This window comes from Oncorhynchus nerka, linkage group LG12, assembly GCF_034236695.1.
Source record: "Oncorhynchus nerka isolate Pitt River linkage group LG12, Oner_Uvic_2.0, whole genome shotgun sequence".
Taxonomy (NCBI): Eukaryota; Metazoa; Chordata; class Actinopteri; order Salmoniformes; family Salmonidae; genus Oncorhynchus; species Oncorhynchus nerka.
Window position 1 is genome coordinate 77,398,444 of NC_088407.1, and position 67,362 is coordinate 77,465,805.

The 67,362-nt window shown below is 44.3% G+C and overlaps 1 protein-coding gene across 1 annotated transcript; it reads right to left on the bottom strand.

Moving 5' to 3' along the window:
* Positions 1 to 7,583: 7,583 nt before the first annotated feature.
* On the bottom strand, positions 7,584 to 54,595 carry LOC115119870 (tau-tubulin kinase 2-like). The gene is given in 18 exon segments (XM_065025811.1): positions 7,584 to 13,657; positions 13,660 to 14,071; positions 14,339 to 14,942; positions 15,219 to 15,274; positions 15,276 to 15,568; positions 16,583 to 16,945; positions 20,765 to 21,353; positions 21,660 to 21,886; positions 23,736 to 23,946; positions 24,326 to 24,483; positions 24,773 to 24,898; positions 26,920 to 27,078; positions 27,753 to 27,857; positions 28,460 to 28,600; positions 28,736 to 28,809; positions 31,956 to 32,103; positions 36,656 to 36,835; positions 54,256 to 54,595. Coding segments are annotated over 17 exon segments (3,828 nt in total). The 5' UTR covers positions 36,728 to 36,835; positions 54,256 to 54,595; the 3' UTR covers positions 7,584 to 13,567.
* Positions 54,596 to 67,362: the final 12,767 nt, after the last annotated feature.

Here is a 67,362-nt window from a genome sequence, read left to right on the forward strand (position 1 = left end):
ATATTGGTATGGTAATATACAGGTAATAGTTGTATTGTTATGGTAATATACTGGTAATAGTTAGATATTGTTATGGTAATACTGGTAACATACTGCTTGTATACTGGTAGAATATTAAGCCACAGACATGTTCAAAAGGTAAATGAAGCTTACTTCCGAGCCACTGGCCCCGAGGACAGTAGTGAGTGTGATCTCAATGAAGAACAAGGGGAGGGGTTCTGAGGAGCAACAGTCTCCTCCCCACAAGACCCCCAGCTGATCCAGCAGGGCTTGGATTGTCACTGGGGGCTGTACAGCACCCGAAACAGGAGGCTCTGGCCTACTGCACTCCTCCTGGGACCACACCACAGGTAGGTCCCCTGACACCACCCACCCACACCCACACCAAACCACCATAATAACCATCATCCCCATAATAACCATCATCATCATCATCCCCATTATAACCATAATAACCATCATCACCATAATAACCACCATCATCATCATAACCATAATAACTATCAACACCATAATAACCATCAACACCATAACCATCACCACCATAATAACCATCAACACCATAACCATCATCACCATAATAACCATCATCACCATAATAACCATCATCATCATCGCCATAATAACCATCAACACCATAATAAACATCCCCACCACCATAATAACCATCAACACCATGCTTTTTTTGGGCAATAATCACTGATATGGCTTTCATGTCTGTTGATGAAAATGCCTTTTTTTGTTACAAATGTAACCAGAACCATTAACAATGCACATCCAATGATAATGATCAACTTGTTGAGGCAGGCATTCCAGAACATTAACACAGATCTCATCAACACTCTCTGAAGCGCAAGACCACGTGCTAGTGAGTAGCCAGCTAAATTTCATCTATTTGCTTGCTAACAAGGTAGGACAGTTTAACTGTTCTGAACACACCCTCCTGTCTGTCTCCAACTGTTTGAACAACAGCCTGTTCACAATTAAATGAATTCGATATATCGCCCAGCCCTAATAGAAACAGTTAAAAAGCATCTATAAAAAGTGGACTCACGTTTTTCCCTATAACGCTCACAAGCTACACAAGAGTCATTAGAAGGCAAGGGGTTATTCTACATAGATGATAGGAAATCCCAGGACATAGTGTCTATAATACTGTAATTGGTTATTCTACATAGATGATAGGAAATCCCAGGACAGTGTCTATAATACTGTAATTGGTTATTCTACATAGATGATAGGAAATCCCAGGACATAGTGTCTATAATACTGTAATTGGTTATTCTACATAGATGATAGGGAATCCCAGGACATAGTGTCTATAATACTGTAATTGGTTCTTCTACATAGATGATAGGAAATCCCAGGACATAGTGTCTATAATACTGTAAGGGGTTCTTCTACATAGATGATAGGAAATCCCAGGACATCATGTCTATAATACTGTAATTGTTTATTCTACATAGATGATAGGAAATCCCAGGACATAGTGTCTATAATAATGTAAGTGTCACGCCCTGACCTTAGAGCTTTTTATGTGTCTATTTTGGTTTGGTCAGGGTGTGATTTGGGTGGGCATTCTATGTTCTTTTGTTTTTGTATTTTGGCCGGGTATGGTTCTCAATCAGGGACAGCTGTCTATCGTTGTCTCTGATTGGGAACCATACTTAGGTAGCTTTTTCCCACATGGTTTTTGTGGGTAGTTCATTTCTGTTTAGTGTTATTCTCTTTGTCGTTTTTGTTATAGCGTTCAGTGTCAATAAAAAGCATGAACACTTACCGCGCTGCGCTTTGGTCCGATGATTCCTCTTCCTCTTCTTCAGACAACGAATACCGTTACTGTAAGGGGTTCTTCTACATAGATAATAGGAAATCCCAGGACATAGTGTCTATAATACTGTAAGGGGTTATTCTACATAGATGATAGGAAATCCCAGGACATAGTGTCTATAATTCTGTAGGGGTTCTTCATATATAATAGTGGACATAGTGTCTATAATACTGTAAGGGGTTCTTCTACATAGATAATAGGAAATCCCAGGACATAGTGTCTATAATACTGTAAGGGGTTATTCAACATAGATCAAAGGAAATCCCAGGACATAGTGTCTATAATACTGTAAGTAATAAGCTCACATAGTTGCTGTTACAACCTCCAAACTCCACACAGTTGTCCCTGATAAGTTGGATATTCATTTCCCAGTGAGCAAACCATTTCTTTATTTCTAGCATTCATATAAATTCATTATCAGGTTTTTGTTTTGGCTGACATTTTTTTATTTACAATTTTCAATAGAACTCATCATTGCAATTGTTTATGTCAAATAGTTTTGTGTTCTACTTGTAGCGCTGGTTGTCCTGAAAAGGACACGGTAAAACACTTCAATGTGAGGCTAAATATAAGGGCTGGACATGCAGATCAATGAACGTCAGAGAAATAAATAGCTGATTTTTGCTGGGGTCTCAGGACTGATGGGGTTTATTTTAGAAGGTTCTCACATTGATGTCAAACTACCTCTTTTTCAAGGGAGAATTAGCCAAGAGTGCAGCTGCAGTAAAACATATACAAACACATTATACAGAGCAGCATTATCATAGGATTCAAGTCTTAAACATTCAGTATCATTTGACAATAAAGAAGTAAGGGGGAACTCACTCAAACTGATTCTCCAGCACCCTGACAGAGAAGTAGACACAGTTGTGCATATTTCTGTAGTAACCTCTTTCCAGGACATCTGCATAGATCAAATATAACTCAAGGGTCAGCAAAGTCCTATTTCCACCAATAAAACATTATATAAACTGACCTAAAAGAGAAAGAATATTACACAATACCTACACAAATAAAATGTGAATTACACAAAACATACTAATTATCTTACTTTTATCAGATCAACCACAATGGTTTTTTTTTATCATGCTTTTCCCTCTCCATCCACTTCACACCTCTATACTGATTAGTAGGCCTGTGAAGGAATCTCCACCTCTCACCTGACTTCTCTATACTTAGATCTTCCTCCTCTTCCTCTGTGATGGATGGTGTTCTAGACGTCAGCAGCTGTAGCACAAAGAAAAGCTCCAGGAACACATTGGGAACCAGATTTTCTGTCAGAAACAGATAGACCAAACACAACATTAGAATCTTCCCCAGAATGATACAATACACAACAGTACTAAAATCACACTACATGCACAGTACTTCTACTAAGGCACTTAAAATCTAACTACCAAAAGTAGATTTGCAAAAGCACAAAAACATATCTGGGGTAATCCAGTTCAGAGGCTGACTTTGGAGGGGTCCATTACCCCCTCAGGGGTCCCCCCCTACAGGTCATGCAGGTGCAGTAGAGGTCATTCAGAAGGTCCAGTTCAGAGGTCACGGTGACTTTGGAGGGGTCAGGACATTACCCCCCTCAGGGGTCATTTTGGAGCCCCCCCCTACAGGTCATTGCAGTAGAGGTCATTCAGGGCAGTTCAGATTAAGACAGCTTTTGGAGCTTTGCATTCAGAAGGTAAAAAAAAAAAATACCCCCCTCAGGGTCATTGAGATTTTCCATGGAGCATGAATTTAGTCCAGGACAAGGCTTACTCCGTGTCTGGGAAACCTGTCCTCGGAGAAGTAAAACATATAGTCTGGATAAAAGAAAAAGAGTGTTATAATGGTGACTGGGCCTCCTTGAAACCTTTGACTGCAGTGGCCTAAATGAGGATCACACAGGGTGTTTCTTGGTAGTCTTAAACAAATCTACTTTGAAACAAAAAGTACCCACCTCACACACATGGCTACGGCTTAAAAAAGGAAGACACCTGTACCATGTCAGATTTAGCGTTGAAATGTATTACATTTTGAGTTTGCATCCCAATATTACATTTCATATACATCACAGAAGACTTCAATTTAACAAAGGTGTTTTTACATAAACACCAGATTTTTTTAATTAAAAAAAAGAAAAAAAAGAATGAAGAGTATTGATAACATTCCAGTCGTGAGGTCAAAGTGGGCACTTTCGGATTATTGACTGCAGCAAAGGGCCACCACACGTACTTCTCTCTCTTTAGCAGTTCTCACTCCTCCTGCAGACAGAGGGGGGCTGCCCACACTGACGTTTAGGGCCCCAGTGACTGCCTCTGGGACTGTGGAGGGCCTGGTGCTGAACGGGGTGGAAGTGAAAGTCTTAGGTCTGGAGTGAGGCCGCTCTGCACTGACTGGGGTTGGGTTGATCCTCCGTGATGGTTCTGTCTGCAGTCTACTGGAGAGAGAACAGTATGTTATGTACATTGTTTTGGTTGAGCTGATACAAGTAAGATTTTATCAGCAATTCACAGGTGAGACAAAAATGAGTCTCAGCATCACTCCGTTACTGTAGAATTGCCCAATAGTATAAAACTCACGGTGGTGAGGCGTGCAACGTTCCCAGAGGTGGGAAGTCTTCCAGGTTGTTTTAGTTGAGCTGGAACAGCGTTGGGTCCCCTATCTTATTACCTCCTCCTTCCCACCACCATCGGATCTCCCTGGACCTCCTTCTCAGTCTGGAACCCACCACCCTGCCTCCCCTGCCCATCTTGGCGCTCCTCCTGCGGCTGCTGATGAACCCCCGGTCTGGGACTGTGTTGGTGCTGAAGTTCTGGAGGGGACAGCATGAAATTCCCCAGACTTGCTCTCTGAGCAGGGTGATGCTCTGAGGGAGTGGCCCTGGAGGTGGAGGCTGGAGCTTATCTCCAGGCTGAACTGAAGGAGGGACTACTGAAAGCACTGACCCACTTAGGCTGAAGCCACTCAGGTAGTGTGACCAAGTATATACTGGTGAGGGCAGAGCTGCTCTGCTCACGCAGGAACAAACTCCTGTCTTTCAATCTTCAGTAACTTAGGCCATGCCAAAGTGTCACTGCCTTGTTGTACCAGATAACAGTATGATAAATGTATGAGAACATGCATGCACACAACAAGCAAGTTTTCAAGTGATTCAAGTTGTAAACATGTCAAGAATATCTAGCTACATGGTGTTAGCTAATAACTAGCTAGCCATGTCTTGAAGTGGACATCGTTAGCTAGCAAGCAGCAAACGTTGACAGCTGTCTAGCTGGGCTTGACAATGTCGAGGCAATCATTTCCTTTCCTTAAAGAAATAGCTATGATGCTGACCTGATTTGCAGCATTCTGAAGTTGATAGGACAACTAGCGAGTTGTCAGCTGACTGACTAGCAAGCTGCCTGCTTGGACTTGGGGCAGGCAGGTGTTGTGCCGAAAATCTCCCCTCTGCCAGAATTATCCCCTTCTTCGCGTTCTTCATTGCTGTGACTTACTTGCTAGTTGAGATTTCTGCTCTTCACTCCGTTGTCAGTTTAGCCTACATTTTTGCCTGCAGTTTTCGGTTTGGCTATTTGACCCCCCTATCATTTTTATTTGACCCCCCCTATCATTGTTTTAAATTATTCATAATACAAAAATCTACTTACATTGCTACATCTATATGTCTAACAAAACAAAACAGGTTTAAACAAGAAAATACTCAAACACACAAAAAATATAAATAAAATAATAAAAACAATTTTAGTGCAATTGTATTCATTGAACATATCGAATTATAATGATTCAGGAAGATGTTATTCTTGTTGTTATTTACTAGGGTTAATGTCTTGACAAGATAATAAAAAATTAAAATAAATGTAATTTTGGTATAGAATTTTTTAATTTTTGTTTGTGTATAAAGTATTTGGCAACAAGAATTTTTAAAAATCACAATAATTTCAATGGACTTGTTATCATTGCAATAGTAACATATATCTTTCATGTCAAAAACATGAGTATTGTTCATAATGGTAAATAAATATTTTGCAAGATTTTCCCAAAATTCTGACACAAATTTACATTCAAAGAACAAGTGAGACAGATTCTCACATTTTTCACAGAAAACACAGATATCATCAATATCCACAAATGTGGATATCATAGAATTACATGGATATATCTTATATAAAGTTTTAACGCGCACTTCCTTAACTTTGTTTGGTATACAATTTTTGAAAGGACTTAACCATGCATTTTTCCAGACAATGTCAGGAATAAGCATGTTCCAGAAATGTTTTCCTCTCGTGTAAATTGGTTTTGTGAATGAAGAATTTGTCTTATATATTTATTACAACAAGATTTCTCAAGTAAGCCCACGCCTTCCAATCTGAGTTCTGGATACATTTTGTAATCATTACCAAAGCTAAGATGAGTTTTTATTAGTGTAGTTAGACCACTGGGAAGGCTTTGATCACAGAAATAAACTCTCTGAAATGTATTGGAAACTCTTTCAATGCTCTAAATGGTTCATATGTGAGAATATTACCCTTGTTGTCAAAAACATCAAGAACAAAGTCAATATTCCTCTCATGCCAGCTGGGGTAGAACAATGACTTATTCCTTATAGTTATGTCTGAATTATTCCACAAAAGAGCTTTATGAGGAGAAAAATTGTGTAGGAAACATGTTTTCCAGGCCATTAAAACTTGTTGGTGAAACCTAGCCAATTTAGCAGGTCATCTTTCAGGAATATAATTACATTTCAGTAAAAATTGAAGACCTCCCAAATTATTAAATAAATTATTTGGAATTAAATACCATATTGAATCAGTATTGATCAAACATCTTTTCAACCAGTTGATCTAGAAAGTGTTATTTATTTCAACAAAATCCAACACTTCCAGACCGCCTTCAGCTCTTTTATTAGAAAGGACTGACTTTTTAATGTTTGTGAGACTTTATTTTTCCAGATGAAGTCAAGAAAGGTCTTATTGATCTCTTTACAAGTAGAAGGATTTACACAAAGATAATGAGGGGTACACAAAACGAGACAGTCCCTCTGCCTTGGACAGAAGTACTCTCCCAAGTATAGAAAGATTTCTTTGTAGCCAATTATTAAATATATTTTTGTTTTTCTTAATTTTAGGAGAGAAATTCAAATGTCTGACTGAGTGTTTTTTTGTTGTTGAATTTTACCCCTTTTTCTCCCCAATTTCGTGGTATCCAATTGTTACTATAGCAGCTACTATCTTGTCTCATCGCTACAACTCCCGTACGGCTCGGGAGAGACGAAGGTTGAAAGTCATGCGTCCTCCGATACACAACCCAACCAAGCCGCACTGCTTCTTAACACAGCGCGCATCAAACCCGGAAGCCAGCAGCACCAATGTGTCAGAGGAAACACCGTGCACCTGGCAACCTTGGTTAGCGTGCACTGCGCGAACCCAGAGTCTCTGGTGGTACAGCTGGCGCTGCAGTACAGCGCCCTTAACCACTGCGCCACCCGGGAGGCCCTTGATGAAGGCGGTGAATGCGATATGTAAAGCTCTGACGAAGGCTGTGAGGTCGATATGTAAAGCTTATTAAAGAGCAGTGATACTATCAAGAGCAGTGTGCGGGTTCCTTATTTTTTCTCATTTTATTCAACTGTTACCATGACACTGCAAAAAAGATAGCTCAGATGTGCGAGTGCCTTTCGAATTTTGAGTGTAAACAGAACTCAAATCGAACCTGTTCAAATATCATCTACTTGTCACTAGACCACTTCTCAAATAAAATAAATAAGTCAAGTGTATTATTTTCTGCATGCTGAATGAGTATTTTATTTATAACCAGTTTATAAAAATAAAATACAAAATCATTTTAAATGAACTGAAGAAAACAAACACTGTACAAGGCATAGATATGGTATGAACGATCAAATAAACATAAATAATTACAGTTATGTACAATGTAGATCTTCCCCTTGTTACAGTCTGTCCTTCTGGCTGTACACATATTTCTAAACCGTTGCAGCACAGGACTAAAACGTGAACCATTTCAAGAAATATCGAACACTGAAGTCACACAGGCAACAATGAGCATCCATACACCCAATATATCAATTTGTTGATGTTGTTTTTAGCTGTTTAGCCTATTGTCCCCAAACCTCCAACAACACAGTATCTGTGGCCTGGCCATGAATGAGTACAATCATTGGAGCACAGATACAGGCATGCTGTGACAGCTTCGTGGCACCTGTACAATCCCACTACCATGTCACCAGTGACAAATCAAAATCTCAGTCAGGAAAGTAACAATATACCACTTGGTTTGTGCAATAATAACTAATGGATTGATTATTGGCATCACTGTTTATTCCTTTAACTCTTTGTCTTTACTGAAGCAATAAGTGATGGTTCATCAAGATGATCTTTGAAATTAATACTTTTCACTTTTTACAGTTATATATTAAAAAGTTGCAGTTAGTTAGCTTATGGAAGTACCGAATATAGCCTAGAATTGAAAAGATATCACAATACTGCTTGGTGTGGTACTATGTGGATGTTTACATCACAATCTCTGGATGTAAAAACAGACCTTTATCATACAACCAAGAGGAATTTAAAACCCTTAGAACACTCAACCTCGGTTGATTCCAGAATCCAGACACAGCTCACTGGTCAAATTGTTACTGACGTTGAAGTCACGCATTCTGTCCAGTTAATGGACAACTTGATTGGGCCAAACGAGCCAATAAGAACAGAGCTGCCAACAGAAAGCAAAGCAATCTATCTGATGCTAATTTGCTGGAGAAATAGTTCCCACAGATCTATAAAGGCAGAACACACACACACCCACACATGCATAATGACGACAGACACACACACACAGCTGCTAATCTTTTTATCTTATCCCGATTGCCTCGTCACTTTTACCCCTACCTACATGTACATATTACCTCAGTTACTTCGTACCCCTGCACATTGACTCTGTACTGGTACTCCTTGTATTGTTATTTTATTGTGTTACTATTCCCTTTTTATTTTGCTAATTATTCTTACTTTTTGACTGCATTGTTGGGAAATGGCTCGTAAATAAGCATTTCACAGTAAAGTCTACACCTGTTGTATTCGGCGCATGTGACAAATAACATTTGATTTGAACACACCTGTCAAAGAGGGAAAGGGAGAACCCTATACAGCCTATGGGAGGAACCTGACGGTAGGTTGGGGCTAAGCAGTGGAGTGATCCTCAGCACAGAGTAGACAGACAGACACAGTTCAGTTATCCCTTGCTTTACACACAGCCAGGGGAAGAGAAGAGAAAACACATGATTAAGGCGACTGACTGAACACCGTCTGTGTCGGCCTCTCAAACAATACATTAGCTGCTCTGTGAGAAAGAGGGGGCGTTCCAGGCTGCCAACACATTGCTCTGTGAGAAAGAGGGGGCGTTCCAGGCTGCCAACACATTGCTCTGTGAGACAGAGAGGGAGTTCCAGGCTGCCAACACATTGCTCTGTGAGAAAGAGGGGGCGTTCCAGGCTGCCTGCATGTTGCTCTGTGAGACAGAGAGGGTGTTCCACGCTGCCTACATGTTGCTCTGTGAGACAGAGAGGGTGTTCCACGCTGCCTACATGTTGCTCTGTGAGACAGAGAGGGCGTTCCAGGCTGCCTACATGTTGCTCTGTGAGACAGAGGGGGCGTTCCAGGCTCCCTACATGTTGCTCTGTGAGAGGTTGCCTACACTTTGCACAGATCATTAAGTAATTGATGGGGTTCCTGCAATGTTAAACACTACTCTCTTTCACATCTTTCACAATCTTAGTTCAATCAGATCTGTATCAACATGTCTGTAATGTAAACAACCTGGAATGCCACCAGACTGTAGGCAGGTACCAATAGCATCTACCACAATGGACCGAGTAAAACAATTCACTTGACATACAGTAGATCATTATAGTTCATCTCATACTGCAGAATTACAGTAGATTATGGTTGTATGATAAAAGTACTTTAGATTAAGGCAATTATTTTCCTCTACACGTTATTCATACTATGCATGTGTCACATGATAATAAGCCAATCAGACCATACTATATGCATGTGTCACATCATGATAATAAGCCAATCAGACCATACTATATGCATGTGTCACATCATGATAATAAGCCAATCAGACCATACTATGCATGTGTCACATCATGATAATAAGCCAATCAGACCATACTATATGCATGTGTCACATCATGATAATAAGCCAATCAGACCATACTATGCATGTGTCACATCATGATAATAAGCCAATCAGACCATACTATATGCATGTGTCACATCATGATAATAAGCCAATCAGACAGATGTAAAATAAATACAGAAGTTTTTTTTTATCAGTAATGAGTCAGTACAGTAGTCCTAAGATGTGAGCATTGGAGAACTAGGAAACCAGACCAATGCTGTGGGTCAAGTGGGACGATAAGAGTGAACGAGATCTTGAGACGAAAGGGAAATCTAAGCAAATTAAATATTCCAACCAAAATACATGTGGTACTACCCAACAAACATAAGTCCCTTTCAGACAATCACAGTGCATTATGGGAACTGGTATGCTGCTTACTTCACTGATTGGTTGATTGTTTTAGTTAGTTATGTCACAGTGTATTACAAGCAGAGGGGTGGGGAGAGGTAGCCTGCGTATCACTGTTTCTGCTATCATACCACTCCTTGTCATGCCAATGCTTGACAATGACACAGAGTACAAAGAGTGGAATGTCAGCACAAAACTGGTTCTGGATTTCAGGCTAAGGGAGAGGGTGTAGTAGGTAGAACCAAGGTTAGGCGAGGGAGGTTTTAAATGAGTGTTCATTGAATCTTTATGAAGTAAAGAAAATGGGGTCAGTATTCAAACAATACATGAACTGTTTGAAATAATAGTGCACAAAACATGTCATTACAAAGCAAAGACAACATTCTTCTTCGCATGTTTTTTATCCTTTGGAAGTTTGAAACATTGATTTGGTATAGGATATTTATATGACATAAATCAGTGTTTCCCAACTCCAGTCCTCCAGTACCCACAACAGTACGCATTTCTATTGTAGCACTGGACAAGCACACCTGATTCAACTTGTCAACTAATCACCAAGCCCTCGATTAACTAAATCAGGTGTGTTTGTCCGGGGCTACAACAACGTGTGCTGTTGGGGGTACTGGAGGAGGGAAACTGACATAAATAGTATGATATTATTTGACATAAATGTTGGACCTGTCCTAAACTTTATACAATACAGGATATCTACGTTTTAGTTTAAAACATTTCCTTTTTTTAATATCATAAATAACAATGATCGTTCTTCAAATATTGTCTGAATAAATCAAATAAAAACATTAACTTGGCTTCCTTTTCCTTGTAGTGAATAAGACTGCTACAATCACATGATTAGGACTGTCTGTCTGTAGTGAATAAGACTGCTACAATCACATGATGAGGACTGTCTGTCTGTAGTGAATAAGACTGCTACAATCACATGATGAGGATTGTCTGTCTGTAGTGAATAAGACTGCTACAATCACATGATGAGGACTGTCTGTCTGTAGTGAATAAGACTGCTACAATCACACGATGAGGACTGTCTGTCTGTAGTGAATAAGACTGCTACAATCACATGATGAAGACTGTCTGTCTGTAGTGAATAAGACTGCTACAATCACACGATGAGGACTGTCTGTCTGTAGTGAATAAGACTGCTACAATCACATGATGAAGACTGTCTGTCTGTAGTGAATAAGACTGCTACAATCACATGATGAGGACGGTCTGTCTTTGCAGCTGGCACAAATTAGTCTTATTAGACTCCTTGAATAAAAATGAGAAACATACTTTGCAGTGAAACCAGAAGCTGCTCAAAGTGCCAAGGCAAGGCACACATTATACATGAATGATAATAATAACTTAGTATTCACCACTAGTGTAGTAATGAGTACCATAAGTGTTATCAGCAGGCATCCTAATTCTCCTCAGCAGGCATCCCAATTCTCCTCAGCAGGCATCCCAATTCTCCTCAGCAGGCATCCCAATTCTCCTCAGCAGGCATCCCAATTCTCCTCAGCAGGCATCCCAATTCTCCTCAGCAGGCATCCCAATTCTCCTCAGCAGGCATCCCAATTCTCCTCAGCAGGCATCCCAATCCTCCTCAGCAGGCATCCCAATCCTCCTCAGCAGGCATCCCAATGCACCCCCCCACCCCGTATCCATATATTTAAATGAATTGGATGGTTGTAAGCATGGGCAAGGTTAGGGAGGGTTGCCATAATATCTCTTACACCATTAATTTCCTATTAAGTCCAGGGAGGAAGGGTAGAGAATTGGGACACAAAGTCAGACTCCATTCTGAAGAGGAGCATACAAAGGGAATCATGGCCCAGTAACTAGTGTTCAATCACACATTTAGTTTGCCATTTAGATTCCCCAGATCAGTCAACACATTAGGCACAAGTACGTGTGTGAGCACACACACATTTAGTTTGCCATTTAGATTCCCCAGATCAGTCAACACATTAGGCACAAGTACGTGTGTGAGCACACACACATTTAGTTTGCCATTTAGATTCCCCAGATCAGTCAACACATTAGGCACAAGTACGTGTGTGAGCACACACACATTTAGTTTGCCATTTAGATTCCCCAGATCAGTCAACACATTAGGCACAAGTACGTGTGTGAGCACACACACATTTAGTTTGCCATTTAGATTCCCCAGATCAGTCAACACATTAGGCACAAGTACGTGTGTGAGCACACACACATTTTATATGATTGTTTTAAAGGAAGGATCACTTCCTTCTCAAAAGACTGATCACTTCTATCATTGATCAATTGATTGCTTTAAATGCCTTTGAAATAAATGACACTCACTGTACATCTGAAGTCAGAGAGAGAGAGAGAGAGAGAGAGAGAGAGAGAGAGAGTGAGAGAGAGAGAGAGGGGGGGACACATCAATCGATGATGTCATCAGTTAGTGTGTACCTGGTGTGACATGTGTGTCAAGATGTAAATAAATAGGTTCTGTAGATAGTGTACATTTCTCTGGAGCTTCATGGCCATAAATGTAGACTTGCTATACCTTGCACTCCCCAGGTCAGTACAGAGGAAACAGAATAGACTGAGTCTATATTCAATTGAGTGATGAATAAATGAGTGCTCATCCACTGACTGACCTAGGGTATTCTGAATGAGGGCTAAGTGTGTTCACTTCACTGATGATATGAGGGAAAACACCCCACAAGAACACCAACATCTTATACATAGCATAATGCACATAGATCCTTTTCGCATTAGGTATGAACTATTAAAGTGGGCATATGAATTAGGGACTAAACAATGACCAAATAGTTGGAATTAGAGAAGAAAGTGTGAAGGAGGAGGGGGGGACAGGGGAGGAGAGGGGAGGAGAGGGGGGGACATTATGTTCAGTATTCTCTGACAGAAGCCTCAGGTCTTCATTGATCCAGAGCAGGATCGTTTGGTCTGCATCAACATCCTGATCCCACCCTCTGATGTGGCAATGACACTGACTCCCAGGCCATACTCGTAAAGCCTCTCACAATAAGACTACTGATCTAGGATCAGTCTGACCTTTTAGGTCATAATGAATACGATTGTACATGTAATCTTATTCATTATTACCTAAAAGGCCAAACTGGTCCTAGATCAGCAGTCCTACTCTGAGACACTTGAATAAACGGGCCCAGGGGTTTCTATGGGTCAGGCTAGGACCAGGGCCAGAGCAGTGACCCACTATCTGCTGCTCAGCTTGCTGGAGCACTTCTTCTCTCTCTCCTCGCGGCTGCAGGCTTTCCACTTGAGGGCGTGGTGGTGGTGGGGTGGGAGCCGGTGCGGGCCTGGCGGCAGCAGCAAATCTCCTGATGGTGGGGGTAGGAGCGCCGGGGAGGAGGGGGGGACCCAGAGAAGCTGGGAGGAGAACAGGAGCGACCGAAACAAACCCCTCTGCCTCGCTCTCCCCCGCGGTGTTCGTGGCGAGAGGGGGAGGAGGAGACAGAGCGCTGTAGAGAGGAACAGCTGCGTGGTGAGGCACTGGAGCTCCGGTGGTGATGGTGGTGGGGGGAGCTGGTCAGGCTACACATGCCCATCCGGGAGCCTACAAGCTGGGCTGAGGAGTGGCCGTGGTGGGGGGAACCGCAGGCAGATCCACCACCCTGACCATGGTGCATCAGCTGGGACAGACAGGTCAGGAGGTCTGAGTCCCTTGTGCTGCCCGCTCGGATCCGATAACGCTTCAGTCTTGGGTGGAGGAAGGGGGTGAGGTTTTGGGAAGATGGAGAATGAGTTTAGAACTTTAGATATAACTTTAACATGTAGATGAATGTAATTCAGTTAATGATAGTAGAGGCTCATCCCAGATCTGTTGGTGCTGTCTTGCCAACCCCAAACATTGGCATGACAATGAACATAGGAGTTGGCAAGGCTGCACAAACAGACTCGGAACCAGGTTACCATGATAGGTGAGATAAACCTGTCATTAAAGCTAATCATGAAGAGTCCTATTACCTGCTCTCCGCTGCAAGCCGACTGGGTGGTCTCCCCGGGGGTGGGCGTGGAAGGTACTGTGCAGCACTCTCCTGCTCTGGGGCCAGGTTGGTAGGGTTAAAAGGGCGTGGGATCTTGCTCTTACGGAACAGGGGGCTGGAAGAGGAGGAGAGGGAGGGGGCGTCATTCCCCTGGCAGTCAGAGCGCGAGCCCAGGAACGACTCATCGTCCTTCTCAGAGTGGTCTGAGGCGGTGGACAGCTGGTCCCCGTGGGGGAGCGAGGCCACCACGGGGCCGCGGTGGGAGATAGAGGGGGCTGGGTGGTGGCCTCCTCCCTGATGGTGGGGGGCTTTCTTCTGGAGTAGCTTCTCCATGGCAGAGCCAGGGGTGGGGAGAAGGTCCAGCAGGACGGGGATACGGCTCAGCCTGCGGGAGGGGTCCTTACGGGGGCTGGGTGGCGGAGAGGGGGTGGTCAGAGCTGGGGTTTGGTCAGTGGTCTCCACCCCATCTGCCCTGTCAGGCTGGGGTTGGTCACTCTCAGGGTCTTTGAGATCTGGAAAGGCTCCACTGCCACTGACGTCTCCCTGGCCGTTAGCTGGGGGAGAGAGATGGCCGTTTACTAGGCCTAACAGTGGGCTGTGGGGGGAGTGAGGAGAATTAGAACGCGGAGAATGAGGAGAACGGGGGGAGCGAGGAGAATTAGAACGTAGAGAATGAGGAGAACGGGGGAGCGAGGGGAATTAGAACGTGGAGAATGAGGAGAACGGGGGGAGCGAGGGGAATTAGAACGTGGAGAACGAGGAGAACGGGGGAGCGAGGAGAACGGGGGTAGTGAGAACGAGGAGAACGGGGGAGCGAGGAGAACGGGGGTAGTGAGGAGGATGGGGAGAGGTAGGAGAACAGGGGGAGCGAGGAGAACGGGGGAACGAGGGGAGCGAGGGGGGAGAAGGAGGGGGAGCGAGGAGAATGGGGGGAGCGAGGAGAGGACGCTCGGCTTGGCACAGGACTGTGAGCTTTGGTGTAGGTCTGGGTGTCTCGTCCGTTGATCAGGGTATCTGCCAGGAGGTCATCCAGGCTGGTGGGGCTGCCGGGCTGGCTAGGGGTGTGGCTAGGGGTGGGCAGGATGTAGATGTCAGTGGTAGCAGTAATATCCTGGGGCTGCTGGGCCTCAGCTGCTGCATCTTCTCGTCTCTCCAGCTGTAGGCCCTGTGGAGCACAGTCTGAGCCAGACGGGGACTGCTGAGCTGTCAGCTAAAGAGAGAGGGGAAAGGGAGAAAAAGGGAGCGAAGGGTGGGGGAAGCAGAAAGACACAGAGAGAGAGAAGGGGGAGAGAGAGATAAAGAAAGAGAGAGAGAGAGACAGAGAGAGAAAGAGAAAGAGAAAGAGAGAGAGAGAGGAGAGAGGAAGAGAGGAGAGCGAGAGAGAGAGAGAGAGAGAGAGAGAGAGGGCAGGTTAACAAATAAATAGAGTCAAATTATTGCATTGTAAGAGATCATGTGAAAATATTGAATGGAGATCATAACATGATCATAACATGTCACAGCATCATCAAGGCAATGTCAGTCAAGCTGTTAGTTGATATCAAAAAAGCGCAACAAGACAGACCTGGGTCAAATCTATCATCTGTTTGATTTAGCTTGGACTTTTGGGACTATGCCATTGTGCCTGGAATGCTTACTCAAGCACCACTCACGTATTTAACCCAGATCTGCAACAACAACAAAAACATTCACTCAACTAATCAGGGGCTTACAAAAGAGACAGGAAGTCAGGGTCCGTAAAAAAGCAGTTCAGGTTGAGTAAAAAAGAGAGAACAGAACAGGAGGAAATGAAATAACAACAGACAAAAGTCCCTGTCTTGCAATGAAGAAAAGTGGAATTGCAATTTCATTCACGCTCTGAATTGACTGAATTGAAAAGGAATTGTAAAGGAAATGACCCTAACTATTCCCCTGACATCAGGACACATGGATCTGAGCATGCTTTGTCTGTAGCACAATGGCCTGCTCTTCTCTGGAGAAAGCAGCCTGCCGGACGACAACACAACAACACAACAATTCAACACAATAACAACCATAACAACAACAACCCAACAAAACACAGCACAACTAACACACTAGCAGCAAAAGGAAACAAAAAGAACAACCAAATTATTTTAAAAAGACAGTAAGTATCTAATAGTGGAGGGCATTAGGTAGGCGGTGTGTTATGGTTAAGATAGAGACGTCTGATTAGTTCGTGGCCCAGGGGTGGATTATCAATCACCTGCTGGAGTTGGGCGCGTGTGATGCGTATAACGGAAGGGAACTTGCTGCTGGCAGCGCCCGCCGGAATAGCGGGCAGTTTCCTGCGCCCGGAGGGTGATTGGTTACGGGCGGAACCGAGGCCGGGGTGAGGAGGTGGCGGTAGGGAGGCGTGGTAGGAGGAAGAGGAGGTGGGATGGAGGAGGTACTGGTTGTGGTGGTCGGCTGAGTAGCTGCGACTCATCCCAGGGGGGTCCCTCTGGTGCAGGGGGTCCGACAGGGTGGTGAGGAGGGTCTGGGTGTGCGGGCTTGGGGAACGCAGGAGCAAGGGACTGGACATCCTGGCCAACACCTCCTCAGACAGAGATGGAGGAGAGGTAGGGAGCTAAGAGAGGTGATGAGAGGTAAAGTCGGGAGGGAGGACGGAGCAGGAAGAGGTAAAGTCGGGGAGGGAGGACGGAGCAGGAAGAGGTAAAGTTGTGGAGAGAGGACGGAGCAGGAAGAGGTAAAGTTGTGGAGAGAGGACGGAGCAGCAAGAGGTAAAGTTGTAAGAAGAGAGGACGGAGCAGGAAGAGGTAAAGTTGTGGAGAGAGGACGGAGCAGGAAGAGGTAAAGTTGTAAGAAGAGAGGACGGAGCAGGAAGAGGTAAAGTTGTAAGAAGAGAGGACGGAGCAGGAAGAGGTAAAGTTGTAAGAAGAAAGGACGGAGCAGGAAGAGGTAAAGTTGTAAGAAGAGAGGACAGAGCAGGAAGAGGTAAAGTCGGGGAGAGGACGGAGCAGGAAGAGGTAAAGTTGTGGAGAGAGGACGGAGTAGGAAGAGGTAAAGTTGTAAGAAGAGAGGACGGAGCAGGAAGAGGTAAAGTCGGGGAGGGAGGACGGAGCAGGAAGAGGTAAAGTTGTAAGAAGAGAGGACGGAGCAGGAAGAGGTAAAGTCGGGAGGGAGGACGGAGCAGGAAGAGGTAAAGTCGGAGAGGGAGGACGGAGCAGGAAGAGGTAAAGTTGTAAGAAGAGAGGACGGAGCAGGAAGAGGTAAAGTCGGGAGGGAGGACGGAGCAGGAAGAGGTAAAGTCGGGAAGGGAGGACGGAGCAGGAAGAGGTAAAGTCGGGAGGGAGGACGGAGCAGGAAGAGGTAAAGTCGGGGAGGGAGGACAGAGCAGGAAGAGGTAAAGTTGTAAGAAGGGAGGACGGAGCAGGAAGGGGTAAAGTCGGGGAGAGGATGGAGCAGGAAGAGGTAAAGTTGTAAGAAGGGAGGACGGAGCAGGAAGAGGTAAAGTCGGGGAGAGGAGGGAGCAGGAAGAGGTAAAGTCGGGGAGAGGACGGAGCAGGAAGAGGTAAAGTTGCAAGAAGGGAGGACGGAGCAGGAAGAGGTAAAGTCGGGGAGAGGACGGAGCAGGAAGAGGTAAAGTTGGGGAGGGAGGACGGAGCAGGAAGAGGTAAAGTCGGGGAGAGGACGGAGTGGGATGGCGGAGGAACAGTGTGAGAAAGGGGTGGATAGGAGTGGGGGTGAGAGAGGGGGAGGAGTAAAGCATATATTTAGAACTTAAAAGGAGCGGCTGTAGAGGTGGGAGGAATTCTGAGATCTCAAAAGTCTCCTTAGAGGAATCACTATCTCTTTCTTCAAACAGCACCTTTTGATAAAGGGTCAACCCAGAAAAAAAACTAAACATAGCAAATGAAAGTTGCAAATAATGCAAAACCATTGTCTGAGAAGTTTCCATCATTTTATCAAGCTCACACAAGCAAAGAAACAAGCTCACAGACATAAGTGATCACGATCACATTTTACTTTAAACTACAGTAAGATGCTACTGATGATCCAGATGGATGAAGTATCCTACTGTGTCTAGTTCTGTGTTAAGGTGAAGTATCCTACTGTGTCTAGTTCTGTGTTAAGGTGTAATATCTTACTGTGTCTAGTTCTGTGTTAAGGTGAAGTATCCTACTGTGTCTAGTTCTGTGTTAAGGTGAAGTATCCCACTGTGTCTAGTTCTGTGTTAAGGTGTAGTATCCCACTGTGTCTAGTTCTGTGTTAAGGTGTAGTATCCCACTGTGTCTAGTTCTGTGTTAAGGTGTAGTATCCTACTGTGTCTAGTTCTGTGTTAAGGTGTAGTATCCTACTGTGTCTAGTTCTGTGTTAAGGTGTAGTATCCTACTGTGTACATTGCATGATATGTCTTGACCTGCGTGAGCTGTGTTATGGTGAAATGTAGTGAGGTACTGTATGTAATATTGGAGTGTTTTACAGTTAGGTATGTAACGGTGACATGTTTTACAGTGAGGTATGTAATACCAAAGTGTTTTACAGTGAGGTATGCAATAGTGATGTGTTTTACAGTGAGGAATGTATTGGTTACATTTTTACAGTGAGGTATGTAATAGTGAAGTGTTTTACAGTGAGGTATGTAACGGTGACATGTTTTACAGTGAGGTATGTAATACCAAAGTGTTTTACAGTGAGGTATGTAATAGTGAAGTGTTTTACAGTGAGGTATGTAATAGTGAAGTGTTTTACAGTGAGGTATGTCATAGTGACATGTTTTACAGTGAGGAATGTATTGGTTACATGTTTACAGTGAGGTATGTCATAGTGACATGTTTTACAGTGAGGTACGTAATAGTAAAGTGTTTTACAGTGAGGTATGTCATAGTGACATGTTTTACAGTGAGGAATGTATTGGTTACATGTTTACAGCGAGGTATGTAATAGTAAAGTGTTTTACAGTGAGGAATGTATTGGTTACATGTTTACAGCGAGGTATGTCATAGTGACATGTTTTACAGTGAGGTATGTAATAGTGACATGTTTTACAGTGAGGAATGTATTGGTTACATGTTTACAGTGAGGTATGTAATAGTAAAGTGTTTTACAGTGAGGAATGTATTGGTTACATTTTTACAGTGAGGTATGTAATAGTAAAGTGTTTTACAGTGAGGAATGTATTGGTTACATGTTTACAGCGAGGTATGTAATAGTGAAGTGCTTTACAGTGAGGAATGTATTGGTTACATGTTTACAGTGAGGTATGTCATAGTGACATGTTTTACAGTGAGGAATGTATTGGTTACATGTTTACAGTGAGGTATGTAATAGTGAAGTGCTTTACAGTGAGGAATGTATTGGTTACATGTTTACAGTGAGGTATGTTATAGTAAAGTGTTTTACAGTGAGGAATGTATTGGTTACATGTTTACAGTGAGGTATGTAATAGTGAAGTGCTTTACAGTGAGGAATGTATTGGTTACATTTTTACAGTGAGGTATGTAATAGTAAAGTGTTTTACAGTGAGGAATGTATTGGTTACATGTTTACAGTGAGGTATGTATTGGTTACATGTTTACAGCGAGGTATGTCATAGTGAAGTGTTTTACAGTGAGGAATGTATTGGTTACATGTTTACAGCGAGGTATGTCATAGTGACATGTTTTACAGTGAGGAATGTATTGGTTACATGTTTACAGTGAGATATGTCATAGTGACATGTTTTACAGTGAGGAATGTATTGGTTACATGTTTACAGCGAGGTATGTCATAGTGACATGTTTTACAGTGAGGTATGTCATAGTGACATGTTGTACAGTGAGGAATGTATTGGTTACATGTTTACAGTGAGGTATGTAATAGTAAAGTGTTTTACAGTGAGGAATGTATTGGTTACATGTTTACAGCGAGGTATGTAATAGTAAAGTGTTTTACAGTGAGGAATGTATTGGTTACATGTTTACAGTGAGGTATGTAATAGTAAAGTGTTTTACAGTGAGGAATGTATTGGTTACATGTTTACAGTGAGGTATGTCATAGTGACATGTTTTACAGTGAGGAATGTATTGGTTACATGTTTACAGTGAGGTATGTAATAGTAAAGTGTTTTACAGTGAGGAATGTATTGGTTACATGTTTACAGCGAGGTATGTAATAGTAAAGTGTTTTACAGTGAGGTATGTCATAGTGACATGTTTACAGCGAGGTATGTCATAGTGACATGTTTTACAGTGAGGTATGTCATAGTGACATGTTTTACAGTGAGGTATGTCATAGTGACATGTTTTACAGTGAGGTACGTAATAGTGAAGTGCTTTACAGTGAGGTATGTAATAGTAAAGTATTTTACAGTGAGGAATGTAATAGTGAAGTGCTTTACAGTGAGATATGTAATAGTGCCGTGTTTTACAGTGAACTGTGTCATACTAGTCTGTGAGGTCCGTACCTGTGTGAGTGCTCCCTCAGCCAGGGCATCAGCAGGGCTAGAGGGGGTGACGGGGGGCAGGCTTCCCGTAGGTCCCACACTCAGTTCCAGCCTGTCCACCCTGGGGGGTCGTCCGCTGGCGCCTGGATGCCCCTGGAGGTCCCCATCCCTGTGCCCATGGATCTGACCAGGACTGGAGTTCCCCGTGGACCCCTCTCCTGCCCCAAAGGGTACCTCCAGCACCTGCAGCTCCTCTTCTTCCTCCTTGGAGGGGCTGGTCGTAGCTTTATCTCCCATTCCTGTCCCTGGGGACCCGCTGGGCCTCTCCATCATCACCCACTCCCTGGAGTCCACCTTCCCCTGTCCGGAGCTCAGGTTGAGGGCCACGAAGCCTCCGCTGCTGGGGGCCACCTCGCCCTGTTCCAGAGACCTGTGGGAGTGAGGGGAGACGGGTTTGGGTGAACCGCTGGCACCGCCACCGGATAGGAACTCCTCGTCGTTGTGCCAGACTCGGTCAGTGCCACCACGCCCTGGTCCTGTGGCACCTCCAGTGGGTACAGCCAGGCCCTTCTCCTGCTGCTGCCCACAGCCCTCCAGCTGATTCCCTGAGCTGGAGAGACACACCGACCGATTGAACAGGCCAGGCGATGGCAGATTATAACATAGTAGTTAGTGAGGGTGAGGGTTAGCAGAGTTAGCAATATCAGGGTTGAGGTCAATTGCATTGAAATTCAGTCAGTTTAGGAAGTAAACTAATTCATCATTAAAACAAACTTTTAAATGATTGTATAGGAACTTTAGTTCATCTTGATTAATATCCTGAACAGACTGAATTGCAGTAGAATCTAGTCCCTGGTTGTTATGTTAGTGTAGTATGGAAGGAATAGAAGGCCAGGGGGTTAGTGGGGGTACTGACCACGCCTCCATGAACCGTTCAGGACTGGGCTTGGTCTCCAAGGTCAGTCTCCTGTCCAGCTCAAAGCTGTGGATGTTACGGAGCTTCCTGAGGAGAGGACTACCACCATCCTTTCCTGACACCCCCACTATCTCAGAGTGTACCCGGACAGGGGAGCCCAGGCTGAGGTTGGCATACGGGCTCTGGAGACCCCCCTGGTTGTTGCTGTGCTCCTCCTCTGTTGCTGCCTAGTGGGGAGAGAAAGGGGGGATAGACTGATATATGGTTGAACTCAGTCGTCATGGTGTGTGTGTTTCAGGGTTGCCGGCACCGGACGTTTGACCGGCAGCATTTGAATTTACTGGACATTTGAGAAGTGCAACGGGATGCGTCCTTCTTACTGAATCCTGATGCGCAGTTTGGAGATGTTAGAATGACTGTCCACATGTACTTTCTTTCAGCCAACGTACAGCAAAATCCCCAGCCTACGTCAATCTACTATCTCCCATAGTAGAAAAGTTGACCTATTCTATTGGTCAGCTTGCCGTTCTGTGCGAGAAAGAAATAGCCTATTCCAAACAGACTCTGGGACAGTTATGTGATGATAGATGCCAATTTCATACAACCAATAGTCCTAGGCTACATTAAAATACTTTAGAAAAGCAATGAGGCTGATGCAACAGATCAGAACATTTAGCTCAAAATCTTGATAAACTTATTTCTTCACAACGCAGCAATGTGCACAAGGCAGTAGGCTACACAAGGCAGTAGGCTACACAAGGCAGTAGGCTGCACAAGGCGGTAGGCTACACAAGGCGGTAGGCTACTCAAGTCGGTAGGCTACACAAGTCGGTAAGCTACACAAGTCGGTAAGCTACACAAGGCAGTAGGCTACACAAGGCGGTAGGCTACACAAGGCGGTAGGCTACACAAGGCGGTAGGCTACACAAGGCGGTAGGCTACACAAGGCGGTAGGCTACACAAGGCGGTAGGCTACACAAGACGGTAAGCTACACAAGTCGGTAAGCTACACAAGTCGGTAAGTCGGTAAGCTACACAAGTCGGTAAGCTACAAGTCGGTAGGCTACACAAGTCGGTAAGCTACACAAGTCGGTAAGCTATACAAGTCGGTAGGCTACGTGCAAATGATCGTTTCTTAATGCAGTTAGCGGGAAAACACCATTGCCAAAAGCCCACCACACATGTGACAGAGATGAAAATATCTGTTAGAAATGTAGAAAGAGGTGAGATCTAAAGAGGCAACAACTATCATGGGCTGCTGATATAACTAGGATAATGCCTTTGGCTGCTAGACAATGAAAGAAAGTTGATTTAAAAACCAAAAGAACATGAGAGAAATAGGCTACATGGTTTCAATGGTATATGGAAGTCTTTAGAAAAATAATTTTGTCTAGGCTACTTTGAAGCAAGTAAAACTTTAAAGTTTCAAACAATTAAGTACATGTTTTCAAAATGCATACTGCCTCCAGCTCATTGTAAAGTGGTGTGTGACACGCTGAATCCTGCCTACCCCTGCCTATGCACTTGAATCATGAATAGAAAGCACGTTTCAATTACCAGTTGAGAAATTAAAATATTTGCTATTTTTAATCATGGCCATGAAAACTTGTTTTTTTTAACACGTGATTGCATTTAGATTTGTTGTGCAATGATTGGTCTTATAAAAGCATGTTTCACTCCAGCAGCAACGAATGAGCTGTTTGAGAAGCTGTAGAAGCAGCTCTTGCACTGTCTGACAGATTTTCTACTCAAATGTAGGCTCTGTATCTGTATGCTGTGCAGGTGTGATAAATAAGATAGGCTACATAGCGACAAACAGAAATACACACGTGCCAATTTAATTCCACTAAATTATGCAAATGTGCCTATAGATCAATAAGCATGACCGGTCAAATATATTTCCATCGACTAGTTTTTCCATCAATGAATAGGCTAAAAAGCATTATTTTGCAATGGGATTTTAGCCGGGGTCAATTAGCCGGAGTAAATGTTATTTATTGGCTTTTGGGGGAGGAGTGTATAAAAGCCTATTACCGGCTAATGGAAACCCTGGTGTGTGTATGTTCTCCTCTCTACCTTCCACACAGCGGTCCTGATGCGGTTACGGTTACGGTCTAGCTCCTCCCAGACGTCAGCTTCCTGGTTGGCCCGGGGCATGCTGGGGGATCCGGGGCGGCGGTCTGGAGGAGGGTTGTTCTCCCCGTTGTCACTAAGCTGCTCGTCCTGCAGAACATCGTCTGTGTTCTCCCTCGCCAGGTCCCCAGGGATCAGGGATGCATTGGCCATGCTGAAATTATAGAGTGAATGTTACTCTGATGTCACTAAGTCATCCATCCATTCATCAGTTAATTAATTCATTAATGCATTCATTCAACGGGTGGATACATTCAACCATTCATTTATTCATCCATTCATTCAACAGGTAGATTCTTTCATCCATCCATCCATTCAACAGGTAGATTCATTCATCCATCCATTCATTCATTCAACAGGTAGATTAATTAATTAAATAGGTTAATTAATGAATTCATCCGGTAAACAAGTTAAAAGTGTGTGATCGTGAAATAGACAAAAAATCCCCTGAACAGTCAGTGGACCTTTAAACAGTTCATTCAAGATTCCCAGTCTCTGTGTGTGTGTGTGTGTGTGTGTTCCCAGTCTCTTACCCCATGTGTGCTGGGGTGAGTCGTGTGTGATGCTGTGGTGTGGTGGCTGTAGCGTTGATGGTCAGAGTACCATCAGACCCAGTCCTCTCCCAGTCATACGGGTCATTCTCCACCACGTTGTAGGTCTTCATACTGTTGTCAAACACTGACAACAGCAGCTACAACACAACAGAAAGTCACATGATGTCATATCCTGAGATACCTAACAGCTTGTACAACATCACTGACTGTCTGACTGATGGATACTCAGTACTCCAGAAAGAGGGCTCAGACATTCATACAGTCAGGCAGACAATCAGTCGGTCTGAAAACATACACACACGTCCTGGGACTTACCGTATATTGACACAGGGAACTGTAACAAAATGCTTAGTTCTAACTGTTAAAACATAGAGATACTGTACACACACATAGAGTAGGTAAAGTGAGAGAGATCTGCCATCTTACCTGATAGTCTGGTTTTGTGAAGTAGTCCAGGTTAGAGATGTGATCCAGGAAGACAGTGAACTCAGCAGGCAGGTGTTTCAGCATGAGCCTGTGGTCATAGGTGTCCTTCAGCTTCCCTACATGCTCCTGGGGAGGGAGAGATGGAGAGAGAGGTGTTTCAGCATGAGCCGGTGGTCATATGTGTCCTTCAGCTTCCCTACATGCTCCTGGGGAGGGAGGGAGGGAGAGAGAGATGGAGAGAGAGGTGTTTCAGCATGAGCCGGTGGTCATATGTGTCCTTCAGCTTCCCTACATGCTCCTGGGGAGGGAGGGAGAGAGAGAGATGGAGAGAGAGGTGTTTCAGCATGAGCCTGTGGTCATATGTGTCCTTCAGCTTCCCTACATGCTCCTGGGGAGGGAGGGAGGGAGAGAGATGGAGAGAGAGGTGTTTCAGCATGAGCCTGTGGTCATAGGTGTCCTTCAGCTTCCCTACATGCTCCTGGGGAGGGAAAGATGGAGAGAGAGGTGTTTCAGCATGAGCCTGTGGTCATAGGTGTCCTTCAGCTTCCCTACATGCTCCTGGGGAGGGAGGGAGGGAGGGAGGGAGGGAGGGAGGGAGGGAGGGAGGGAGAGAGATAGATGGAGAGATGGAGAGAGAGGTGTTTCAGCATGAGCCTGTGGTCATAGGTGTCCTTCAGCTTCCCTACATGCTCCTGGGGAGGGTTCACACATGTTGTTATGGAAGTATGGCTCAGTTGGTAGAGCATGGCGCTTGTAACGGCAGGATTGTGTATTTGATTCCCGTGGCCTCCTTTACATTAAATGTATGCACGCGTTACAGTTAAGTCACTTTGGATATAAACATCTGCTAAAAGGCATATCCACTGAGTGAGCAAAACATGATGAAGTTTACTTGCTCTTTCCATGACATAGACTGACCAGGTGAAATCTTTGATCCCTTATTAATGTCACTTATTCAATTCACTTCAATCAGTGTAGATGAAGGGGAGGAGACAGGATAAATAATCATTTTTAAGCCTTGAGACAATTGAGATTTAAGTAACAAAAGATTGAAGTACCTTTGAACAGGGTATGGTAGTAGGTGCCAGGCGCACCGGTTTGCGTGAAGAACTGCAACGTTGCTGGGTTTTTCCATGTGTGTATCAAGAATGGTCCAGCACCCAAAAGACATCGAACCAATTTGACACAACTGTGGAAGGCATTGGAGTCTACATGGGCCAGCATCCTTGTGGAATGCTTTCAACACATTGTAGAGTCCATGTCCAGACAAATTGAGGCTGTTCTGAGGGCATCTCAATATTAGGAAAGCGTTCCTAATGTCTGGTATACTCAGTGTATATTATAACACTTTTTTTATGTACTCTCGTGCATGAGTACATTCATATGCAGCGACGTCAGAGCTGTGACATGTTATTGAGTTAGTCTGTCAGTCTCAAGTCAAGTCAAGTTAGCCAAAGATAATGTTACTATTACGAGTCATGACCTAGCTAACGTTACCATTACGAGTCATGACCTAGCTAACGTTACCATTACGAGTCATGTACCTAGCTAACATTACCATTACGAGTCATGACCTAGCTAACGTTACCATTACGAGTCATGTACCTAGCTAACATTACCATTACGAGTCATGTACCTAGCTAACGTTACCATTACGAGTCATGTACCTAGCCAACATTACCATTACGAGTCATGTATCTAGCTAACGTTACCATTACGAGTCATGTATCTAACTAACGTTACCATTACGAGTCATGTACCTAGCTAACGTTACCATTACGAGTCATGTACCTAGCTAACGTTACCATTACGAGTCATGTACCTAGACAACGTTACCATTACGAGTCATGTACCTAGATAACGTTACCATTACGAGTCATGTACCTAGCTAACGTTACCATTACGAGGCATGTACCTAGCTAACGTTACCATTACGAGGCATGTACCTAGCTAATGTTACCATTATGAGTCATGTACCTAGCTAACATTACCATTACGAGTCATGTACCTAGCTAACATTACCATTATGAGTCATGTACCTAGCTAACGTTACCATTACGAGTTATGTACCTACGTATCCTGACTAGTTTGGCTGAGTCTGCTGATTGGTTGGTGTACAGGAAGGAAAATTCAGACAAGATTCTTACCTTGTCTTTGATCTTTCTCCATGGCAACTGTCCAACCATGAACTCCACCAGCATGTAGAAGAGGGACCACAGGTCGTCATGCCGACCCATCTCCTTGTTCTTGTGTGCGTTGACGGACGCATAGCGGACTGTGCCTCTGAACCCTGCTACTGGCCGAGGCTGGGGGAGAGAGAGAGACTTCACATCATGCTGCTGTACGACTAACAAGGTAGAACCCTGCTACTGGCCGAGGCTGGGGGAGAGAGAGAGACTTCCCATCATGCTGCTGTATGACTAACAAGGTAGAACCCTGCTACTGCCCGAGGCTGGGGGAGAGAGAGAGACTTCACATCATGCTGCTGTACGACTAACAAGGTAGAACCCTGCTACTGGCCGAGGCTGGGGGAGAGAGAGAGACTTCCCATCATGCTGCTGTACGACTAACAAGGTAGAACCCTGCTACTGCCCGAGGCTGGGGGAGAGAGAGAGACTTCACATCATGCTGCTGTACGACTAACAAGGTAGAACCCTGCTACTGGCCGAGGCTGGGGGAGAGAGAGAGACTTCCCATCATGCTGCTGTACGACTAACAAGGTAGAACCCTGCTACTGGCCGAGGCTGGGGGAGAGAGAGACTTCACATCATGCTGCTGTACGACTAACAAGGTAGAACAAGGACAATAGCACACAAACAGACACGACCAGTTTCCAGGACAGAGATCGAAGCCTATTCCCAGACTAAAAAAGCTATTTCAATTTAGATTCACCATTAAGCAAGCTTTTTAGTCTAGGACTAAGCTTAATACCGAGAAACCGGAACACAGTGTCTAACCACACATGTGGACAGACACTTACCGGTCGGACCTCTTGGCAGGAGTTAGTGAACTGGCGTGCCAGGCCAAAGTCCAGCATGTAGCAGGTCCTACAGGTACTGGGGAACCGGCCCATGGCAAAGTTGGACTAGGAGAGAGAGAAGGTGAAGAAGAAGAAGAGAGATAGAGATAAAGAAAAAGAGAGGAAGGATTTTAATAGCAACTATCATAGTCTGATTCTTGTCACTTTCACAGAAAGAAAATGTCAAATTACTGATGATGATGATGATCTCTTCATTCCAAAAATATATAGTCCCTAAGCACACACACACTCCACCCTCCACCCTCACACACACACTATATCCTCACACACACACACACACTCCACCCTCACACACACACACACACACACTCCACCCTCACACACAGACTCCACCCTCACACTCACACACACACTCCACCCTCACACACACACACTCCACCCTCACACACACACACACACACTCCACCCTCACTCCACCCTCACACACACACACTCCACCCTCACACACACACACTCCACCCTCACACACACACACTCCACCCTCACACACACACACACTCCACCCTCACACACACACACACTCCACCCTCACACACACACACACTCCACCCTCACACACACACACACTCCACCCTCACACACACACACACTCCACCCTCACACACACACACACTCACCCTCACACACACACTCCCTGCCTGTCTCACTGGTTTGATGTCTCTGTGCAGGAAGCCAACAGAGTGGATGCTCTCTATAGCTTCTAGTGTCTGTCGTCCCAGTCTCAGGGTGGTGCTGACTGTAAACGTGCCCCGCGTCATACTGCGCCTCAGCTCTGCCAGGTTACGCCCCTGAAAAACACACCACCCACGTAGCCTACAGAATCACTACAAACACTTCACACTTAGTCACATCAGCTCACTGACATCGCTATAGAGAATTAGAGACGTTTAAACACACAAGGTGATGAAGAGGCTCATCCTTACCTGAAGCTCCATCACCACATAGTTGAAGCGGTCATTGCGGCCGCATCCAACAAAGCGACACACGTGTTCTTTACCTGGACGATACAATAGAACATAGCATCCTTTATGACATAGTATAACCACGGGGTACCTATGTTAAAGGTCCAATGCAGCCGTTTTTATCTCAAAATCAAATCATTTCTGGGTAACAATTAATTACTTTACTGTGAATGTTTTCAATTAAAATGGCCAAAAATAAACAAAAATAGCTTCTTAGCAAAGAGAAATTTCTCAAGCAAGAATTTTGCAAGGACTGTTTAGAAGTGGTCTCAGTGGAAGGGAAAACTGAAAACGATCTGTTATTGGCAGAGGAACTCTTGGAACTCTTTCATATTGGTCTATTAATTAACTGAGGGCACAAGTCAGTCCAAAACTCCATCCCACCAAAAAAGGCTGAAATTACAGGCAGTCTTTTCAAACAGCTCTTATACCAAAAGAGCATTATCATCATTTACAAAATATCACTGTGTTATTCCAACCTCATCGTGTGGAAATATATGTTGCTTGAGAAATTTCTCTTTGCTAAGAAGCTATTTTTGTTTCTTATTGGCCATTTTAAATGTTGAGACATGTTGGGGGACGGGAGGAGACATGTTGGGGGACGGGAGGAAACATGTTGGGGGACGGGAGGAGACATGTTGGGGGACGGGAGGAGACATGTTGGGGGACGGGAGGAGACATGTTGGGGGACGGGAGGAGACATGTTGGGGGACGGGAGGAGACATGTTGGGGGACGGGAGGAGACATGTTGGGGACGGGAGGAGACATGTTGGGGGACGGAGGAGACATGTTGGGGGACGGGAGGAGACATGTTGGGGGACGGGAGGAGACATGTTGGGGAACGGGAGGAGACATGTTGGGGAACGGGAGGAGACATGTTGGGGAACGGGAGGAGACATGTTGGGGAACGGGAGGAGACATGTTGGGGAACGGGAGGAGACATGTTGGGGAACGGGAGGAGACATGTTGGGGAACGGGAGGAGACATGTTGGGGGATGGGAGGAGGTATTGCAGGTATTCCGCCTAACAACCTAGTAATTATGCCTCTGCCCTCTACCCCGACATAGTCCCACTCTGCCCTCTACCCCGACATAGTCCCACTCTGCCCTCTACCCCGACATAGTCCCACTCTGCCCTCTACCCCGACATAGTCCCACTCTGCCCTCTACCCCGACATAGTCCCACTCTGCCCTCTACCCCGACATAGTCCCACTCTGCCCTCTACCCCCCACTCTGACATAGTCCCACTCTGCCCTCTACCCCGACATAGTCCCACTCTGCCCTCTACCCCGACATAGTCCCACTCTGCCCTCTACCCCGACATAGTCCCACTCTGCCCTCTACCCCGACATAGTCCCACTCTGCCCTCTACCCCGACATAGTCCCACTCTGCCCTCTACCCCGACATAGTCCCACTCTGCCCTCTACCCAGACATAGTCCCACTCTGCCCTCTATCCAGACATAGTCCCACTCTGCCCTCTATCCAGACATAGTCCCACTCTGCCCTCTATCCAGACATAGTCCCACTCTGCCCTCTATCCAGACATAGTCCCACTCTGCCCTCCATCCAGACATAGTCCCACTCTGCCCTCTATCCCGACATAGTCCCACTCTGCCCTCTACCCCTACATAGTCCCACTCTGCCCTCTATCCAGACATAGTCCCACTCTGCCCTCCATCCCTACATAGTCCCACTCTGCCCTCTATCCCGACATAGTCCCACTCTGCCCTCTATCCCGACATAACCCCACCCAACACGTCCTTGATTTCTTTCTCTACATTATCCTTCAGAGTCAGTGTATCCCTTTGCCTTATCGAGTAGTAGACCGTCAACCTTTTGTGACTAGGGGGCAGTATTTTCATTTTTGGAAAAATAACATTCCCGTAGTAAACAGGATATTTTGTCAGGACAAGATCCTAGAATATGCATATAATTGACAGCTTAGGCTAGAAAACACTCTAAAGTTTCCAAAACTGTAAAAATATTGTCTGTGAGTATAACAGAACTGCTGTTGCAGGCGAAAGCCTGAGAAAAATCCAATCCTGAAGTGCCTCATGTTTTGAAAGCGCTGCGTTCCAATGCGTCCCTATTGAGCAGTGAATGGGCTATCAACCAGATTACTCTTTCTCCGTATTCCCCAAGGTGTCTACAGCATTGTGACGTAGTTTTACACATTTATGTTGAAGAATACCCGTAAGCGGCTACATTGCGCAAGTGGTCACCTGATGGCTCCCAGAGTGACTCTCGCGTAAAATACAGAGGTAGCCATTATTCCAATCGGTCCTACTGAAAAACGAATTGTCCCGACGGATATATTATCGAATAGATATGTGAAAAACACCTTGAGGATTATTGTCATGTTTCTGTTGATATTATGGAGCTAATTTGGAATATTTTTCGGCGTTTTCCTGACTGCAATTTCCGGGCGATTTCTTAGCCAAACGTGAAGAACAAACGGAGCTATTTCACCTACAAAAATAATATTTTGGGAAAAAAGGAACATTTGCTATCTAACTGGGAGTCTCATGAGTGAAAACATCCGAAGCTCATCAAAGGTAAACTATTTAATTTGATTGCTTTTCTGATTTCCGTGACCAAGTTACCTGCTGCTAGCTGGACAAAATGCTATACTCTGCTATCGATAAACTTACACAAATGCTTGTCTCGCTTTGGCTGTAAAGCATATTTTGGAAATCTGAGATGACAGGGTGATTAACAAAAGGCTAAGCTGTGTCTCAATATATTTCATTTGTGATTTTCATGAATAGGAATATTTTCTAGGAATATTTATGTCCTTTGCTTTATGCTAATTAGTGTCAGTCGATGATTACGCTCCCGCATGCGGGATGGGTAGTCACTAAAGGTAATATACAACAATATAAATTCCATCTCTTGAGATTAAATTAGGTTGAATGTGTACTTTGAAATGACTACTGGTCAGTTTAGGGCAGGGGGTTGGTTGAGTTTAGGGCAGGGGGTTGTGGTTTAGTTTACGGTAGGAGGGTTGTGGTTTAGTTTACGGTAGGAGGGTTGTGGTTGAGTTTAGGGCAGGTGGTTGATGGTTGAGTTTAGGGCAGGTGGTTGATGGTTGAGTTTAGGGCAGGTGATTGATGGTTGAGTTTAGGGGGCAGAAGTCAGAGGGAAGGTTAAGTACATGTAATTAAGTACATGTAATTTACCCTGGAGTTTCTTGAGGACAGCCACCTCCATCTTGAGGACCTGTTTAGGCTGCTGTGCCGACTCCACCTTCAGAGCAACACTGACCCTGGTCAGCAGGTCCAACGCCTCGTAGATCTCCCCAAAGCCACCGCCGCCGATCTTCTTTGTCTATACACACATCCCAAGGCAAAGCGTAATGTCATAATGTGGAAAACATAGGTTAGTAGATTCTTTTCTTTTTCAATCTTCCCACCATCCAACCTTCCTCCCCCATTCCTATTTACGTTTCTTCATCTCTAATCAGTATCCACACACGAACACGAAAAAAAACACACACACTTTTGTGTGACACAAGCAGCTCAACTCAAAGAGATTAGCAGTGGCAGATGTACATAACATCAGCTCCTCCGTCAGTGCTAGGGTTGAATCATCTCCTGGTATCACTTTTCACCCGGGTAACCTAGTATTTCCCGCCAAAACTGGAAGTGTCATTCAGAAGCATTATAAAGCATATAAATGTGCCTGGATTTGATTGGAGCTTTGACCAGCATGACAATTCAAACATGATGCTACCTGAGCCTGATGAGACCTATATTAACCACATTTAATGAGCCCTACATTAACCACATTTAATGAGCCCAAGCCCAAAAAAGCCCAAATGATTGTGCCGTTATCCAATACATACATGATATATAGGCAGTGGTGGAAAAAGTAGCCAATTGTCAAACTTGAGTAAAAGTATAGATACCTTAATATAAAGTTACTCAAGTAAAAATGAAAGTTTAGACTCCGACAATCACCATATTCTTATTGGAAGACTCAACAGCCTTGGTTTCTCTTATGACTGCCTCGCCTGGTTCACTAACTACTTCTCAGATAGAGTTCAGTGGGTCGAATCGGAGGGCCTGTTGTCCGGACCTCTGGCAGTCTCTATGGGGGTGCCACAGGGTTCAATTCTCGGGCCGAATCTTTTCTCTGTATATATCAATGATGTCGCTCTTGCTGCGGGTGATTCTTTGATCCACCTCCACACAGACGACACTATTCTGTAATACATCTGGCCCTTCTTTGGACACTGTGTTAACAAACCTCCAAACGAGCTTCAACGCCATACAACACTCCTTCCGAGGCCTCAAACTGCTCTTAAATGCTAGTAAAACGAAATGCATGCTCTTCAACCGATAGCTGCCCACACCCGCTCGCCCGACTAGCATCACTACTCTGGACGGTTCTGACTTAGAATATGTGGACTAGAGGTCGACCGATTAATCGGAATTGTCGATTAATTAGGGCCGAATTCAAGTTTTCATAACAATCGGAAATCAGTATTTTTGGGCGCTGATTTTGCAGATTATAAAAAATAAAAAAAAACATTATACAGTTTTATTTAATCTTTATTTCAAGTCAGTTAATAACACATTCTTATTTTCAATGACGGCCTAGGACTGAGGCAGAACGACAGATTTTGACCTTGTCAGCTCGGGGGATCCAATCTTGCAACCTTACAGTTAACTAGTCCAACGCTCTAACCACCTGCCTCACGAGGAGCCTGCCTGTTACGCGAATGCAGTAAGCCAAGGTAAGTTGCTAGCTAGCATTAAACTTATCTTATAAAAAACAATCAATCAACGACTGCCGTTGCTCCAATGTGTACTTAACCATAAACATCAATACCTTTCTTAAAACCAATACACAAGTATATATTTTTAAACCTGCATATTTAGCTAAAAGAAATCCAGGTTAGCAGGCAATATTAACCAGGTGAAATTGTGTCACTTCTCTTGCGTTCATTGCAGGCAGAGTCAGGCTATATGCAACAGTTTGGGCCGCCTGGCTCTTTGCGAACTAATTTGCCAGAATTTTACGTAATTATGACATAACATTGAATGTTGTGCAATGTAACAGGAATATTTAGACTCATGGATGCCACCCGTTAGATAAAATACGGAACGGAATAAACGTTTTGTTTTCGAGGTGATAGTTTCCGGATTTGACCTAAGGCTCGTATTTCTGTGTGTTTAATATAGTTAAGCCTATGATTTGATATTCGATAGAGCAGTAGTCAAAGGTATATGGTTTAGAGAGAAATTGTCGACGCGTTATAATTCCTGTAATAACTTGAGGCTGAACTTGAAAGGGGTTCCTTCGTTATTTTACCGTTCATGTCTTCCATAGAGAATGTCTTGATCTACTTCAAATAAGGTCATTGTTTCGTGCTTAAACCGCCTCTGTTCATGTCTTCCATAGAGAATTTCTTGATCTACTTCAAATAAGGTCGGTGTTTCGTTCAGGCTTAAACCGCCTCTGCGTTTTGATACCCGTGTAAATCTCACTAGGATAAGGTAACGTTTTTCTAAATATTTTCATAAATCCACTCTACATTTTTTTTATCTTCACTTATATTTAGCCAATATTGATCAGAGTTACCTTGTCCTATGGATATCTACACAGTTATAAAATTGGCAAGGTGGTGTAAGCCTACATGAAACACAGACCTTATTTTAAGTGAATCTAAAAATATCCTATGGAATAAATGAATGAAGGAACCGCTTTTCAGATTTTGCTAGAAGGTGTCATGGGAATTATGACTCGCACTTTGGTAGTCAATTCTTACCATGTCCATTATTAAAATAGGATTTCCCGCATATAGAAATTACAGTTTTTGTTTTCAACATTCATCACAAGTAACTTAAACTCTATTTTTATTCAAACAGTTGAGAGTATTTGTATCCTAAGCAGACTCTTCAGTATCATTGTCACTTCAGAGCTGTGTGTGTGTTTTACAGATGGCAGAGAAAAGCAGAGCACCAGTGTGGGACTATTACATGGAATAGTCCCACACTGGTAGCACGCGCTCCAGCAGGTATATTTCACTGGTCATCCATCCCCAAAGCCCACACCTCCTTTGGCCGCCTTTCCTTCAAGTTCTCTGCTGCCAATGACTGGAACGAATTGCAAGGTGTCTTATTTGTGATAAAGATGTAAGCATGGGGTCAGCAACGGCTAAATAAAAAAATACCACCAACCTGTGAAATCACCTTAAGAACAACCATCCAAAAGCCCATAATATGTATTATATTAAGTTCAAATCAAAGTGTTCATTGTTCATTCAGTATTGTTGCAATTGTCATTATTACAAAAATGTGTGTAATATATAATATATATATATACACACACACACACACACATTAATCGGTATCGGCTTTTTCTGTCCTCCAATAATCGGTATCGGCGTTGAAAAATCATAATCGGTCGACCTCTAATGTGGACAACTATAAATACCTAGGTGTCTGGCTAGACTGTAAACTCTCTCTTTGTTTTTCTGCTCGTTTGCACACCAGTATTTCACCTTGCACATCCTCATCTGTATATCACTCCAGTGTAAATTGCTAAATTGAAATTACTTTGCCACTATTGGCCTATTTATTGCCTTACCTCCTTACTTAATTTTGCACACACTGTATACAGATTTTTCTATTGTGTTAAGACTGTACGTTTGTTTATTCCATGTGTAACTCTGTGTTGTTTTTGTCGCACTGCCTTGCTTTAACTTGGCCAGGTCGCAGTTGTAAATGAGAACTTGTTCTCAACTGGCCTACCTGGTTAAATAAAGGTGAAATAAAAAAATATATATATAAATATTTTATTATAATTTACTATACACAGGAAGTGTAGACATGGTGCTGCCCTACTCCTCCCAGTCCCAGTCGAAGTCTCAGTCCCAGTAGAGGTCCCATTCCAAGTCCCAGTCCCAGTGGCGGTCACAGTCCCAGTCGAGGTCACAGTCCCAGTCGAGGTCACAGTCCCAGTAGAGGTCACAGTCCCAGTAGAGGTCACAGTCCCAGTAGAGGTTTCAGTCCCAGTCCCAGTAGGTTTCAGTACCAGGAGAGGTCCCAGTCCCAGCTATACTAACCTCACATGGCACCCTGTCCCTGGTAGCTCTGGCCGGGAGACACGGGCACACACACACACCACAGCATGGTAGAGAGGAGCAGCCAGGGGGATAGCGCTGGGAATAGCACACTGAGTGGCTACAAATAGCTTCTTTCGCTTTATTAAGTTCCAGTCCACTTGGTGGCAAGGAGCTGCATGTGCACTGCACACATGGAGCTGACCCCAACCTGTCCAGGTCAGCAGGTGAGATGGACAAGATAAAGACATAGGGGAGAGTGGAGCCAATTCATTGAGAACAAATACAGCTTTGTTGTGATGAATTGGTGCTTGCTGAGGGGGTACAAACATGGCATAACAGAATGGTCACTCACTCACTCACTCACTCACTCACTCACTCACTCACTCACTCAGTGGTGTAAAGTACTTAAGTAAACATACTTTAAAGTACTACTTAAGTACTTTTTTGCGGTTTCTGTACTATACTTTACTATTTATATTTTTGACAACTTTTACTTCACTACATTCCTAAATAAAATAATGTACTTTTTACTCCAAACATTTTCCCTGATACCCAAAAGTACATTTTGAATGCTCAGCAGGACAGGAAGATGGTCCAATTCACACATGTATCAAGAGAACACCCCATGTCATCTATTGCCTCTGATCTGGAGGACTCACTAAACACAAATCTTTAGTTTGTAAATTATGTCTGAGTGTTGGAGTGTGCCCCTGGCTATCCGTAAATAAATAACAATAAGAACATTGTGCCTGCTGGTTGGTTTAATATAAGGAATTTGAAATAACACACACACACACACACACGTACCACTTTCCATCGTTCCTTGACCAGGACAAGCACAGTGAGGATGTCAGCTTGGTCCATCGCTGCAGCACTCATCCCGCCTGCGGTGGACTGCTGTTCACGGTGGTTCTTCCTCTACTACCACTCCTGCTAACTACCACCAGCCGTATTAGATTGGGTCGGGCATCAGGTTCCTGTAGAGACCTAAACAACAGGCCCGGGAGAGAGGCAGAACACACGTAAGACCACTACCGCCACGACAATATACTGTGGTCTGTTGAATATAATAATGAATATAACGAACTCTAGTTAATGAAGTATCTCTGGATAAGAGTGTCAGCTAAATCATTCAAATGTAAATGTAAACTGTATGGAAAGTTCCAAACCTTTAGACATAGCTTTGACTGAGGCTCCCTCAACACAGGACTAACATCAAATCAAATGTATTTGTCACATGGGCCGAATACAACAGGTGTACATCTGTTGTTGATGTAAAGTACTATATACACACAGGGGTTAAAGCTAAAATAATCCCATGACTGAAACTTAAGTCCATTTGATTGATTGTCTGGGGCCAAGTTAACCTCCTCTTTCATGTCAGAAAGTCCTGACCATCATGCTTTTAGGGAAATAGGATTATATTGTACATGTATTAAACTGCGAGTTTGATCAATTCCAGTCTCCTTGCTTAGAGGGTACGGTGTCCTCCCCAGGATAATTTTTAGGTAGAAAAACTGAAATGCTCAATTTAACCTCTTAAAATATAAAGTCCCCATATTTGGGGACCCGATTAGATTTTTTTATTCAATTCAGTCTGGTATGAGAACGGTAGCCCCTATCTGCAAAAGCAGGGCATCTGCGGAAAGCTGAGTATCTTGGTTATTGGTCTGTGTCTGTGACATCATGGGAAAATCAAAGGAAATTAGCCAAGACCTCAGAATCAAAAATGTAGACCTCCACAAGTCTGGTTTATCCTTGGGAGCAATTTCCAATGTTTTATTTATTTTACCTTATTTAACTAGGCAAGTCAGTTAAGAACAAATTCTTATTTTCAATGACGGCCTAGGAACAGTGGGTTAACTGCCTGTTCAGAGGCAGAACGACAGACTTGCCAGCTTGGGAGTTTTGAACTTGCAAACCTTCCGGTTGCTAGTCCAACACTCTAACCACTAGGCTACCCTGCCGCCCCAAATGCCCGAAGGTACCACGTTCATCTGTACAAACAATAGTACACAAGTATAAACACCATGGGACCACACAGCCATCATACCGCTCAGAAAGGAGACACGTTCTGTCTTCTAGAGATGAACGTACTTTGGTGTGAAAAATACAAATCAATCCCAGAACAGCAAAGGACCTTGTGAAGATGCTGGAGGAAACAACTACAAAAGTATCTATATCCACAGTAAAACAAGTCCTATATCGACATAACCTGAAAGGCCGTTCAGCAAGGAAGACGCCACTCCTTCAAAACCACCATAAAAAAGCCAGACTACGGTTTGCAACTGCACATGGGGACAAAGATCGTACTTTTTGGAGAAATGTCCTCTGGTCTGATGAAACAAAAATAGAACTGTTTGGCCATAATGACCATCGTTATGTTTGGAGGAAAAAGGAGAAGCTTGCAAGCCGAAGAATACCATCCCAACCGTGAAGCACAGGGGTGGCAGCATCATGTTGTGGGGTGCTTTGCTGCAGGAGGGACTGGTGCACTTCACAAAATAGATGGCATCATGAGGGAGGAAAATTTGTGGATATATTGAAGCAACATCTCAAGACATCAGTCAGGAAGTTAAAACGTGGTCGCAAATGGGTCTTCCAAATGGACAATAATCCCAAACATACTTCCAGAGTTGTGGCAAAATGGCTTAAGGACAACAAAGTCAAGGTATTGGAGTGGCCATCACAAAGCCCTAACCTCAATCCTATAGAAAATGTGTGGGCTGAACTGAAAAAGCACGTGCAAGCAAGGAGGCCTACAAACCTGACTCAGTTACAACAGCTCTGTCAGGAGGAATGGGCCAAAATTCACCCAACATATTGTTTGAAGCTCGTGGAAGGCTACCCGAAACGTTTGACCCAAGTCAAACAATTTAAAAGGCAATGCTACCAAATACTAATTGAGTGTATGTAAACTTCTGACCCACTGGGAATGTGATGAAAGAAATAAAGGCTGAAATAAATCATTCTCTCTACTATTATTCTGACATTTCAATTTTTTTAAATAAAGTGGTGAACCTAACTGACCTAAGACAGGGAATTTTTACTCTGACTAAATGTCAGAAATTGTGTAAAACTGAGTTTAAATGTATTTGGCTATGGTGTATGTAAACTTCCGACTTCAACTGTAGCTACATGGGGGGGGGTATCAAATGAATCCTTAGGTTGGTAGGAACAAATCTAGCCTATTGCCATGTTATCTGATGATGTATGACTTAATGGCAACATCGAATGTCCACGGAGTGACTATATCTTTGCGGCATCGCAAATATGACTTTGCCTGCTTACGCGCCGTAGGCATCCATTACACAGGGGATTGGCTACTATGGCACATTGACAGTACTGTAGCCAATGAGATAAGCTTTCCAGGGATATGCAGTTGACCTGGGTGGGACAAAGCAAGGCCTAGAACCTTTTATGTGTAATGCGAACTACTACTACCTGGCTCAGAGACGGAACGCACCGAGCACGCTACAGTACATTGTAAACACATTTCATCGCTTTAATTTCATCGCTTTAGCATAAAGGATGGCTTCTCAAGGGATGAAAAAAGGTAAAACTAAGAATATCGAACAAGAAGCTAAAAAAAAAAGGCAGCTATGAATAGAAGCTTTGAACAAAATACTGGTCCAAATCGCTCGGCCAACAAAGATTGCTTTCTAGAAGGATTGGATCCACTTTATTTTCATGACTTTATATAGCTAATTTACTATATGTATTTCTTTGTCTGTTTTTTTGTGCTTTGGTTTTAGTGTGCGTAGGCCTATGTAACAAGTAATTTCAATGTTATAGAATTACAAAGTAGTTATTGTCCGTTTCATATTAGTTCTAAGTTTCATCCTTGTAACTTTAGAAAGGGCACTAAACTCTCATGGTCATTGGAGAGGCCACTAAACTCTCATGGCCATTGGAGGCCACTTAACTCTCATGGCCATTGGAGAGGCCACTAAACTCTCATGGCCATTGGAGAGGCCACTAAACTCTCATGGCCATTGGAGAGGCCACTAAACTCTCATGGTTTTTGGAGGAGCCACTAAACTCTCATGGCCATTGGAGAGGCCACTAAACCCTCATGGCCATTGGAGAGGCCACTAAACTCTCATGGTCATTGGAGAGGCCACTAAACTCTCATGGCCATTGGAGAGGCCACTAAACTCTCATGGCCATTGGAGAGGCCACTAAACTCTCATGGCCATTGGAGAGGCCACTAAACTCTCATGGCCATTGGAGAGGCCACTAAACTCTCATGGCCATTGGAGAGGCCACTAAACTCTCATGGCCATTGGAGAGGCCACTAAACTCTCATGGGCATTGGAGAGGCCACTAAACTCTCATGGTCATTGTTTATTTGTGGTCTTCACCTCTGCCTTTGTCTCCAACGTGTTACTGTTTGCATTGTGTGTGTACTTCACACCTTCTATGTTCACTGTACAGATAAAGTTGAAGCTTGGTGTTTTTACTTTACAGTAATGTCGTTTTGTAAATGTAGTCAACTGTAATTCTGTGTGTCTTTATAACAATGTATCCCTTTATTTTATTCTCAGAGTCGAGGATGCAGAGGATTTGGATGATGTTTGGGAGCCACCCCTCCCCAGCAAGCGCCCCCGAACGGCCAAGGTCTTCACCCCCCACTGCTATGTCAATCACCCGTCTGATGGTTCTACATCCACTTTTCATTGGAAATGAATGTACTTCTTATGTACCAAAACGCAATAAGGCTGTCGGTCTGATAGAGGCGTAAAACCATGCTTGAAACTCCTGTTGTAAAACTGCATTTGTAAATGGATGCCACACGCGCATGGTAGCAATGGAACACTTGGATTCAAAGGCCAAAACTGCTTTCTAAATTGTTTTCCAGCAATTGTATGAAGAATTGTTGTGCTTGTCAAAATACATGTTACCCTCCTATGGTTCTCGCAACTTGAATGCGCCTCGAGAGGAACATTCATCTTGCATTGGACACACAACAACAAGCCGACTAGGTAAATAGATCAACTATTCTACTATAGTTTTAATAACAATATTACATGGCAAAAATAGTACCACTGGACAGTTCTATCCTGAGTGATAAATCACAGCCTTTGAATGACTTTGCCAGCGGCAACAATGAGCTCCTCACCGCTGTCTGAGTTGAGCGCTGCTGTGGTACGCATTATAGACTATTTAATTCCCTTCATCTGAACATCGGAGTGTCATCAACAATCATGCATGTCAGTTCAGTGCCCACATCGTAACAGAGAAAATAAAATATTTGGGAATATATTTTGTAGAACAGACATACTTCTGTCTAGATTAGGCTATGTCATATCCAAACCCGTGTTGCAGATCGACACTGATCTCAAAAAAGACCTCTTCAGAATCCATATGACGGAAATAAGTCACAGTGACAGAGAACATTAACCACTGGGTGTGCAGAAGGAATGTCAAGTAGCCTGTGGAGATGATAGCTAATGACAGCTGAGTCCTAGGCCTGTGGAGATGATAGCTAATGACAGTTGAGAACTAGGCCTGTGGAGATGATAGCAAATGACAGCTGAGGCCTAGGCCTGTGGAGATGATAGCTAATGACAGTTGAGGCCTAGGCCTGTGGAGATGATAGCTAATGACAGTTGAGAACTAGGCCTGTGGAGACGATAGCTAATGACAGCTGAGTCCTAGGCCTGTGGAGATGATAGCTAATGACAGTTGAGAACTAGGCCTGTGGAGATGATAGCTAATGACAGTTGAGAACTAGGCCTGTGGAGATGATAGCTAATGACAGTTGAGAACTAGGCCTGTGGAGATGATAGCTAATGACAGTTGAGAACTAGGCCTGTGGAGATGATAGCTAATGACAGTTGAGAACTAGGCCTGTGGAGATGATAGCTAATGACAGTTGAGAACTAGGCCTGTGGAGATGATAGCAAATGACAGCTGAGGCCTAGGCCTGTGGAGATGATAGCTAATGACAGTTGAGGCCTAGGCCTGTGGAGATGATAGTTTTTCAATGGGTGAGGCCTAGGCCTGTGGAGATGATAGCTAATGACAGTTGAGGCCTAGGCCTGTGGAGATGATAGCTAATGACAGTTGAGGCCTAGGCCTGTGGAGATGATAGCTAATGACAGTTGAGGCCTAGGCCTGTGGAGATGATAGCTAATGACAGTTGAGAACTAGGCCTGTGGAGATGATAGCTAATGACAGCTGAGTCCTAGGCCTGTGGAGATGATAACCCTCATCTATAAAATATCTATAACAGAACCAAGAGACGAGACATTTGCTAATGACAGTTGAGAACTAGGCCTGTGGAGATGATAGCTAATGACAGTTGAGAACTAGGCCTGTGGAGATGATAGCTAATGACAGTTGAGGCCTAGGCCTGTGGAGATGATAGCTAATGACAGCTGAGGCCTAGGCCTGTGGAGATGATAGCTAATGACAGCTGAGGCCTAGGCCTGTGGAGATGATAGCTAATGACAGCTGAGGCCTAGGCCTGTGGGCCTAGGCATGGTTCCAAACCAAGACAGGCCTATTTCAGGTTGACAGACCAGTCCTGACATGTAACACAAGCTCTCTCCAGTCTGATCCCAAGACAGGCCATCACACCTCCACACACACACACACACAGCAGCCCCACACACACGCTGACAGCAGGGCTACTCAAGGAATAGACTACATCGGAGATGGGATCAATTCCATTTCAATTCCAGTCCATTCAGGAAATTCCAATTATCTTCAATGTTTTTCAATGGGTAAAATGTGGAATTGGAATTTGGTTTACTTTCTGAATTGACTGGAATTGAAATGTAATTGACCCCACCTCTGGTTACAGAGTTCAATAAATCTAATAAAATGTACGCAAGCTTCACTCTATAACATATCTATACCCTCTATATATATAACGTATCTATAACAGAACCAAGAGACGAGACATTTGTGTAACAACAAACCAAGACAGGCCTATTTCAGTGTTGACTAGACCAGTCACTGACATGTAACAACAAACCAAGACAGGCCTATTTCAGTGTTGATTAGACCAGTCACTGACATGCAACAACAAACCAAGACAGGCCTATTTCAGTGTTGATTAGACCAGTCACTGACATGTAACAACAAACCAAGACAGGCCTATTTCAGTGTTGATTAGACCAGTCACTGACATGTAACAACAAACCAAGACAGGCCTATTTCAGTGTTGATTAGACCAGTCACTGACATGTAACAACAGACCAAGTCAGACCTATTTCAGTCTTGACTAGACCAGTCACTGACATGTAACAACAAACCAAGACAGGCCTATTTCAGTGTTGATTAGACCAGTCACTGACATGTAACAACAAACCAAGACAGGCCTATTTCAGTGTTGACTAGACCAGTCACTGACATGCAACAACAAACCAAGACAGGCCTATTTCAGTGTTGATTAGACCAGTCACTGACATGTAACAACAAACCAAGACAGGCCTATTTCAGTGTTGATTAGACCAGTCACTGACATGTAACAACAAACCAAGACAGGCCTATTTCAGTGTTGACTAGACCAGTCACTGACATGTAAAAACAAACCAAGACAGGCCTATTTCAGTGTTGATTAGACCAGTCACTGACATGTAACAACAAACCAAGACAGGCCTATTTCAGTGTTGATTAGACCAGTCACTGACATGTAACAACAAACCAAGACAGGCCTATTTCAGTGTTGACTAGACCAGTCACTGACATGTAACAACAAACCAAGACAGGCCTATTTCAGTGTTGACTAGACCAGTCACTGACATGTAACAACAAACCAAGACAGGCCTATTTCAGTGTTGATTAGACCAGTCACTGACATGTAACAACAGACCAAGACAGGCCTATTTCAGTGTTGATTAGACCAGTCACTGACATGTAACAACAAACCAAGACAGGCCTATTTCAGTGTTGATTAGACCAGTCACTGACATGTAACAACAAACCAAGACAGGCCTATTTCAGTGTTGACTAGACCAGTCACTGACATGTAACAACAAACCAAGACAGGCCTATTTCAGTGTTGATTAGACCAGTAACTGACATGTAACAACAAACCAAGACAGGCCTATTTCAGTGTTGATTAGACCAGTAACTGACATGTAACAACAAACCAAGACAGGCCTATTTCAGTGTTGACTAGACCAGTCACTGACATGCAACAACAAACCAAGACAGGCCTATTTCAGTGTTGATTAGACCAGTCACTGACATGTAACAACAAACCAAGACAGGCCTGATTTCAGTGTTGACTAGACCAGTCACTGACATGTAACAACAAACCAAGACAGGCCTATTTCAGTGTTGACTAGACCAGTCACTGACATGTAACAACAAACCAAGACAGGCCTATTTCAGTGTTGACTAGACCAGTCACTGACATGCAACAACAAACCAAGACAGGCCTATTTCAGTTTTGATTAGACCAGTCACTGACATGTAACAACAAACCAAGACAGGCCTATTTCAGTGTTGATTAGACCAGTCACTGACATGTAACAACAAACCAAGACAGGCCTATTTCAGTGTTGATTAGACCAGTCACTGACGTGTAACAGACTCGTAGTGTTTGATCATTTAATTGCTTCCAAGACTCTGCCACTTTCCTGTCGTAAAACACATTCGACTTCTTTGATATTCTCAGAAAATGAATTTTTACGAGTTATAGCCTACTTTATTAGCAAACTCTCAAAAGTGATGAGAACTTATTTTTAGCATTCTGTGTGAGGCTACTCTAGCATTCTGTGTGAGGAAGTAGGCTACTCTAGCATTCTGTGTGAGTAAGTAGGCTACTCTAGCATTCTGTGTGAGGAAGTAGGCTACTCTAGCATTCTGTGTGAGGAAGTAGGCTACTCTAGCATTCTGTGTGAGGAAGTAGGCTACTCTAGCATTCTGTGTGAGGAAGTAGGCTACTCTAGCATTCTGTGTGAGGAAGTAGGCTACTCTAGCATTCTGTGTGAGGAAGTAGGCTACTCTAGCATTCTGTGTGAGGAAGTAGGCTACTCTAGCATTCTGTGTGAGGAAGTAGGCTACTCTAGCATTCTGTGTGAGGAAGTAGGCTACTCTAGCATTCTGTGTGAGGAAGTAGGCTACTCTTTAGCATTCTGTGTGAGGAAGTAGGCTACTCTTATCATTCTGTGTGAGGAAGTAGGCTACTCTTATCATTCTGTGTGAGGAAGTAGGCTACACTTAGCATTCTGTGTGAGGAAGTAGGCTACTCTTAGCATTCTGTGTGAGGAAGTAGGCTACACTTAGCATTATGCAAAGAGGCCTCAGAACACTCTTTGCTTACATGACATGACATCACAATGTCACAGTGTATCACCAGCACAGGAGCAATCCCATGATGCAACGGGACAGGGGTAGGAAACGTCAATTACAGCACAGATACAGACAGTTAGATAACAGTGAAATCAAGAAGACAGTGAAATTTGATACAATGTCGTTGACACGTTGTTGGAGTCCCACACACACAGTGGCCCTAGCGCTGCAGCTCTCTCGCTCTTCCTAGATAAGACTAGCAGAGCAGCATACATTTAGTGTGTTGTCGTACAGTCAGGGAACATACAGTCAGGGAACCCCAACCGTCATCTCTCTGTGTGAGAAGCCACCAATAAAACACACTCTGCAGTAGCCTAAGTTTCAAGGTCACAGAGGCTCTATTCCAATCCCCTGCCTCTCTGGAGTCAGATACATTCCTGTTAGAAAATGAGCACTTTTTCGTACAGCGGGTGTAGTATATTTTCTTCAATCTCTCCACCTGGGCAATTCATAAAGCATCTCTGAGTAGAAGTGCTGATCTAGGATCCGTTTTGACTTTTAGATCACAATGAATAATATTACAGTGTTTATTTATTTTACCTTTATTTAACTAAGCAAGTCAGTTAAGAACAAATTCTTATTTTCAATGATGGCCTAGGAACAGTGGGTTGGCGTAGCAGTAAGTCGTCCTGTCGTGTCGTGTCCCCTGTATATATCATTTCTTTTTAGTTTTTTACATATTTTTCTTCGCATACCTCTTTAAAAACATTTTGCTAAACCTAAGCTTCCATATACTCTCCTGCAACCCGCCTCACCCAATGTAGCTATTTTTCCTAAAGTATTTATATTTACTTCGAAACCGGAACCCCTCAACTGAAGCTAGCCAGCTAACCACCAGCTATGCTAGCGGTCTTCAGCTAACCGGTCATCAGCTAACCTTCAGCCCGGAAAGCTCTCGCCAGTTCGAACAACGTGACTCTAACCAGAGCATAACGGACCTATTTATTTTTCATCCCCGGATTCATCCCCGGATTCCCACCGCAAACGGAACATTTTTCAGCCGGATCTTCACAACTAGCTATCTAGCTAAACCGCAACCCCGGGCCTGAACTGTTAGCTTGTTAGCACAGGCCTGCTAACCGTCTGAATCGCCACGTCCCAAACACCCATATTTACTTTCTATCTCTTTTTGATTTTTAATTTGTTTATACCTTCCGGAAACCTGCCTCACCCAATGTGATACGGAATCGCTATTATTTTGAATTTTTTAGAACACACTCAAGAACCTCCAGAAGCTAACCAGCTAACTAGCTACAAGCTATTTAGTCATGGTTAGTTTTTTTTATTTTATTTTTTAAAAATTTTAACCTGGATAACACTCGCCAGTCCAGCTTCCCTGCCCCATCCACCGCTGCCCCCTGGACACTGATCTCTTGGCTACATAGCTGATGCACGCTGGACTGTCCATTAATCACGGTACTCCATTCTGCTTGTTTGTTTATCTTGTTTGTTTATCTGTTGGCCCCGTTGCCTAGTCAACGCCATTTTACCTGCTGTTGTCGTGCTAGCTGATTAGCTGTTGTTGTCTCACCTACTGTTTTAGCTAGCTTTCCCAATTCAACACCTGTGATTACTGTATGCCTCGCTGTATGTCTCTCTCAAATGTCAATATGCCTTGTAAACTGTTGTTCAGGTTAGTTATCATTGTTTTAGTTCACAATGGAGCCCCTAGTTCCACTCTTCATACCCCTGATAACTCCTTTGTCCCACCTCCCACACACGCTGTGACCTCACCCATTACAACCAGCATGTCCAGAGATACAACCTCTCTCATCATCACCCAGTGCCTGGGCTTACCTCCGCTGTACCCGCACCCCACCATACCCCTGTCTGCGCATTATGCCCTGAATATATTCTACCATGCCCAGAAACCTGCTCCTCTTATTCTCTGTCCCCAACGCTCTAGGCGACCAGTTTTGATAGCCTTTAGCCGCACCCTCATACTACTACTTCTCTGTTCCGCGGGTGATGTGGAGGTAAACCCAGGCCCTGCATGTCCCCAGGCACCCTCATTTGTTGACTTATGTGATCGAAAAAGCCTTGGTTTCATGCATGTCAACATCAGAAGCCTCCTCCCTAAGTTTGTTTTACTCACTGCTTTAGCACACTCTGCTAACCCTGATGTCCTTGCTGTGTCTGAATCCTGGCTCAGGAAGGCCACCAAAAATTCAGAGATTTCCATACCCAACTATAACATCTTCCGTCAAGATAGAACTGCCAAAGGGGGAGGAGTTGCAGTCTACTGCAGAGATAGCCTGCAAAGTAATGTCATACTTTCCAGGTCCATACCCAAACAGTTCGAACTACTAATTTTGAAAATTACTCTCTCCAGAAATAAGTCTCTCACTGTTGCCGCCTGCTACCGACCCCCCTCAGCTCCCAGCTGTGCCCTGGACACCATTTGTGAATTGATCGCCCCCCATCTAGCTTCAGAGTTTGTTCTGTTAGGTGACCTAAACTGGGATATGCTTAACACCCCGGCAGTCCTACAATCTAAGCTAGATGCCCTCAATCTCACACAAATCATCAAGGAACCCACCAGGTACAACCCTAAACTCTGTAAACAAGGGCACCCTCATAGACGTCATCCTGACCAACTGGCCCTCCAAATACACCTCCGCTGTCTTCAACCAGGATCTCAGCGATCACTGCCTCATTGCCTGTATCCGCTACGGAGCCGCAGTCAAACGACCACCCCTCATCACTGTCAAACGCTCCCTAAAACACTTCTGTGAGCAGGCCTTCCTAATCGACCTGGCTCGGGTATCCTGGAAGGATATTGACCTCATCCCGTCAGTTGAGGATGCCTGGTCATTCTTTAAAAGTAACTTCCTCTCCATTTTAGATAAGCATGCTCCGTTCAAAAAATGCAGAACTAAGAACAGATACAGCCCTTGGTTCACTCCAACCCTGACTGCCCTCGACCAGCACAAAAACATCCTGTGGCGGACTGCAATAGCATCGAATAGTCCCGTGATATGCAACTGTTCAGGGAAGTCAGGAACCAATACACGCAGTCAGTCAGGAAAGCTAAGGCCAGCTTCTTCAGGCAGAAGTTTGCATCCTGTAGCTCCAACTCCAAAAGTTCTGGGACACTGTGAAGTCCATGGAGAAAAAGAGCACCTCCTCCCAGCTGCCCACTGCACTGAGGCTAGGTAACATGGTCACCACCGATAAATCCATGATTATCGAAAACTTCAATAAGCATTTCTCAACGGCTGGCCATGCCTTCCGCCTGGCTACTCCAACCTCGGCCAACAGCTCCGCCCCCGCAGCTCCTCGCCCAAGCCTCTCCAGGTTCTCCTTTACCCAAATCCAGATAGCAGATGTTCTGAAAGAGCTGCAAAACCTGGACCCGTACAAATCAGCTGGGCTTGACAATCTGGACCCTCTATTTCTGAAACTATCCGCCGCCATTGTCGCAACCCCTATTACCAGCCTGTTCAACCTCTCTTTCATATCGTCTGAGATCCCCAAGGATTGGAAAGCTGCCGCAGTCATCCCCTCTTCAAAGGGGAGACACCCTGGACCCAAACTGTTACAGACCTATATCCATCCTGCCCTGCCTATCTAAGGTCTTTGAAAGCCAAGTCAACAAACAGGTCACTGACCATCTCGAATCCCACCGTACCTTCTCCGCTGTGCAATCTGGTTTCCGAGCCGGTCACGGGTGCACCTCAGCCACACTCAAGGTACTAAACGATATCATAACCGCCATCGATAAAAGACAGTACTGTGCAGCCGTCTTCATCGACCTTGCCAAGGCTTTCGACTCTGTCAATCACCATATTCTTATCGGCAGACTCAGTAGCCTCGGTTTTTCGGATGACTGCCTTGCCTGGTTCACCAATTACTTTGCAGACAGAGTTCAGTGTGTCAAATCGGAGGGCATGCTGTCCGGTCCTCTGGCAGTCTCTATGGGGGTGCCACAGGGTTCAATTCTCGGGCCGACTCTTTTCTCTGTATATATCAATGATGTTGCTCTTGCTGCGGGCGATTCCCTGATCCACCTCTACGCAGACGACACCATTCTATATACTTTCGGCCCGTCATTGGACACTGTGCTATCTAACCTCCAAACGAGCTTCAATGCCATACAACACTCCTTCCGTGGCCTCCAACTGCTCTTAAATGCTAGTAAAACCAAATGCATGCTTTTCAACCGATCGCTGCCTGCACCCGCATGCCCGACTAGCATCACCACCCTGGATGGTTCCGACCTTGAATATGTGGACATCTATAAGTACCTAGGTGTCTGGCTAGACTGCAAACTCTCCTTCCAGACTCATATCCAACATCTCCAATCGAAAATCAAATCAAGAGTCGGCTTTCTATTCCGCAACAAAGCCTCCTTCATTCACGCCGCCAAGCTTACCCTAGTAAAACTGACTATCCTACTGATCCTCGACTTCGGCGATGTCATCTACAAAATGGCTGTTCAACATCTCTCTGTTTAGCAAACTGGATGCAGTTTATCACAGTGCCATCCTTTTGCCACTAAAGCACCTTATAGAGCCTAGCCCTGGACCTAGCCCTAGAGGCCTAGCCCTGGAGCCTAGCACTGGAGCCTAGCCCTATTCGCCGCCCTAGACCCACTGGCTCCAGGTCACTACAAGTCCATGCCAGGTAAAGCTCCCCTGGATCTCAGTTCACTGGTCACCCTGGCAACACCCATCCGTAGCATGCGCCTCCAGGTGTATCTCTGGAGCTGCCATCCCTAAAGCCAACACCTCCATTTGGCCGCCTAGCCCTGGACCTGCCCTGGACTGGAACGAGCCTGCCAAAGCCTGCCAAGGAGCCTTTATCTCAAGGACCAACTTCAAACATCAGCTCTGAGCCTAGCCCTGGAGCCTGCAGCTGCCTACATAATCTATCTGGTAAATAGCCCACCCATTTTCAGCCATGGACCTCATCCCCACAGCCCTTATTTATTTACTGGAGCCTGCCATTTGCACACCAATATCCTACCTGTACTGACCAGATCATTTATCACTCCAGCCATGGAGCCTTTTGCAGCATTGTGGCCCAGTGTTAATCTGCAAAATTGTAATTATTCGCCTACCTCAGCCTGGCCCTGGAGCCTGTTGTAGCACTGGCACCATATTCCTATTGAGCCTACCCTTTGACCAGCCATGGAGCCCTCTGTGCCCCAGTTAAAAGTAGCCTATAAAGGGAATATTTAAATGTGCTGGAAGACTAGCCTGGATGTCACAGCACTAAAGCAGTCATGATGAGATGATAGGCCCTGGAGCCTCCCTTCCTATTAGCCATGAGCAGTCACCATCCAGCCACACATCCACCAGCCATGGACACAAACATCTCAAGCCTAAATGGAGCCATTAAACTGGAGCCTACCTCACTGGAGCCTAATTCACTGTGGGTTAGCCCTGGAGCCTGGCTCTTGGAGCAGAGCTCTGGAGCCTCCATGGAGCCTAGCCATGGTGCCTAGCCATGGAGCCCCCTGGAGCAAAGCCATGGAGCCTACTCTGAAGCCTTGGAGCCTAGCTCTGGAGCCTAGCCATGGAGCCTAAATGGAGCCTAGTGGAGCCACCATGGAGCTAGCCCTGGAGCCTAGCCCTGAGCCTAGCCATGGAGCCTAGCCATGGAGCCTCCAGCCATGGAGCCTAGCCATGTTACGATGCCAGCCAAGGTAAGCATTAGCTCTGGAGCTAGCCATGTAAAAAAGCAATCAATCATAACCATAATCACTAGTTAACTACCCATGGTTGATGATATTACTAGTTTAAGCCTAGCTTGTCCTGCTCTGGATATTATCAATGTGGTGCCTGTTAATTTATCATCGAATCACAGCCTACTTCTAGCAAACAAGTGATGATTTAACAAAGCCTAGCATCAGGGTATATGCAGCAGTTTGGGCCTAGCACTGGAGCTAGCTGTGTGAAGACCATTCCTTCCTAAATAAGACCGTAATGAATTTGCCCAATTGTACCTAATTATGACAGAACATTGAAGATTAGCTCTGGAGCCTATCCATGGAGCCTATAAGGAGCCTAGCCATAGCCAAACCCTAGAACCTAGCCCTGGAGCCTAGCACTAGAGCCTAACTAGACCTATTGGAGCCTAATCCATGGAGCCTAGCTCTGGAAAAGCCATTAAGCCTACCCTTGAGCCTAGCCATGGGAATATTGAAGACTCATGTTAAAAGGAACCACCAGCTTTCATATGTTCTCATGTTCTGAGCAAGAAACTTAAACAATATATTTTTACATGGCACATATTGCACTTTTACTTTCTTCTCCAACACTGTGTTTTTGCATTATTTAAACCAAATTGAACATGTTTCATTATTTATTTGAGACTAAATAGATTTTATTTATGTATTATATTAAGTTCAAATTAAAGTGTTCATTCAGTATTGTTGTATTTGCCATTATTACAAAAATATATGTAAAAAAGAATATTAAAAAATGCCAGATTAATCGGTATCTGCTTTTTTTGGTCTTCCCAATAATCGGTATTGGTATTTGCGTTGAAAAATCATAAATCGGTCAACCTCTACTATGTAGGGAATAGGGTGCCATTTGGGATGCTGACCTCTGGCGATTAAAGGAGTGTCTGATTCCCTAACTGCTGCTGCCTGAGCCTGGCTGTTCAGTCATCTCTCTGTTTAAAGCCCTAGAGCCTAGCCATGAAGCCTAGCCATAGAGCCTAGCCATGGAGCCTAGCTCTGGAGCCTAGCCATGGAGCCTAGCCCTAGAGCCTAGCCCTGGAGCCTAGCCCTGGAGCCTAGCACTGGAGCCTAGCACTGGAGCCTAGCCATGGAGCCTAGCCATGGAGCCTAGCCATGGAGCCTAGCCATGGAGCCTAGCCATGGAGCCTAGCCTGGAGCCTAGCACTGGAGCCTAGCACTGGAGCCTAGCACTGGAGCCTAGCACTGGAGCCTAGCACTGGAGCCTAGCCATGGAGGCTAGCCATGGAGCCTAGCACTGGAGCCCAGCACTGGAGCCCAGCACTGGAGCCCAGCACTGGAGCCTAGCCATGGAGCCTAGCACTGGAGCCTAGCCATGGAGCCTAGCCATGGAGCCTAGCCATGGAGCCTAGCACTGGAGCCTAGCCCTAGAGCCTAGCCCTGGAGCCTAGCACTAGAGCCTAGCACTAGAGCCTAGCACTAGAGCCTAGCCCTGGAGCCTAGCCATTGAGCCTAGCCATGGAGCCTAGCCCTGGAGCCTAGCTCTGGAGCCTAGCCATGGAGCCTAGCCATGGAGCCTAGCTCTGGAGCCTAGCCCTTGAGCCTAGCCATGGAGCCTAGCCATGGAGCCTAGCTCTGGAGCCTAGCCATGGAGCCTAGCCCTGGAGCCTAGCCCTGGAGCCTAGCCCTGGAGCCTAGCCATGGAGCCTAGCCATGGAGCCTAGCTCTGGAGCCTAGCCATGGAGCTTAGCACTGGAGCCTAGCCCTGGAGCCTAGCCATGGAGCCTAGCCATGGAGCCTAGCTCTGGAGCCTAGCCCTGGAGCCTAGCCCTGGAGCCTAGCCATGGAGCCTAGCTCTGGAGCCTAGCCCTGGAGCCTAGCCATGGAGCCTGGAGCCTAGCCATGGAGCCTAGCCATGGAGCCTAGCCTGGAGCCTAGCCCTGGAGCCTAGCTCTGGAGCCTAGCCATGGAGCCTAGCCATGGAGCCTAGCCCTGGAGCCTAGCCATGGAGCCTAGCCATGGAGCCTAGCTCTGGAGCCTAGCCCTGGAGCCTAGCCATGGAGCCTAGCCATGGAGCCTAGCCCTGGAGCCTAGCCCTGGAGCCTAGCTCTGGAGCCTAGCCATGGAGCCTGGCCATGGAGCCTGGCCAGCCTAGCCCTGGAGCCTAGCCACGAAGCCTATTTTATTGATTTTTTATTTCACCTTTATTTAACCAGGTAGGCTAGTTGAGAACAAGTTCTCATTTACAACTGTGACCTGGCCATGATAAAGCAAAGCAGTTTGACACATACAACAGCACAGAGTTACACGTGGAATAAAACAAACATACAGTCAATAATACAGTACAAAAATACTATATACAGTGTGTGCATATGATGTAAGAAAAGGGAGGTAATGCAATAAATAGGCCATGGTGGTGAAGTAATTACAATATAGCAATTAAACACTGGAATGGTAGATGTGCAGCCTAGCCCTGGAGCCTCCCCTGAGAGCATGGTGATAGTCAGAAGTGAGTAGGCATGATAGTAGTGAATGATGTTGGGGTTGTCTCTCAATATCTGAACCCCACTCAAGTACTTGCAGACTACTGTATTGCTCAATTGCTGCATAAAGAATGTATTGATTGTATGTGAGATTCTGTACTGTAAAATGTGCCTGTTGATAAGCTATTCTTCTCAACTAATGAGTTGCTCTGGATCTTGAATCACAAGCTATGAATTAAGAATTGTCTGTACCACACATGACTATGCAGCTACAGTACTCCCTCTCTCTCTCTCTCTCTCTCTCTCTCACACACACACACACACACACGTCAGTTTAACATAACCATAATATGACGTGAGTGATTGATTAGAAACAAAGCTATGGAGTTACTGTCAAAAATCATGTCTGTTGACAGAAATGGCTGTCTGTCATACTGGGGCTGTTATACCGCAAACGAACAAGCTCGAGACAAATATATCCACTAGCATTACCAGAATAAAATGTTATGACGACAATGCACGATATACATTCGCTCTACTAACAGTCAGCTGTTACAAAGTAATAACCACATAAGGAAGTAATTGGTGTGTTACAATGTGTAACCACCGCGCCTGTGTTGTTGCTTTACGAAGCTGCGTAGCTAGCCTAGCGTTACTACAGCAGATTTACGATTGCGCGTACACGCACATTGATTGCACACACGGGCTATACTAGAGTGCCTCTTTGCATTTAGCTATTGGTTAGCATAAAGATAATCAACCTACTACGGCTATGGGGAAACTGCGTTCTAAAATATCATCTCGATGCATCTAGTTATGAGACGACCTTGGCAGCGATGATACATTGCGTCAGTCCTTTTAAAATGTAGCTAATGTGGCCTACTGCATTCGTGCATGTTGACGTCAGCCAATGTTAGCTAGCTAGCTATCAGGATCCGTTTGCATATCTGCGGTGTCCATACCTTGACCGCTCCGATCCTTGATCCGAAAGGAGCCGGGCGTGGTTACAAATAATCCTCTATGTTTGTCTTGACGGAATGTTGAGACATTGAGTGGAATTCCACAGCGGGCGCGTTATTATGCATGCAACGTTGATTCTGCAGCTGAGGTTTACATACAGACATGTGAATTCAGCAGTGACATAATGAGTTTGATTTAATCGGCCCTTTTCTACTTCTCTCTCCCTGTCACCTCAGCATCTCTCTCTCTCTCTCTCTCTATCGCTGCAGATCCCAGACGTGACTAACGGTATCAGCCAGCCTGACTGCGCGCTCGTTCACGATCATATCCCCCTCGCAACAAGCTCGCTATGTAAACGCATTCGTGATTTAAAGCGCTAGTGCAAGTGTAATTATGTTTCAAGGGCATGGCCGCGCCCAATATTCCATAGGAAGTTCCCGGACTTTAGTTACTGTTACTAGGTCTTGCAAACCTCATATTACAATGTCACCTCCTCTATTCTATTCTGGTGTATTTGCATGTAATTGTTTTCATCAAGATAAAACAGCGTTGTAGATTTTGGTGCAACATGCCAATATCATGTGTGCTTTGGTGGTATTGTCTCTATCACAATTTTAAGAGTTATTGTATTAACAACCACTATTCACTGAACATTTGCTGACAGCTAAGAATATATATTTTTAGGGGTAAATACTTCAAATGAGCTTGATAAGAATGTTCAAAACTGCTCATATAGTTTTTGGAGCCAATCCCAAACAACTACATCTACCTCACTTGATTATTGCTGACCTGTTATATGAGCATGTGCTAGGTTTTCTCACGGTGCTTACACCTATCTATTTGTGCATTCATTTTCAGAAGTGAAAGACGTCCCAAGGATCCCGGATTTCACTAATCGATTACGTATCCATGCACAAGACAGTACAGTATACACCTCTGTTGTATTTCCTTTTAGCTACATCAAAGCATAATTTGAGAGGAGTCGTTTCGTGTGTAACAGTTAGCTCGATCTAGCTATGATCGCTAATGGAAATCAAACGGTCTGAACGCCAACTAGTATACCGTGCTAGCATACCGTGCGTTCATGTTGCTCTCGCCAGTCCTGGCAGTATTCTGTCCAGTAGATTCCCACCGCCCTCTCGTCACTACAGGATGCCCAAGCGCTTCGGAGCGCTAGTTCTTGTCGGACTGGCTCTGGCGTGCTTAGCTTCCTGGGTGCTGGAGAGCTATGACACCCCCCAACGCAGGCTGTCTACACCGAATTGGGCAATAAATGTCTATATTTGTACATGGCCAATCAGTTGACTGGAGTAGATTCTAGAATGAGGTAAAAAACCGCAGACCTACAGATATGTGCATTCTTTGTGAATTTCACCTCAAAGCTGAGCAGTCAGTCACTTCACTGCTTAATGTCCCTCCACTGGTATTGAATTACAAACACTATTATCTACAACACAAAATTCATATGTCTAGCTTTCTACCAACCAGCTCTCTATGGCTGTGTTCACACAGGCAGCCCAATTCACATTTTTCTTTACTAATTGGTCTTTCGACCAATCAGATCAGCTCTGAACAAGATTTATTTGACCTTTTTAACTAGGCAAGTCAGTTAAGAACAAATTCTTATTTTCAATGAGGCCTAGGAACAGTGGGTTAACTGCCTGTTCAGGGGCAGAACGACAGATTTGTCAGCTCTGGGTTTTGAACTTGCAACCTTCCGGTTACTAGTCCAACACTTTAACCACTAGGCTACTCTGCTGCCTCGATGTGAAAAGATCTAAAGTGATTGGTCAAGATTCCCCTCAGGTAACTACTCCTTGATCTGTGCTGATGTTTCCATCACCCCTGGACCCAAGCGGCCGTTCAACTTATTTGGCATTCTCAACCTGGTAGAGGATGCCCACAACCAGCCCAACACTAGCCTGGTTCCAGATCTGTTTGGTGTGACAACAACCATAGAAGTTGGCTGTAAAGATCTGGGACCAGGCTAGCTCAACACTAGCCTGGTACCAGATCTGTTTGGCGTGACAACAACCATAGAAGTTGGCTGTAAAGATCTGGGACCAGGCTAATAGCCTGGTCCCAGATCTGTTTGGCGTAACAACAACCATAGAAGTTGGCTGTAAAGATCTGGGACCAGGCTAGCTCAACACTAGCCTGGTACCAGATCTGTTTGGCGTAACAACAACCATAGAAGTTGGCTGTAAAGATCTGGGACCAGGCTAGCTCAACACTAGCCTGGTACCAGATCTGTTTGGCGTGACAACAACCATAGAAGTTGGCTGTAAAGATCTGGGACCAGGCTAGCTCAACACATCTGAATAATATTTCTACTCCACTCTAATCTATTCCTACTCCATGTCATTAACTTAAACATAAGACAGACATTACGCAGGGGTGGGCAACTCCAGTCCTTGAGGTCCTGATTGATGTCACACTTTATCTCCTTCCCTAGCAAACAAAGCTGATTAATGAAATTGCATTCTAAACTGAATATCATGACTGGGTGATTATTGGAGTCAGGTTTGTTAGCTGGGGCTGGGGAAAAATTGTGACACCAATCAGGCCCTCGAGGACTGGAGTTGCCCACCCCTGCGTACAGCCTATTTGCATAATAACTACAGCATGTCTTTATATAACTCCATACATGACAGTACCAGATGGATCTGTTGGCATCCTTCAGGACTGAGAGCCACAGCTGGAACCAGTCCATCTGGTTTGGCCACTATACCACTTCAACTGTTATCTCCCCTCCTCCAGGGGTGAAAGGGGTGATGAGGTAGTAATAGTGTGTGTGTGTGTGTGTGTTGTGAGGGGTGATAAGGTAACAGAAGAATGTTTGTGGGTTAAGTTTCTATTGAGTCAATCTGGTTTCCCTGCTCTCCTTGTTACTGTATCTCTAATGCCAACACCCAATACAGCACATCATTTCAATCTCATCCCATGTGGATATGTTTAGGACAAAGAACAACTTCTAAAAGTTAGAATACCTCATGAAACAAGTTACTATCTGGTAACTATGGAAGTGTCATGGTTGTTATAACAACCTTGTCATTTTTGCCTGTGTGTGTGTACAATGTCATCCATTTCATGTGATATGTGTAAGAATATGTCGAAGATAATTACACAATCGCTCAACCCTGTTAATAGGACCTTGGTTTCCTCTTTAAAGAAATGAATAAGAGGATATGAGAGGAAGCTTCTATTAGTCACCATGGTTTCAGCAGATGTCATTCCATTTGGTGCGTTCCAGCACCTGAGACCTCTTCAGGATGTTGTGATAGACCTGCCACTATACCTCATGCTACAGGGAGTCCACCTTGCTCTCCATTTCACATCTGTCAGGTCACCTGTTAGGTGGACAGACATTTTTCATGTTGGCTCCCCTGTCTCTGCAGGTGTGTTTGATGACCTTTCCCTATGTTGTACTGTATTCTAACCCTGGTCTCTCTGGTCCACTCAGGACCATAACTCTGGTCTCTCTGGTCCCCTCAGGACCATAAGCCTAGTGTCTCTGGTCCCATTAGGATCATAACCATGGTCTCTCTGGCCCCAGTCAGAGAGATGCCCCAGTCACAGCGATTCAAGTTACTGTTAACGGAGTGGAGTTGGGTAAAGGCCGGTTGGCTGGGGGCCCCTGTATGTTCTGCCATGTAACCCCTTGTGCTACCTCACTGGTGTCATGACGTTGCCCTCTTTGGGTACAGCAAGCCCCATCCCCCTCTCCCTGTCTCCTACACCCAGGCTGCTGTGGTCAGAGAGAGGTCGTAAATTCCTGGAGGAGATTATCTCCTCATGGCCACAGTATAGAGACAGTGAATTTTCATAGAGAACAAAGGAATTTCTTCCACCTCACAGAACTTGAGGTCCAAACAACATTTATGTTCTGGAGAAGGTATAAAAGATTGGTTAAGAATCCAGCTACGAACTGGTCCGTTTAGTACAATTTTGTGAAACTCATGGGAGACAATACAGTCACATTACCATAATGCTGTTTATATAATAGCCTCAGATATGAGGTTTACATCTAATTGTTGTTTAAGATTCATGAGTGAAGATGATACTGTTTGTAAAATTGTGTAATGTGATTTTGGACTGTTTAATGAAGGAAACTCCAATTCCCTTTGGAATTGAACTAAATCAGAGGACCGCCCATGAGCCCAGTTCGGACCTGGTGTCATGAGACAGCCTTTTTCTGCAACTCCTGAATAAAACCCCCACTTTGAGAATTTCTCAACAGACCATGTTGCTCTCAATTACGAGAGGACTAAGGTTGCAGACCAGCTTACCTCAATAACGAGAGGGCCAAGGTTTGAGACCAGATGGCTGAATCTTTTAACCATCCCTCGTGGTTAAACTATTAGACTATTGAGTAGACTATCGATACTGACAGAATAAGAACAAGTCTTTGATATTAATTACTAGTCTGCAGTTAGGAATTCTGTACCATTGAACGCGAAGACCGACAACCGCCGAAACATCTATCCATAATGACATGAATGAATGTCACTCTGAACTAACCATTCTAACCACGACAGAGAGGGCGGACAAACTCTCCAACAGAAACAAACTTTTCAACAGATACCCCGACGACACACTGAGCGTAAATATATTAATTGATTGCAATTGTTCCCGAATGAGTGAACGTTCATGTGCAAAGGATTAGTATATCAATTGTTATAATTATCAACTGTGTGTTGTCTTATCTCAGTTGATCCACACTTCCCTTTTGTACACCAAGCCGCGATGCCGGTTTATCCCACTAGGGAAACGCCGTTATCATTTCCGTGTAACTATCTACTGTTTGTTTATGCATTTCTGTGAATTACTTAGTAAATAAATTATTTAAGACAATTGATGTATGGATAACTCATAGTGAAGACTGGGTTCGTGTGTTATGAGGTTATACTTTTGTTTCAAAGTAGATTTGTTTAAAACTACCAAGAAACACTCTGTGTGACCCTGATTTAGCACACTGTTGAAATGATTTACTGAGATCTTTGGAATACTAGTTCTGAGGTGATCAGGTGATAATATGCAGCCTGTGTGTGTGCACCTGTGTGTGCACCTGTGTGCATGTTCACCTGTGTGTGTGTCAGGACGTGGCAGGGTGGTCGGCAGTTCGAGAACAGCTCTTCACTCTGCAAGAGGACCTGTCCCCCAGCTTTGGTTTCTTCTAGTCCTGTATCCTGCTCACTGACCACTACTTCCTGGTAAGAACACAAAGAAGAATACTTGATTTTCCAGTCAGACTTGAGATTCGAATCGCTGACCTTCCAGTTGTTGACACGCTTTCCTAATCAATCAATCAAATGTATTTACATCAGCAGATGTCCCAAAGTGCTATACAGAAACCCAGCCTAAAACCCCAAACAGCAAGAAATGCAGATGTAGAAGCACGGTGGCTAGAAAAAACTCCCTAGAAAGGCATGAACCTAAGAAAGAAACCTAGAGAGTGTCATGACGTTGGCCTGGGGGATAGGTTTATGCAGTGGCGTGCCGTGGGCCTTCAGTGAGGTCCTACACAGTCCCACCCGAATTAATCCACCTCTTATTACCATCATTATGATGCCATGGCGCTAGACACTTTACATTTAGACAGAAACGCAGTATAACCAGGCGTTGCGTCACCTTGAAATTGACATTTTTATTCAGAGAATTGCAGGGGAAGAGTACAATACAGTACAGTTCAACTAATAGGCAAGAACATAGTCGAGTACAACAAAGTTATATTAATATTCTTCTTCTATCCATTTCTGGTCCACAAACTTTGAGGTTTAAGTCAAAAAAATAAATAAATACAGTTCCGGTTTACCGAAAAACATGACACAATCAATGAGTCTTTTCAATATTTCCATATTTTTCTTCACCTTTTCATTGTGCAGCTCCGTTGCCCTGCGCGCTTGTTCGTTGAGCTGTAGATCCACACGGGTGTCCCCAAAAATGTTCAAAAGCACCATTGATTGTAAGTGCCCAGCCGTACTTTGGTGTCTCGTTGCTTTTTGGTGTCTCGTTGCTTTTCTTGAAAAGTTTGTCTTGAGAATGGCATTATAATTATATCCTCGACCAAATCGATATCTTCTCCTCCTTCCGCCATTGTGGGTTGAAAAAACAGCTTAGTAGTACGCAAATTAATTTGTTTATCAAATTCAGTTTCCTAGTTCTGCATAGACCTGCCCATAGGACTTGCCTCTCAATATTGGTAATCCAATCAAAAGACGTGCACGCACTACGCCTGCAAGCTGGCTCCTGTGTAACACTGGAGTCAGCCAGCAGGCGTACAATAGCCAACTCTAAAGCTGATTGGTTGACACTACATTTTCATTTCCATTCACTTTAAGCTACAAGTGCCCGCACTGTTGATTCTGAAGGCCTGAGGGCAGATTTCAGACCCTGGCAACACATGATGGCTGAATATGATTGGATAAAAGATCTAACATAAAGACCAGCCCTCCAAACCTCAACCTGGGGCTGGAAGCAGTGCAACCAAGAGGAAAGCTATGACATGAAGAGTATAACTCTTACTCTGGGGAATAATTTAATACATATTTGTAGAAAATACATTTTAAAAAAAAATATATTCTGATGATGTTTAGGCCAGCAGAGAAGGCCTTGCTGGCCCTGACGGCCCACCACTGGGTTTATGACAGTCATAAATACCTCTTCCCTCCTTTTTCCTCTCTCTACCCTACTGAAGTTACATTTGCAAAACCCTTGGTTAACATAGAGATTCTGGGAACGTCAGAAGGTGGGGGGAAATTAACTATATTCTGGTAATCCGACCAATGAAACATATGCTTAATGAATATGATGTCAGTTCGGTTGTCATCTGAGACATTCTCATCAATGATAAGATGACATAAACTCTACAGTGGAAAGTCTACACATCAGAGTTATCGGATTCACACGGAATTGTTGTTCAATATAAATGTTTGAATATGAAATTCTTTTTGATGGGATGAAATGTGATTTTAGCTTCTAAAATGTGAGATGTGGGTTTCATAAGACAGGGCTGCACACTCAGTGGCCCACCCACGTGAAGAGACAGAGGTTGTAAACTATGAAACACACCCCTTTTCTCCCTTCCTATATAAGCCATGATGACAATAGAACTTCCTGTTCCGGGGATGTAGGACGACGGTCCTATGTCAGAATGGTTCCGATAATAACTACAGAACGAAGCCAACATCAGCGGGAGCTTTGGTTGCGAATGGTATGAACTTTGAACTTTTATTCACTACAGAAGTGATACGTCCTAGCCGTTGAGTTAGCAACCGCAGCTGCAAATGCAGGTTAGGGAGGAACTGACGGATTATCCCGTCTACCACTCAACGACGTTACTACAACGTATCCAATTGACCACCAGAGACATTCTTCAAAGGACTCGGTTGGGCAACAAGGCCTTCCATCTACCACCAACCTACCGGAGCGCAGCTCAGAGTAAATATTTATTGCATTTTCCTTTTCCAAATGGGCGGTAATTTAGAATGCATAAGATACTGTATTTACGATAGCACAGCTTCGCCTTTGTTCCTCAGTCGTCCCGCTCTTTCACTCAAACCCAGCCCCTTTTCTTTTGTGTAACAAGCTGTCATATCTGTTTCGCCCGCTAGGGACGTTTTCCTTTATGATGTAATTTGTAATCAAGTTATGATTTAATTATGTGTATGTGTAATTCTGCGTGATTAGTTAGGTATTTAGTAAATAAATAATTAAACCCAATTTTGTATTGCTGATTCAAATTGTTAGCCAGGGTTCGTGCAGAATTTACAATTTTCAGATGAGACGGAATTAAGGTGACAGTTGATATTGACTGCTATTGATGTAAAATACTGTATTACTAGGTCTTTAAGAGTTTATTTGGAAGATAACAGCTCTATAAATATTATTTCGTGGTGCCCGACTCTCTAGTTACTGTAATTACATTTACATGATTAGCTCAATCAGGTGATATTAATTACGGAGAAATTATTTTATAGAATAGCATGTCATATCACTTAATCCGGCATAGCCAAAGACACGACAAGAGGAACCAGGCTCTGAGAGGTGGCCAGTCCCCTTCTGGCTGTGCCGGGTGGAGATTCTAACAGTACATGGCCATTAAGGCCAGATAGTTCTCCAAGATGTTCAAACGTTCATAGATGACCAGCAGGGTCATAATCACAGTGGTTGTAGAGGGTGCAACCGGTCAGTACATGAGGAGTAAATGTCACTTGGCTTTTCATAGCCAGGCATTCAGAGGTCGAAATAGCAGGTGCGGTAGAGAGAGAGAGTTGAAAACAGCAGGTCTGGGACAAGGTGGCACCTCCGGTGAACAGATCAGGGTTCCATAGCTGCAGGCAGAACAGTTGAAACTGGAGCAGCAGCATGACAGCAAGGAGTCATCAGGCCAGGTAGTCCTGAGGCATTGTCGTAGGTCTCATACCATGAGGTCCTCTAACATTAACCCACCATGTCTTTACCAGGACTGACTAGCTGTGCTCCGGGGGTTTTAAACTCATATACTGTAACAGTACCATTTGTACTGTCTGTCTACAGGCCCTGGTAGCCTTTCTGGTAGTGATGCTACTGAATATTGGAGTGCTGGTGGCGTCTGTCACATAAACCTTGATAATATCAAGCTGGTTGTTACCTGTGTGAAAAGGATTGTTCTCAACCACCCTATACAGTGAAAATTTCAACTCTAGGGATTTTACATCTAATAGTATTCTACATAACCTCATGTTGATAAATACATGTATTGTCTGTTATAGGCAATTTGTTGTCGATTACATTACTTTTTTCTACTTGTTGTTTTAATTCTTAAAGATGCAGTATAAAGGTTTTGTATAATTTTAGCCAATAGTTTTGAAAGTAGAGCTCACGAGCCAAAATGGGTCCCCAAAAATGGTGTACAATGTCATCCATTTCATGTGATATGTGTAAGAATATGTCGAAGATAAATACACAAAGCAGAGACAGAGTATGAGAGGTCAAGTGGACAAGAACTAACGATCAATGGAAAGTGTTTTTTCTGTAATAGGGAATTATTGATCAATGGTTCAGAGACGTGAGGAATATGTCTTCTGAAATAGGATACTTGTTATTTGGCCATTGGCTAGTTTTATTGCAAGGAATACTAATTGGTCAACCACAGGCTAGGGCTGGGTTATAAAACTACATGCTGTCCCTTTGTTCTGTGGAGAGAACCACTGGAGAGAATCGCTGGAGAGAATCACAGAGGACAGGGGAGAATGACCATCTACTTCCAAGCATGATTTGTCCTATTTGAATAAACCTACCCCCCCCCTGATTTGCCTTGGGGTTTGTGTTATTGAAGAATAACATCACCTGCTAACATACAGTTGAAGTCGGAAGTTTACATACACCTTAGCCAAATACATTAAACTCAATTTCCCTGTCTTGGGTCAGTTAGGATCGCCACTTTAGGATCGCCACTTCATTTAGGTCTTGGCTGATTTCTTTTGATTTTCCCATGATGTCAAGCAAAGAGGCACTAAGTTTGAAGGTAGGCCTTGAAATACATCCACAGGTTCACCTCCAATTGACTCAAAGGATGTCAATCAGCCTATCAGAAGCTTCTAAAGCCATGACATAATTTTCTGGAAATTTCCAAGCTGTTTAAAGGCACAGTCAATTTAGTGTATGTAAACTTCTGACCCACTGGAATTGTGATACAGTGAATAATAAGTGAAATAATCTGTCTGTAAACAATTGTTGGAAAAATGACTTGTGTCATGCACAAAGTAGATGTCCTAACCGACTTGCCAAAACTATAGTTTGTTAACAAGAAATGTGTGGAGTGTTGAAAAACAAGTTATCATGACTCCAACCTAAGTGTATGTAAACTTCCAACTTCATCTGTATGTTACATCTTTTATATTTTGCAATTCATACAATCCCAGCTGGCACATAACAAATACAGGTGTGCCACGCTTGTAGCGTCATATCCAAGAGGCTGTAATCGCTGCCAAAGGTGCTTCAACTAAGTACTGAGTAAAGGGTCTGAACACTTATGTAAATGTGATATTTCAGTTTTTTATATATAAATTAGCAAACGCCTGTTTTTGCTGTGTCATTATGGGGTATTGTGTGTAGATTGATGAGAAAAAAAACCCTGTTTAATCCATTTTAGAATAAGGCTGTAACGTAACAAGATGTGGAAAAAGTCAAGGGGTCTGAATACTTTCCGAATGCACTGTACATACCCGTGTAGGCTGCTGAGGGGAGGACGGCTCATAATAATGGATGTAATGGAGTGTTAGGAATGGTACCATTCCATTTGGGCCATTATTATGAGACGTCCTCCCCTTAGCAGCCTCCTCTCCCCCGATTGCTCAGTTTGGCCGGGTGACCATCTCTATTTGTATTTATTATGGATCCCCATTAGCTGCTGCCAAAGCAGCAGCTACTCTTCCTGGGGTCCAGTAAAAGGAAGGCAGTTTATACCACTTTAAAAACATGTCAACTTTTATACCGAGGTCTTTAGTTCAGGTTTCAGCGTTCGACAGGTTTCAGTTTCTATGAATAGTCTTGGTGGTTCCAAACTTCTTCCATTTAAGAATGATGGTGGCCACTGTGTTCTTGGGGACCTTCAATGCTGCAGACATTTTTTGGTACCCTTCCCCGGAGCTGTGCCTCGACACAATCGTGTCATGGAGCTCTACGGACAATTCCTTCAACCTCATGGCTTGGTTTTTGCTCTGACATGCACTGTGGGACCTTATATATAGACATGTGTGTGCCTTTCCAAATCATGTCCAACCAATTGAATAGACCACAGGTGGACTCCAATAAAGTTGTAGAAACATGTCAAGGATGATCAATGGAAACAGGATGCACCTGAGCTCAATTTCCAGTCTCATAGCAAAGGGTCTGAATACTTATGTAAAAAAGGTATTTCAGTTTTTTTCTCATTATGGGGTATTGTGCATAGATTGATGAGGAAACAGTTTTTGTGTGTGTGTGTGTGTGTGTGTGTGTGTGTGTGTGTGTGTGTGTGTGTGTGTGTGTGTGTGTGTGTGTGTGTGTGTGTGTGTGTGTGTGTGTGTGTGTGTGTGTGTGTGTGTGTGTGTGTGTGTGTGTGTGTGTGTGTGTGTGTGTGTGTGTGTGGGGTAGCCTAGTGGTTAAGAGCATTGGGCCAGTAACCAAAAGGTTGCTGGTTCAAATCCCAAGCTGACTAGGTGAAAAGTCTGTTGATGTGCCCTTGAGCAAGACACTTAGCCCTAATTGCTCTGGATAAGAGTGTGGGCGTGTCAGTGTAGTATGTGTTGGTAGAGTCTAGTGAGTGTGCATGGAGTCTGCAAAACAATTAAGATACATAATAAAGGGGGTTAATGTAAATTGTCTGGGTAGACATTTAATTAACTGTTCAGCAGTATTATGGCTTGGGGGTAGAAGCTGTTCAGCAGTCTTATGGCTTGGAGGTAGAAGCTATTCAGCAGTCTTATGGCTTGTGGGCAGAAACTGTTCAGCACTATTATGGCTTGGAGGTAGAAGCTGTTCAGCAGTCTTAGGGCTTGGAGGTAGAAGCGTGTGTGTGTGTGTGTGTGTGGGGTAGCCTAGTGGTTAAGAGCATTGGGCCAGTAACCAAAAGGTTGCTGGTTCAAATCCCAAGCTGACTAGGTGAAAAGTATGTTGATGTGCCCTTGAGCAAGACACTTAGCCCTAATTGCTCTGGATAAGAGTGTGGGCGTGTCAGTGTAGTATGTGTTGGTAGAGTCTAGTGAGTGTGCATGGAGTCTGCAAAACAATTAAGATACATAATAAAGGGGGTTAATGTAAATTGTCTGGGTAGACATTTAATTAACTGTTCAGCAGTCTTATGGCTTGGGGGTAGAAGCTATTCAGCAGTCTTATGGCTTGTGGGCAGAAACTGTTCAGCACTATTATGGCTTGGAGGTAGAAGCTGTTCAGCAGTCTTAGGGCTTGGAGGTAGAAGCGTGTGTGTGTGTGTGTGTGTGGGGTAGCCTAGTGGTTAAGAGCATTGGGCCAGTAACCAAAAGGTTGCTGGTTCAAATCCCAAGCTGACTAGGTGAAAAGTATGTTGATGTGCCCTTGAGCAAGACACTTAGCCCTAATTGCTCTGGATAAGAGTGTGGGCGTGTCAGTGTAGTATGTGTTGGTAGAGTCTAGTGAGTGTGCATGGAGTCTGCAAAACAATTAAGATACATAATAAAGGGGGTTAATGTAAATTGTCTGGGTAGACATTTAATTAACTGTTCAGCAGTCTTATGGCTTGGAGGTAGAAGCTATTCAGCAGTCTTATGGCTTGTGGGCAGAAACTGTTCAGCACTATTATGGCTTGGAGGTAGAAGCTGTTCAGCAGTATTATGGCTTGGAGGTAGAAGCTGTTCAGCAGTCTTATGGCTTGTGGGCAGAAGCTGTTCAGCACTATTATGGCTTGGAGGTAGAAGCTGTTCAGCAGTATTATGGCTTGTGGGCAGAAGCTGTTCAGCACTATTATGGCTTGGAGGTAGAAGCTGTTCAGCAGTATTATGGCTTGTGGGCAGAAGCTGTTCAGCAGTCTTATGGCTTGTGGGCAGAAGCTGTTCAGCACTATTATGGCTTGGAGGTAGAAGCTGTTCAGCAGTATTATGGCTTGTGGACAGAAGCTGTTCAGCAGTCTTATGGCTTGTGGGCAGAAGCTGTTCAGCACTATTATGGCTTGGAGGCAGAAGCTGTTCAGCAGTATTATGGCTTGTGGGCAGAAGCTGTTCAGCACTATTATGGCTTGGAGGTAGAAGCTGTTCAGCAGTATTATGGCTTGTGGGCAGAAGCTGTTCAGCAGTCTTATGGCTTGTGGGCAGAAGCTGTTCAGCAGTCTTATGGCTTGTGGGCAGAAGCTGTTCAGCAGTCTTATGGCTTGTGGGCAGAAGCTGTTCAGCAGTCTTTTGGTCACAGCCTTGACGCTCTGTTACTGCTTGCCGTGTGGTAGCAGAGAGAACAGTCTATAACTTGGATGACTGGAGTCTTTGACCATTTTTAGGGCCTTCCTTTGAGCCAAATATATTGATAAAAGTCACCTTGTCCGAGAGAGATTTACATGGTTATCAAAACATCACGACAGGGTAAGTCCACACGAAACACAGCCCTTATTTTAAGTGTTT